Raw genomic sequence first — 72,089 nt, forward strand, 5'->3', positions numbered from 1 at the left:
GAAAGACTTTGGCGAGACATATGTGATGGCAGGACCGGTTGTTGCTCCCAACGCCACACACTTGAGTGCAGTGGGCCGAAACAGGCTTCTCCCCTTGGGAGGCAGGATTGTCAGGCACAACTGGTTGTGTTGGCGTGGCGTCCGTGTGCATGGCAGTCGAATGTGTGTCACTGCTGCACTCGTGGCATTTTATATGGGTCTTGCAATCAGTTGATGCATGTTCTTGAGATTGGCAACAACGGGAACACATCTTGAGCTCCGAAATCATAAACTTCCTCACTGTCAGTGGCAGCTTTCTGAAAAGTGGGCACCTATTTGCAGAGTGTCCATCCTTGTGGAGTGGACAGAAATACGTAGGTCATGCCGTCGACTTCTGTGCTGATGGCTGCGCTGGCAACTTCGATGCTGAAGGTTTACTTACGGTGGCTTCAGCTGGAGTCATGGAGACCCCTGTCTTTAGCACTGAAGCAGTTGTCTTGGCTCTGGAGTCCCGTGGAGGCTTGTGCCTGGTATCCTGTGAAGACGCAGTCCTGATGTCCCGAGAATGAGTCTTCTCATCACGAGGCTCATTGGGATGTGCGTAATATCCGCATTGGGAATCATTACATGTCTCCGCCAGCAAGGCGATGAAACTCACGAGATTTGAGAAAGGAGGGTGTGCTCCACGATGTGCACTTTTGTAGGAGCTCTCCGTGTCACCCCACTTATCTTGAAGTGGGCGTGGCAGTTTCTCTGTGATGCTCCTCTGTGTATAGTACTGATCGAGGCAAGCCAACCCTGGTAGTGCTGGGTTCTTCTTAGCAGCCTGCAACTCAGTAAGAAGTGTCCGGGGTCTGGGTCCCAGCCCCCAGACTTGGTAGGAGGGAACAACAGGTCAGCCGGGCTGACGGGCAAACAGAGGGGGCAGACAGCAGACAGCAGGTCAACTGGTCAGCCAGCTGACAGCAGGTCAACCGGTCTGACTGGCAGGCAGAGGGGGCAGCTGGGGGACAGCAGGCCAACCCCTCCCACAGGCAAATGGAGCCAGAACCTGCCGGTGCCAGGGGTAAGGGACAAAAGCCCAGGGCCTCAGGAGGCAGGGGGAGACAGAGAGAGGCCAGCGAGTCCCACTCCCCTAGGGAGGGAAAGGGGGCTAGGCAAGGCGGAAGGGGGCAAGGGCAGAGGGATGGGGAGCCCAGCAGTCACCCACCCAAAGACCTTACCTGAGGAGGAGAAGCAGCAGCAGCCCCAACAACCTAAAGCCACGCCCCAGCTAGAAAATAGTAGCCGGGCCCAGGAGTTGCCAAAAGCCAAGCCACTCCAGGTGGGGCTATTGGAGGCACTCTGCAGGAAGCCCTGGGCAACCAGCCAAGGAGCCGCAGCTGGACCCACCTTCAGCCATCAGCTCTGCCAGGGAGGCTGGGCTGCTAGCCAGGGGACTGCAGCTGGACATGCCTTCAGCAATCAGCCAAGGCAGGGAGGCTGGGCAGCCAGAGAACAAGGCACAGCTGGTGCTGGTCAGTGGGGCCAGATCAGCTACCCCAGCTGCAACTGCTTGGTGCAGCCCAAGGCCAGGCTGGAAGAGGGGTGGGGCAGTAGAAGGAAGCCCTATAAAAGCTGGCTGGGAAGAGCCCTGTGGTGGTGGGTGTGAGTGAGGAGTGATGATGTGGAGTGAGAGCAGTAAGATGCAAGGGTGGAGGTTTGGAGGAGAGTTCTGGAAGGAGGAGACGAAGGAGGACGCAGAGGGTAAGCAGGCCAGGTTGAGCAGGCCAGCGAGTGGACTGAGAGGGAGTCTGGGTGAGGTATACCGCCCCTCCTTCCACAGAGCAGGGTCCTGCAGAATCCCTGGCCCCCCTGTGACGTCAGGAGCAGACCGCCCAGTGCCACGCCCAGCGGCAGCGGCGGCAAGCCCTGACAAGTAGATCAGCCAAGTCCCAAAGTTTACGTGGTTCATTGTAGGGTATCCTGGGAAACTTGTTCAGGCACCTCATGAGTGAGGCCTCAAGCTCCGATGAGTCACCATAACGTTTGTCGAGCCAGTTCCATGCTAGCGGCAAGGCTGTTTTGGGATCTGCGACATTAGCTGCATGAATGCGGTCCACCTGGGCTGCAGACTCAGGTCCCAGCAATGCAGCTAGAAGTGTGAGTTCTTCATTTGCCTGTAGTCCCATGTTTTTAGTAGCATTACGGAACTTCGATTTTCAAAGTAAGTAGTTCTCTGGGCGGTCTGAAAACTTCTGCATGCCTCTTTCAGCAAGGTCCCACTTTGTCCACCGAGGCGCATACACAGGCATAAGAACAGGAGCAGTGGGCTGTGAGGCTGGGCTTCCAGGAGCAGATGGCTGAGGCAATGGGGGTGCAGCAATGGCGGCTGGAGGCCGGAGCAGAACACCTGAATCCAGGGTGTGCGGAGGCTCCACAAGCACAGGCAAGGTCTGGGCTGGCATGGAAGGCATAGGCTGTGTAGGCTCAGCTGGTTTGAACTCTGGAGCTGTGGGGTCAAGCACTAGTGTGGCGAGGCCTTTTGTGAAGGCTCTTTGTTCTTCTACATAGGTCAGTACCCGTAGAGTTGGATCCAGCTCCTCCAGCTGTGGTAGGCTGTGATCTGAATCCGAATCCTGGAGGCCGTTCTCTAGGGCCTTCGCCTTGGTGTGTAACTCCACTGCTTCTGCTTCCTTTTGGAGTGTCCATAGCTGGACATTCCTGTCGGTAGCTTCCTTCCGTAGCTGAGCTTCCCTGATGGCAGCTTCCTTCCATAGCTGAGCATCCGTGTTGGTAGCTTTCTTCCATAGCTGGGCTTCCTTGTTGGCAGCTTCTTTCATCAGTTCTTCTTCCTTCTTGGCAAATTCAGCCCTCTTGGTTGCCGCAGCAGCTTCTGCCTTTGCTTTGGCCACCCCCAAGGCAAGCAAGGAGGTATTAGAACGATGAGAACAGCTACTGCGTTTAGAGGCTGATTTACTGTGCTTGGACAATAAAGTTGTGGAGGATGGATGGCTGGACTTGCCTGAAGAACCAGCTTTAGAATGTGGTTCACCACTGGTAGAATCAAGAAGTTTCGCAGTCTCTTCCTTGATGCGCCTATCCAAATTGCACACGGCATCATCAACGAGCTTTTCCTGTGCGTCGTTCACCTCTTGAAGGTGTCGCTGTTCAGCCAATGCTTCATCCGTGTCCAGCTGATCCAAGATGCTACGCATGCATTCCATATGAGCCTTCCAGTGCACAAACTCGCTAGCCAGAAGTCTTTCCAAATCATGCAGATCGTCCACACCAGCTGTCTTATCCAGTTTGTCCAGATACTCTTGTATCCGTATCCAATGGTTTTCAGACTCCTTGAGCCTTTCTGCTTTCTTGGAAGATAACGAATCTCGCATCTTGCGAGTCAGTGTTCTTTTCTATGGTGGACATTTGGACTCAGCTTCATCATTGCCATTGGAGGGAGTAGTGGGTGTATTGGTAGGATCAGTGATGTCCTCTTCACCTGCCGGATTTCCCACAGGAGTTTCCATTGCGGCAAAAAAAATTTTTTTTGAAGCTGCAGTACTACTTCAGACCACTAGGGTGGCGCTGTTGCAGTGGCACTGTTGTGGTAGTGCAAGCACGTGACTTCTGTATAGCTTAGAACAGAATTGTTGGCTGCACTTCTGAGGTTGGCCATTGGGGGTGCAGTGAGTGAGTTTTATAAGAATTCAGTTGTAGTTGCTCTAAGTGACCACTAGGGGTGTGGGTGTGCTCCTTAACCATGCCTACTCTTCTTATGGTGCACGCCTTTGCAGGTTCCCCTTGGCAGCTTTGCAATTCAGGGTTCTGTGTTGAGGAGCTGTTTGCGCTCCGCAACTTTTCCCAGCTTAGGGCTGGGTTCTGGAGATGCTTTTCAAAAGCGTGTGCTCTTCAGAGTTTGAATCCCTTTGTGTGCTCAGCAGATGGGGTTGTGGAGAAAGCGTGAGTAACAAGAATAGGCTGGCATGAAGCACAGCTTAGAGCAATATGTTAGCAGTCAAAGCTGTTTTGCAATTCAAAGGCGTGAGGTACCTTTGAAGCAGAGTGAGGGAGTTGATCCATACCGGAGCTCTCCTCCACTTCAAGTTAAGAAACATTTAACTCAGAAACGACAGGCTTGTAAGGCATTAAAAATTTTCTTTGCAATAAGACATGCAAACTTTCTTATTTAACTTGCATAGAATCTCCTTCTCCAGCTAGCGGAGGTGAGCTCCCAGGCTGATCAGTTGAATTAGCAACTGAAAGGCTCCAGTAGAAGTATTTACAGGACAAAGGAGAATCCTTGAAGCCTTATGCAGCCAGGAGGAGAGAGGGCTAAGATTTTGCTGTCTTTCCCATCTTCATGCAGACATGCACACATGTAATTTTTGATCTTTGCAGGAGCAAAACATTTGAAGCTATGAATTCACTATTGTGATCTTTGAAGGAGCAAGATGAGCCATTTCATGAATTTACTATTCTGGAAGCAGCTGAGAAGAACCGCTGGCTTCCAGGTAGCTCAACGTGCAGCCTCTTTTAACCCAGATTTAAAGGAATCCTTACTTACAGTTAGAGCCAGTGAACGAGACATGGTCCAATCAGAAGCAAGATACATCTTTATTGGTCCAGATTTATTCGTAGACTAGCGGTAAATTCATGACAGCGGTTGCATCCTTGCTTGAGGGGGTAAGATGCCGAACAAAGGGAGGAAGAGGACCATAAACTTTTAACACCTTCACAAGAAATCTACAATAAACTTTTATATTGGAGGGGGACTACAATTCCCATGAGTACCAATTGTTAAAGGGACAGCACATAGTTCTGACTACACAGATACTGAGGCTTTCTAAGCTGTGGTTACAGTACAACTATATTAAATATATTTAAAATATATGTTAATATCAAGGACATGTTAAAAAGATGCTTACACTGTGACAAAAAACCAAGATATTTGAGCACCTGTTGATTCGGCTCATTTTGATCTCAGATAGCGATCATTACTGCCAGATTTTTAATCTGTTATTTGCCATGGGATATTCATGTCTATGCCATGAAAAGCTTCATCTGCCCACTTTTAAAGAGATGGGACATTTTCTCCCATCCTGTTGGCAAGAAGTCTCATTAAACACACAAAGCTGCCTTATACTGAATCAGACCATCGGTCAGTACTATCTGCTTAGATTGGCAATGGCTCTCCAGGGTCTCAAGCAGAAGTCTTTTGCATCATCTACTACCTGGTCCTTTTAACTGGGGACTGACCCTGGGGCCTTCTGCGTGCCAGGCCGATGCTCTAAGTCACTGCACCTCATTCCTATTGTACCTGCCTTTATCCTGTGTTAGTCTTCTGCGTTTTGCTTCTGTCTCCCCACTCAAACCATTTTCCAAAATAGTGAATGAGTTTGTGTGTCTGTTTCTGTTGCTCCCCATGGAATATTATGTGCATGTGGAGCAGTAAAAACAAGGAAATACCCCCCAAGCTATTTTGACATGGGGAAGCAGCTTGAGGGAAGACAGGAGCCCTTCCTTCCCTTGCGGTGTGTTCCGAGGCCATTTGGGCTCTCCTTTAATTTTTAACAGCCATTTCCTACCGCTGATATGTGGCTGTAGGGAATCAAAGTTGGGTCTGGGGAATGTGGACCCAGTTCTTTAAAAACCTGCATATCTGGTTGACCCTTAATTTCACACCTTTTTAAAGGATTTTGGATGCCAGCAAAGGAATCTTATGTATTGCATTTCAATGAAAGGGCTAAGAATGTCTAACAGAGAATTCTCTGTTCCCTGATAGAACTAACATTCTTTGAAAGTGTCTGATAGCAAAAATGGTTCCAAAGTTCACTTGTTCTTTGTGTAGGATATAGGTACTTTTTGGATCTTCATCTTTAAGATGTAACAAATATTGACATTTTTCTTATTATAATTTTTAAGACTATGTAATCACTTTTAAACATTTTAAATAAAGATAGTAACATGCATTCTATATACAAAAAATAAAATGCCATATAAATGATCACTCGTAGACTCAGTTTAAGTCCCCCAAGAATTAACACACATGGAATGTGAGAATATGAATTCATTTTCCCTGAGGAGTTCTTGAAACGGATCTGCACCACAATCAATCTTTTGATATTTATAGTACTGTTATTTTATGGGCATTTCTTGAAGAAAGGACATTCAACATAATAGTATAAAGGTGGAACACACAATGAATGGAAGTCTAAAATGATACTCTTGTAATGCAATGAACAAACTCTGCAGATGAGATCTTGTGCTGGTTTCCAAAACCTGTTGACAGTTTTTCTTCCCCCTGCAGCAGAAACTGGGGATAGGAAGGGGAACGTTAAGGAGTCCTCATTTATCTTGTTTTCCTGTTTAAGTTTAGAGTTCTTGCAGAGTTCAGGTGTAATCACAGCCTTCTGTTGCAACAGGAACCACCATCTGCTGAGGCATTCTGTAAGCAATCTAACATCTCCCTAGAGATAGTTTAGCATTCAATTCACAAAGAAGGATGGCAGGGATGTGTAAACAAAAGGAGACAACTGAAACAGTGAAGAATGGGCTGTGCTCTAAAGATTCAATATGTTTCTTTATAGCGGAAAAAGTCTGTAATGCTATAAAAGCCTGGCAGAGATTTCTGATGTATTAATTGTTTTTCTCATGCCTCCTCCCCGCCTAAGGCTCTGTTAGAGAGTTGGAAAAAACAACTTCAGAATATTTTGCCCCCTCCCTGGAATACTGAATTCATTTACAGTTGGTGATCATGTTCTCTGAGTCTTGTCACAATTTGACCTTCTAAGGTAAACCAGGGATAAAATCAAAATATGCAATCACATGGTGTTCCAGTTATAGAAAGCAGCTAAGTCAGTAGATATTGGGTCTACTATGGAAGTCTGATAATAGCGGATAAAACAGTCAGACAAAAACTTCACACGGTCTTTGCTTTCTTTGTAGTTTCAGTATGCTGGCTATTAATCTTGCCATATGTACAGTTAAAGGAAAGATATTTTTCCTTTATATATCTATGAGTGAACCAGAGACCTTAATGTTTATTTGTAAATATAGGTCTAGTGTAGAGGTGTGTACCAAGAAAAATTTCATTATTACTTAGGATCTGAGCTTCAGGGGGAAATTTTCACCATGAATGTTTACTTCTGAGTAGAACATTGCCAGTTTGGATTAAAATCTGGGTATTTTTTTTGGATTATGGAATTCCAGGACCATTATTTTCAATGGGAAACCTATACAAGTGTCCACGGCAGCTGTTTTAAAAGATAGTAGCACCAAATTTGCAGCGCTTAGTTTTCCCTCTAGCAGATTGAATAAAGGTGGTCAGTTTGGGTGGTGGAGAGTCCCCTCAAGTCATAGTTGACTTATGGTGACCCCTGACAGGGTTTTCATGGTGAAGGACTAGCACAGGTGGTTTGACATTGCCTCGCTCCACAAGACTTTGTTGGAGGTCTCCCATCCAATTACTAACCAAGACCAACCCTGCTTAGCTTCTGAGATCTGACAGGATCAGGCTCACCTGGACTCCAGGTCAGCATTGGTCAGTTTTACAGACCCCCAAAGTAGGTTTCTCTCTTGCAGCGGCACTTAAGTTTTCTTTACTAATTCCTAAAATGACCATCAAACAACAGCCAGCAGATGAATTCCAGCTGGCCACCAGCATTTAAAAAAAAGCCCTGTCTACATTCATTTCATTTCCCTGCTCTTACAGTGACTGACAACAACAACAACAATTTTTAACCTTTCCACTGAAAACTCTACATTTGCCATCCTCCCTTGTAGTAGTTTGTTTGTTTCCTTTCAGAAAGTGAGAAAGGCTTCTGTTGTGGACCCTGCCCCGTCCTATCAGTCTGCCATTATTCTCTATGGGAGACTTGGGGGGGGGGCTGCGGCTGTAGTTTTTGTTTTTGAAATAAATTTTACCAAAGTTGCAGCAGGACTTCTTCTTATGTCCATCAAGGTGCCTCCAAGTTTCAAGCAAATTCAACAAAGAGTTTGACTTCTATCAGCCCTGAACTTTCTACTTTCAGAGGAGGGAAAAAACCACTCCACAAAGGACAGGGGAAGGAGAATGGCAGCTCTCTGTAGCTTAGGACTAGCCAGAAGTACACTGTGCAAATCCATTGTAAGGGTTTGTTTGGAAGAGAGAAACTTCATTGACCAGGAAAACAGTAGAATCAAAGAAAAACACATGCTCGTGCTGCTTGGCTAGCTTGGGGAAAAAATTAATAGGGTTGTGTGTTTTGTTATTCCCAAGCACCTTAGATTTGTGTTTCCCTTCTGGAAAATCAAGGTAATGATTCAAAACAGCAATTTCTATGTATATTTTTGGCTTGAGAATTCTGTTATGCATACCTGTAGTCCACTGTGTGAGCAGTCCGCCTAGCTCACCGCCATTTTAATATCTGCTTATGATTGAAAGAAATCATAAGACCTTAACTAATGTGCTTCATGTCGCAGTAAGCAAGCTGCCCCACAGGGCAAAACATTGCTGGCTCCCACCTGGGAGACTAAGATGCACATGTCATGTGAATGGAATTCTGAGTGGTTAAGTGCCATTGACTCCCACCTGCCCAAGCCTCAGAATGTGCAGCTTTTTGACAAGAAAGGAGCTTGAGACAACTCCTCTCGGACATTCCAACCTCCTTTCTCCCCATTACAACCCCAGCAAAAACCCTATCCCTCAATCTAGGGCCATCAATCAGCTCTGATAAGTTTAAGTTCTTCCTGGGAATATTTAATCAAAACTCTAAATTCATCAGCCATCTCCAGAAACACTTAATTAAATTTACAGTTTCTTTGTCAGGCACTGGGAACAGGCAAGCTAACTCCTTTATCCCACCCCAGTAGGCTAATCAAAGTTACTCAAGTCTTTTGTCTATCCCAGGAGACAACCACTTAGGTCTTTGTTTCAAGGGCTGAAGTCACCTTCCAGCCCCAAGGCACAGCTTGCCCTATAATTACTCTGGCTTTGACCCAGCCAAATTGACCCCCCTACCAGGATCCAAGCCTTGTGCCCATTCCAGTAACAACTGTGAGGGTGGTGTTTAACTCAGAATATAAAGGTGTGATTGCATATGGGTGAAATGAGGTTAGTTATGAAGGGAAGAAATCCTTGTTCTTGGGGAGCAAAATTATGGAGGATGTTAACACCATCCTTTCATTATACATTGACAATTGGATGGTAATATTTTTAAAAAGAATGTGATACTTGTCTAGCATTAGTCATCCTGGCAGAGGACTCTGGGCTGTTCTGTTTACATTTTTCACTTGTATCCAACCCTCACTCTTCATGCAGACCCCAAAACCAAAGAATGTTGATTACAGTTCATTATCACAGTAGATATAAACTTTTCACAGCTTGAGATATACAATAGCTTTATTGAGTAATAACATTATCAATTCCTACCTCTATCATGTTGGGCTTTTCCTGGTGGTTGTTTTATTATGAAATAAATGTGCAGTTACTGTGAGTAAGGTGTTGTGAAGGATCCAGACATGGGTAGCACTTGTGTGTGGGAAACTGTATTTTCACAGCAATCAAATAGTAACATTTTGTCATGGAAGAAATGTTCTCCTAACTTGCAACCACCGCGATTTGGAATGTCGTATCATAGATGCCTAAGTTTGAACACTGTTCCGATATACCACTCAAGCCATGGTGGAGTACAGAAAGAACACTTATATAGTCTTCTTAAACAAAAATAAAACAATAGCAGACACCAATGTTTTTTTAAAAAATTCTGCCACCACTCCAAGCATCAGCAAGCAAAGAGGGTTGCTGGTGGGAGGCCTTCTGTGAGAGCAGGAGGTTTGAGAGCCATGATAATACCTCGCCATTTTGTTACCCTTTCTCCATTTATTATTTGCAATGTGCCATACTTTCCCTCTCCCATATTATAAAGCAATGAAGAGGGTGTGGTCCCATGCAGTATTATTTGAGAGCAGTACTGCAGTAGTAACACGGAATTGGAGCTTGTCTTGTCTAACTCTCTTTAAACCTTGTCATTCTGGACAATGCTATCCTTTTTATTCACAGGGAAAATGTTTGTGAAAAATGCATAAAGCAAATGTTACTGTGGAGGATTCAAAATTGCACAATATTTCCTCAGTGAATTTTAAGATGACACTTTCGGAGCTTTGCCATCCCCTCTGGGGAAATCCTTGGCACTATATTGGAGGCCTGATACATTAAGTGGCCCTTCAGTTCTTCCTCTAATGACAGAAAAATGTTTTCTTTGGATTTATTGCACAAAGAGGCAGAGGGATACCATGTATTACAGGCTGATGTTGAAATATAGCTCTTATAGTATATGACTGAAAGTAAAAGATACTGCTTTTTTTTTTTGCAGGTGAGACAGGAGTAGCTTCCTGTGGTCACTGGAGGCCGTAAGTCGGAGAATGCTGAAGAGTTTTCTTCAAAATATGGTCTGTACAGTTTTTATTCTCCTCTGCTGTGAAACCAAGGTTATATGGACAGATCCAGGCATCACAGAATTACATAATAGCTGCTTAGAATCTCACTGTGAAGCAACTACATTTATGTAGGGAGTTGTGGTTTCATACCCCAAGTGCTCTGAGGCAATCATTCATCTTCCCCACATAATATCTGCTTAGGAGTGCTCTATATAGTGACTGGCTACATACTGAAGAAACTACAAGCTTTGACCCCTTTGTTAGCCGCAGCCCCACTTTACTTAATAACATGTGATTTTATCTGGGATACAGGGTTGCCAGGTCCCCCTGCCGGGGTTTGGGAGGTGCCAGGTGGGCAAGGGAAGAACTGTTTATCCTCATATGCATCTACACTCTGCAGGGCTTCCAGTGACATCACTTGCAGTTCAAACTAGAAGTGATAGGGTAAGTAATATTGTACTTACTTACTTACTTACTTATAGTCCACCTGTCTCACTGAGATCCAAGGTGGATTACACATTAAAAGTGAAAATACAATATAATCAGCAGCTAAAACATGTAGTGAAAGAAACACAATGGGGTATGGTAGCAGAAATTTGAAAAGCAAGCATAAAGCCAAGTACAGAGATGAAATCTTTCTGGAAAAAAGCGTAACTAATTTATATGGAACATTTACAACATGGAAAACTCCCTAGAAGGCACATGTATACATCAGCAGACAGTACCCAACAGAGTAGCGTATAGTCCCTACGACACAGCTCTATAATCTGGGTAAAAAGCCCTCCTGAATAATTCAGTTTTGCAACTGATCAGGTCTTTGCAAATGGTATGCTTTTTTTCCTATGATCATGATCTTTCTCTGTCCCCTCCCTCTCTGTGCCTTTTCCATTTTCCAGTCTATCTCCCTTTCAATCAGATCATTACAAGGGTAATGGAGCAAAGAGCATTCTCAGCCAATACCAAGCTGCCATTCTTTTTCTCCCTCCTTGCGGGCTGGAGAGAGATTTTTTTCCCTTGTAAAAGCAGTAAGTGGGGCTGCTCAGAGAGGGACCTACTTTGGGAGGGGTCTGTAAAATCAATTTCCTTTGTTCAATCTACTTGAAATATAGGAGGTATTTAGATTAGAAAGAGAACTGTGTTCTGTGTAAATTTGGTGCCATTATCTTTATAAAAGCCCTGACTTGGATAGCCCAGGTGAGCCTGATCTCGTCAGAAGCTAAGCAGGGTTAGTGTGGTTAGTAATTGGATGGGAGACCTCCAACAAAGGCAAGGGTTGCAGAGTTAGACAATGGCAAACCACTTCTGTAGTTTCTTGCCATGAAAACCCCATCAGGGGTTGCCATAAGTCAGTTATGACTTGAGAACACGCTCCACCACCACCACATCTTTATAAACAGCTGCCCAGAACCTTGAATAGATTTCCCATTGAAAGTTGTGTCCAAAGGGGTTCAGATTTTACTCTGAACCAGTAATACCCTATCCAGAATTAAGCAATAACGGTAAACATTCCTCACCCATGAAGTCCAGTTCAGAATTATAAAGGTGGGGATGATTCCCAGACGGGGAATCAGCAGAAATGGTTCCACCGCAGCTCTAGCCCAAGTTCTTCCACAACTTCTACAAGAAGGCTGGTAACTTTCCCCCCTTTTGACTGCAGTGTTATGCTGTCTCTGATGATTCTTTAGGCTCTTTATATATAACCAGGTAAATTGGTTCTTGCAGGAGAGCCAAGGAATATTCAGAGGTTAGGAGCAGAGGCACCAAGTGTGATCTTGTTCTTCCCTCCACACATTCATCATCCTTGGATCACGTATGGTCTTCATAGGGCTGCATCCCATAAATAATTTTAATGGACCATACATTTATACTTATTTGTCACAGGGTAACTCGAACTATGGGGTTGGAAAGAATTACTCACAGTGGATTAGCAGCTGGCTGCAAAACTGGGTTAGTAATAAAGGAATATATATTGTATGATGCGAGAGGCAACACTATAAAGCATCTGAAGCCATTCACATTGTGATTAATCTGAATATTTTTGATCAGTTGACTTCACAAAGGAAGATAAAAAATCATGCCTCTGTGCAAGTAGTTAGATCAGACAATCTTCATAAATGCCGCCATCAGGATGCTTCCAGGCATTCAGAACAAAAGCCATAAAAATCTGGCACTGTACCCGTATTAAAAAGGGGATGTTTTAATGACATTGAAAGTCTGCACATTCCCATGAGTTTTCAGATTTCCATGATGCTTCCAGACCATAATCCTTAGTCCCTCTGACTAAACCACATAACTCTTTCTAGCCAAATCCTGGTGGGAACGTATAAAACAACATACCCAAGAGACTGGCAGTCTGAATTATCTTGACTTGAGCTGACAGCATTTAAAAAGAAACATATGAGTATGCTCTGCCATTCTGCATGTACCAAGAGGTGAAGGTATTGTCTGCCAGGAAGAATCTGCATAAACCATCACTTATTTTCACTTTCCTTGGGGACTTCCTCAATATGATGGTGTATTGTTGCTCAAACAGTCTCACTTTCATTGGCTCAGATGCTGAACAATGGCCGGGGTGACTGAGGGTATAAACTCAACCAGGAAACCAACATACTAAGATTGCCGATGGCGGCCAGACCTCTGAAACATTAAAACAGAAGGTGCAGTCACTTGATCACTTGATTGATGCTGTCACATGAGGCACATTTATTCCCAGAATGCATGGGGGTGACATTAATTTTATGATGTTTATGTACTCTTGCCATAAGGTTAAAGCAATTCCTACTATTAAGCTAGATGAAATTGCATTACCGTAATGAAATGCACTTTACTGATAAAGAAGAATGTCACTTTCACAAGTGGAAGCACTGTTAGCAAATTTTTACGAGAGAATTCCCAAAATCATATCTTAATTGCTTGGACAGCTGTGTAGTTTACATAACGAGCAAACAATGCCAAGGTTTTTTATTTCCTTTGTCAGCTGTACTGGATGTTAGTATGCATGGTGGACCTTTTTTAGGCCTTTTATGACTTGATTGCAAATCATTCTTCATTGCTGCCCAAATTTATGGAAGGACATTGCTCCCTGAGGTGCTGTATCCTTTCAGGTCTGTAACTGAACATGACTGATGGCTCCAGTGTAACAGTTGCTTATTACGACGCTCACTGAGCTATGATTGCTCCAATACTTTATGTTGGCAGATGTGTTTCCCTTGGAACAGCATCTCGGAGACAGAGGTCATTGATCAAACCCCCCTCTGGCTGTTCCATTATGTGCAAATTATTGCTAAAAGCAGAGAGACCAAGATGGTGAGTGTGTCTGCATGCAGAGCACCATTGCAAAACTGGGGACAGAAAAAAGGCTAGCACATGGAAAGAAAACATTTCTGAGGCTATGATCGGATGCATGCTTACAGGCATGTGAGAGGCATTGGCATCTTTGAGGTTTAATTTCAGAGACATGTTTAAAATTGGCACAATGTTTTTAAACTATAGAAAAAATAGTTGAAAAATGAAATTAGGAAGGTTCAAGTTTGTATTCACGGTTTGTATTTGTGCATCACTCATCTGGAACAGCATGCATTGTTACAAGCTGTGCTTACAAAAACTAAGTGTTGTACGCAGAAGTTTAGCTTACATGGATTATGCTTACAAATAACCATAGGTAATGTTAGAAATTACAATGGTGAAAGTTGCCGTTAAACATTTCAAGATCTATCAACTTTTCTAATTTATTTAATTCCATGTAATTACAGTACAAAAATATCAAAATTGAAAGTAGGATTTTGAAATACATTTAAGGGAATAATGGCCCAATAGGTTGGATCCAGACTAAATTTTCCACTAATGAAAGGGGTGGGATCATTTCCACCAATTCCCTCTTCCTGATGCAGACCCCCCCAAATTGCTTCTCATGTAGTTTCTGAGTGTTCTTGGCCCCCCAGGGGCAGCATTTCAGGGCTGCAGTGGGGACGGGGTCAGGGGGAAGGGAGATAAGAATGCTCTGTTTCACCGAAAAGTGCCTTGCATGAGCAGAAAACTTAGTCTGGATCCAACCCTTATATATAAGCCTTGACCTTACATGCCTATTTATAAAAACAGCTTAAATTACCTCTAGAAGACTTCAAAGGTTTTTATTTTGGCAGACATCTGAGTATAGGAAGTGTCTGCACTGGGGATAATACAGAGATTGCTGCTTTTATTTGGCATACAAACGGCACAACCTAACACAAGTGGAGTTGGAGTATAGACAATCCAATAGAGCACATGGAGGAGGCGTCATCAAGACATATACAGCTATATTGATGCAACCAGCAATCATGGATGTGGACAAAGAAGTAGTTATGCCATTGCACAATAAATGCCCATGAACAGCCTTCAAGGGCATCTTATATAGAACACATTAAGTAATCAAAAGGAGAGAATACGAATGAAAGATACTATACATGAGATAAAGGCTTGAAGCCCTCCAATTAGTTTTAGTTTATGTAAAACACTTCCAGTCACTGGTGAATATATTCAGAATCATTCCAAGACCCAGCCTGCATTGGATCATAATACCAAGGCTAGACCCCATCAGTGACGGGGTGGGTGGGTGAGGTGGGGGTGTTCCCTGTCTGCTGCCTTTCATTTCCTAGTGTAGTCATAACTATTCTTAAATCTGTTCTTTTTCCAAATTCCCAACTGAATTTATTTAAAATATGTATAAATGAGTAAGACCTAGGGATCTGGGTTGGAAAAGCTCTTTTCTGGAGCATAGCTAATTTACATGTTCCCCTGTAACTTTCACTTGTTCCTTTACTGTTCACAATCATGGATTTACTGAAAGAAGGTATATTTATTTCGTATCAAACTTACATCTTCTCCGGTATTCATTATGATCCTTGTAGATCATACCTCCAGTTCAGACTCTCTTCCTTATTCTGTAAAGATACTACTGCATGGCACACAGTCAGTGTTTAATGAAATTATACTGTAATATTGTCATTACAAGGAAACTTTCTCTGCAATTTGCAATTGTTATCATAGCTGGAAACCAATTTGAATGTTATATATTAAGAAACCTGGCAATACCACCCAGAGATATGAGCTCTCTAACAAGAGTCCTTAAAGCCAGGGGTGGCTCATGAGGTGGTTTGCTGGAGAGTAATAGGCTTCTGCCACCAAACAAAAAAATCAATGATGATAAGGATAATGACTCTACTACAGTTGCCAGATTCAGCCCCTAAGAATTAATATTCTTTTTTTTCTGTATCTGTTTAAGAGATTATATCCTGCCTTTTTGGAATATCTGTATTAAAATTTTTAAAAAGATTCCACAGGATGGTTATCAATAACCACCTTATTAATCAATAAACGTAAAACAAAACGAGACAAGATGCTTGTCTTTTATTCCTCTGTTTATAAAGAAACCTTTTGGTTGAACAACTGTCTATTTGAGAGTTCTCTAAGGGAGCAAGCCCCGTATACATAGGCGGAGAATCCCAGTTACAGATAATATAATACAGATTAAACACCCCATCTATAAGCATGTATTGGAGTGGAGAGGTAGGCTGCAGACGTCACCCATTACCATAAACTCATTCCAAACTGATTTCTAATCTGACAAATAGATAGTAGGGGTGTACAATGAGAACATTTTCATTTTAGTTTCAAATCTGTTTCCAAATGAACTATTACCATTATTGGCTTTTTCTGAGTGGGCCATTGCTGGTTTGGCTCTAATCCATTTGGGTTCTTTTGTTATGTGTTTTGGACCTGTTGTTTTCAACCAGTCCTTTGAGGCTCTTTGGGGCAGCTGTTTTTGCAGTTAATGGCACTAAAATCGCACTGAACACAGTCCTCCCTCTACACCATTTACTCACTGAGTTTGAGCAAACACAACAATGGGATTCAGTGTTTGTGGACCCCAGAGAATGCCTGGAAGGTGTCAAGGTGAGTGTTGGGTGGCTGCACATGTGCACACTGTCCTTTTCAAGGAGTTTTTGGAAAAATGAGGCTCTGGTGCAGCTGTTTTCATAGTTAATTAAAAACTTCATTGACCATTTGTCCCCCTCCCTCTAAGCCAATGGTCTGCCAATTTTTTCCTCAAATATACTACATACACACAAAACAATGGACCCTAAAGATGTTTGCAGGTGTACACTGTGGTGGGAAACTGGCTTGCAAACCGTTAGCAGGGTGGTGGCATCCAAGCAAGAGTGCTCCGACCAGCACAGTGCAGTGACAAAAAATTCTGCTTTATGTTCACTTTTTCTTTTTCTAAATGATGATAATGTCAATGAATTATTTACCTTTGCATCCTGCAGTTGCTTGTTGCTGCCATATTTCCTTGTGCTTTGCAGTTTCACTCCGATAATAAGGGCAGATCCTTCCTTTTAACATTCAGAGCTCTGCTGCAAAATGGGATGTTCTGGCATTAATCACCACCATTCTCCATTGCCCAAGTTCAGGCAGGCATCCCTGCTTAAACAGACCTATGTTTTCCCCTTGTGTCTTTAGGATTGCAGTGAAGTGTCTAAGATTGCAGCCTATGATTGAAGTCTTCCAGAGCTTTTATCAATTTCCATTGATTGAACAAACCACTTGCACCCTGCTCAGCAGCACTCTTCCTTAAAGTAATGGAACATCCAAATGCCCCAGTGGAGGGTTGGGGAGACTGACCAATGTCCAGGTAGCACTGCAAAAAGAGGGGAAAAAAGATGTGCGTTCCCTCTTCCCTTCAATGCAGTTAAACAAAAGTTTCCAAAGCTGATAGAGGGGAAGGGGTCTCCCCTTGTAAGAACCAGATTGGCAGAGAGGCAATGCCATCGTGTGGGTAACACCAAAAAAAGATGCCTTTTACAACTTCACTGTAGCCTGGAAGATGGCTTCTTACCTCGACACAGTTGACCTGGCCACCTGGATCCATTCTATGGTAACATCAAGACTTGACTATTGTAATGCACTATACATAGGTCTCCCATCCAAATTAACTAGGAGATTCCAATTGGTGCAAAACACTGCAGCACGATTGCTATCAGGAGCAGGAGCATGGACATCACCCCCATTCTGCAGTCACTCCACTGACTACCTATCAGCTACCGTGCTCAGTTCAAGGTGAGCTACCATGCTCAGTTCATGGCCTTGGCCTGGCATACCTACAGGACTACCTCCCTCCCTATGTTCCTCCATGGCAGTTTCACTCATCTGAACAGGGTCTCCAGCAGGTGCCACCCTGCACATGGGAGAAATCAACAGCGGCCTGTATATGGGCTTTCTCTGTGGTGGCCCTTACTCTGTGGAACAGCCTGCCTGACGAGGTCAGGAGAGCCCCCACTCTCTTAGCTTTCTGCAAATAATGCAAAACCGAATTATTCAAAAAGGCTTTTGTATTGTAGGGAGGAGCTCTTAGATGCTTCGCTAATGAGTTAAGGGCCATAAACTTCACCACTATGTCGACTTCCATATTACCTGTTGTCTTAAATATGTGCTCCTATGAGATACTTGTGCTTCATGTGGTCTAATGTCAACCCTAGAATTGCTTATGTTTTGTTTTGGCATTTCTTCAACTCTGTATTGGAGTCTTACTAAAGCGATGTCTTTGTAAAATTGTGTTTATTTGCCCTGAGGCACTGTTTATGGAAATGTCTTTGAAACTGACTGTACTAATCTCACACTGTGTAATCCGCCTTGAGTCTCGGTGAGAAAGGCGGACTATAAATGACATAAATGAATAAATAAATTGTGTGCATTGTGCACCTTCCCCCTTCCAGCCAAAGGAGTTAATTAGGTGGTATAACATAACATGAATGCTCTCTCCCCTTGGGATCCATTTGGTGAATGCCATTAAGGAAAACAGGATGCTGGTGGCTCAGTACCTGTCTGCCTTCTGCTGCACTGGCATAGTAAGAACCAAGACAAAACAGATGAACTTTTAAGTGGCAGACTGTCATTATCACTTTGTTTCCTGGATTTGGTTCACACTGTTCTGGAAGCCAAATTAGCAAAACAAAACAGCAATCTTCCATGTGTATTTCTGGCTTGTTCATTTCATTTGCACACCCCTAAGTGATAGTGAGACTTCACTCATTGTTCTAAGCCTAGAGATCAACACAGAAAATTGTAAACTGTTGATACCACTCATCTATACTACAAATCATTAATAGTTAGATAGCACAGTTGTGGATTCTTGTAACTTTTGAAAAACTTTTCTTTTTAATGATACTCTATCAGAGAAGACGGTTTTTTTCCTTATCCGAACTGGCTATACTGCAAATTGTAGTATTCTACTCTGTCACTTTCCTTGTAAACATCTTCTTCTTCCTCTTCCTCTTCCTCTTCTTAGTAGTAGTAGTAGTAGTAGTAATAGCAGCAGCAGCAGTAGTAAGCATCCAACCCATAGGATCACTGAGTAAGAAGCCTAAACATTTGAACTAAAGTACTGATAAACTAAACATACCCAACAGTCACTCTCCTGCTGCAGGGCATGAAAGATATTTGGAGTGGCCTTCAGGTCAAAATTTATGATACAAGGGCATCAAAGTCACCTTAGAAGTAATTAGAGTTGACTCTCCTAGGGAATAGTGAGACTACGTTGCTTAATTCTCTGTCCAAGAATATGTTGAAGCAGCCAGAAATGTTGTGCTGAAGAGCAATTGAACTGGGCAGAACAGCGAACCCAAGGCATGACCCAAATAACTAAAATGAAAATGAATCGGAGAGCATAGTCTTACTTGGGTTCTCATAGGTCTGAAGTTTCAAATTTAATATTTGCTGAAATCCATATTTCCAAATGCCTCCATGAAAGCCTTTCTACTAGTTTGCACATATACATGCTTTTTCATCTATAAACCTTATCTCCATGTCAGAAAAATACATCATTCTGAAGTGACCCCAAGATCTATTTCAACAAATATACAAATTTTTGTGGGACAGTGAGGGGAAATCTATGAGCTGTGGGCACATCTACCCAAATAATATGAAAGCTTTTGGATATGCCAAACTGCTGGGAAAACATAACCTCAAACAAAGAAATCTGGATACATATGTTTGTGCATGTAGATTCCAAAGACTTGACATTGTTGATGAAAGTATTTCAAGATTAGGAGCGGAATCTTTGCTTACTGGGAATATCATTTAAACCCAGCAGTTTTGCTAATCTCAGAGCAATTAACTGAACAGCAGTGTGATTATGTTTAATTCAAACAAAAACCATATGAGCTATTAGTAAAGATTATGGGTTATGAATAGAAATACTTGGAAGGAAAATAAAGAACATCACCAAGAAAGAGAACCCAATAGGATCCACTCAGGTTTTTTACTGGGGGAAGTAATTAATGTTTTAGGGAAACACAAATTACTTCATGTTTTAGGGAAACATGAAATACCAATGTGACATTGGACAGAGTCCAAAACTCTTTTTACTGTTGTCATAGTAAGAAATCTACAGAAGCCCTCATTTTCACCCCAATATAGTGGTTTACTGCTTATTACTTCAGAAATTACTTATATGAACATGAATATTTGATTGGGTATACTTCTGTTAGATGGTGACTCATTGAAGCATATGGATTTATTTTTGAGTTACCCTTGTCTAAGCTATGCAGTTAATGGTACTGAAAGTACAGCTTACAGGTAGAACTCACCTGCATAATTTACTGACTCTGAATTGTCCTTGTCTAAAATGTACTATGAATATTCTCCTTAATCCAAAATATTTTTATCATGTTGTCAGAACAGCAGAGCTTACTGACTAGAAGCTACAGAACTACAGCAATCTATAAATCTTTGAAAAGATTCAGCACAAAAACTTGCAATTAAGAGTGCCCAACAGAAGATGGAAAAATTTTGTTACTGATAACCACACAAACTCCATTTTCATTTAAAAACAGGTCACTTGGCTTTACATTGGAACAGGCATTTGAGCATACTGAGCCCCTATGGTGCCCATGCTTTAAAATACAATATAGACATCTGTGTGATCTCTGATCTTGAGTCTGTGGGTTCCTCTAGCCTCAGAAAGATTATTTGTCATAGTTATTTTCTCTTGCAACCTGAAGTATGTGCAGTTCTCTGTTTACTATCATGGAAAAAGAAGTTTCTGCTTCTATCCTCTATTAGACTGAATGGCAGATAGATTTATTTTGGTGGGCAAAGCCTGAGCTGCTGATGCTACTTTTTGTCATCTCTATAGCTTTGCCTGCCTGCCTGCCAGCATGTGCAAGTGAGATGTTAGACTCTTTCCTCTGTTGCAGGTAGGAGTAGGCAGAGCAAGCCTGAGACTAAGCTTCTGCTACATCCACTGGCTTGTCTTGTAGCATCTGGAAGAAAAGTCTTGTCTCAGCATAGCAGATGCATTTCAAGAGAACAAAACTTCGTGCTTATACAGAATCTGAAAACCTCTGAAAGCCAGCCATATGCTGCAACAACTGGTATTGTGGAAATGATGTGCACAGAAAGACTCCTCAGAATGAGACTTCTTGGCTGGGTAACTGAGTCACTCTCTCTCACTGTCCCTCTTACCTCCCTCTGACTCAGAAATGGAAAACAGACAAAAAGACCAGAATAACTGTAAGATCAGATAGTTTCCATCTGCTCCCAAATGTTGAAAATAGCATGGTAGGTTTCATTGCATTTTTCCTGCCTCCACATTTCCCTGCAGCATTTATGCCCCTCGCTGTGCTGTTGGGGGCTTTTCCAAGTTTTTACAAATCAGCCATTGAATATCACTAGAGCACCTGCCAAGTTCTCTGAATTCCCAGTTTTCATTTTTTTAAAAAAATGCAAGTCTCTAGTGTTTTTCATTGTGAAGTATAAGGGGAAAGGCATATCTCCTCAATGAAAAGGGCTAGAGAATTTGTTTTAAATGAAAAATAACTTGATAGACTAATTGTTATAGCATTTTAGCATTATAATGATACTTTATTGCCAATTATTTTTAAGAAGTCCTTTGGTGATGGTGGTGGGGAACGTGCTCTGAGGTACAGAAAATGGCACCAAGGTAGGCAGAACTGGAAAGATACAAACTTTCCCATCCTATCCTAAGGTGCCACTCAGGGTTGACAAGTGCTTAGAGGGAAAAAATGTCCTGTCCCTTACACAGAGTCTTAATGGGATGTTATTTACCAGTGCTACTTTTACACAGGGGGTTAGGAAAATCCACCCCTGCTTGCAAGCAATTGGCCAGGGTTGTCAATCTGTCTTCTTTCCCAGGGAAGAGGAAGAAAAAATGACCAGTCTAAATGACTAACTCACTTAGACAGAGAAATTTTATTGCTATCACCAATGAACTACTGCACTGTTTCTTTAAAGCTTGCACCCTCACCCTTCAATATAATGAATCCGGGTTTTTGTTTTTTACACATGTTCATTTCATTCAGGACATTTGCCTCTGTCTCTTCCAAATAGCAGTAATTTTCTGTTAGTAAGAGGAGAAAGCCAACAGAAGTGATTCTGGTTTAGTGTGATAGGGAAACTATTGTCCTTCAGCCTTTTCTATGGCTCTGAGAAGCTGAAGAATGGTGAAGGAAGGTGTAACTCAGTTGTTGAAGAGAAAGCTGGAACACTTCTCCTTCCTTGCTCAATGAAAATCCAATACCCTCGCTGCAATACTATTTACACTTGAGAATAAACGCTATTGACTATAGCTAGGGTTGCCACTGCCAGCACTTCCAGAAGTGACATCATCATGTTGCTGGCACACTGGAACCACTCTGGCTTGAGGGCAAAACTTCTATGCTCCCCCCCCCAATAACCCCTGGTTTCACCAGCAATGTGCTGATGTCACTTCTGGGTGTAAGGGAAAGGACATCAGCACATCTACCAGCAACATCATTAATGGGAGCAAATGTGGGCACAGGGTAGTGGAGAGTACCCTGTTTCCCCATTTATTTCCTCCTATCAGCCAAGTGAGTAGTGGAAGGGGCAGCATCTGGGGTAGGGGATCCTCCACCCCCATGGGGGAATGACAGCCCTGATTATAGCAGGACATATTTCTGATTCAACATGTGTAGATTGCACCATTATTGGTATTCTGCACATGCTCTTATTTTGTTACCTGAACTTCTGAAAAAAATTAACTGGAAAGTGAGGATACTGCGGTTCTTGAATATATGTATTCTGGAATCAGAAAACCTCACTCTGGTGTTGCCTGGTTGTAATTACCCAGTGATGTGAGAATTCTTTCATCATTTGTGTGTGTAAAGTGCCTTTAAGTCACAATTGACTTATGGCGACCACTGCTGAGGCTTTCAAGGCAAATGAAAAGCAGAGGTAGTTTGCCATAGCGTTTCTCTGCAGAGTCTTCCTTGGTGGTCCCCAATCCATGTACTGACCATGCTTATCTTCTGAGATCTGATGAGATCGGGCTACACCATGCCACCTTCCTTCCCTTTTTTTCTTCTACCTCTGCCCAAAGACTCTTGTTTTTTGTTACATTAAAACACGAGAAATGAGTTTTCAAGCTAGGGCTTTGGTGAATTCTGGGTCAAATTGAGATTCGCAGTGCTCAGAGCCATCTTTGTTTCATAAACCTTACTGTTACGATTATTATGTTCAGTAGTACATTTTAGGGAAGTGGGGATGTGGCAGGATTTCCTGCAGTGAGTATTTTTACTACTGTTGCAAACACAGCATCAAAAGAGCGATGTTGCATTAGGTTGGTGCCACAAACCCACGGCCAACTCAGGCTTGCCCTTCCCCGAGGTAAAACCTTCCCCCCTGTAAGCCTATGAAGCTGTATCCTGGGCTGGGCAGCCTTTGGTAGCGTGGTAGATAATAAGCTTCAGATGTTCTTCTTTGTCCCATCCTTAGGAATATTGGTTACCCAGCTGAGACTTTATAGGGGACAAATCAGGGGTTTGCGCTTCCCTTTATCAGAAATTGGCACACGAGGCTTGGGGAGATTCAAAAAGGTAAATGAAGGTTTATTAACAGAAGTTGAACTCAAGAGGCAGGTAGGCAGGTGTTTAAACGTAATGACAGAAAGGTTTGGGTACAACAACTTCACTGGTGTGAGGCACAACACATTCGGTTACTGGCTGCTGTTAGAGGCACACACTGCTTCACAGATGTTTCACTTTATATCCTTCAACACAAACACAGCACGTTTTCCCCTCCTCTCCAGACTTAGGGTCGCTCCACAGAGACAGACCCTTCCCAGATCCTGGGCAGGTGTTATAGCTGTGAACTATAATCCTGGTCCTGGCACTGAAGGGGAGACTCCTTTCTACCCACTTCCTTAGCCCTCTATGATTCCCAGATCTCTCAAGTCTAAGCAGGAGTGAGTGCTGGTTTCCCCCACTTTAGTCCTAGGACTAAAAGTGTTCCACAAACATTATTTCCTCTCACAGAGGATTCTCTGGCTGACCCTCTCTGGTCTAAAGCCAGGCTCCAACTCCCTTTCACTCAGAAGTTTCTCTCTCCAACCCCCAACTGACAGCTTCCCCCAACATTCCATCCCCAACTGCCATTCTAGGCCAGCCACAAGGGGGGGGGTAGGAAACCTGTCAATCATCATAACCCTCCTACTGGAAATCTCAGCGTGTAAAGCTGAGTTTGTCACAGTTGGTGTCTGCACAGTTAAATGTAAAATGTTTGTACTATCATTACACAAAACTAAACCTCATTGAACAGAACTAGAACAAGTTGGCTTCACCTACAGTTGTCTCTGGCAGTTCCTACTTTTGACCACCATGCCCTCCATCCCACCAGCCCCAATGCGTATCTGCTGCTTTTAGTCATTCCAGGTGGACAGTAGTGCTGATCTGCAGTAGAATAGCAGGATTCAAGTCCAGGAGCACCATAAAGACCAACAAGATTTTCAGGACATAAGCTTTCAAAAGTCAAACCTTCCTTCATCACACAAAGGGAGCTTTGACAGTTGAAAGCTTAATACCCTGAAAATCTTGTTGGTCTTTAAGATGCAGCTGCTCTGGTCCTATCTCTGACAGCAGAGAAAGGGAACATGTATCTCAATGCTTGTTTGGTTTCTTCTTGCTCTTCCACTTAAATATGGGACTTAGAGATTCAGAAAGAGTTTTTGATTTTTTAAAAACAAACACAGACCCTTAAAAATGGAAGAATACAAGCAAAACCAATTCCCACTTTTATTAGACCTTGTTACATTATCTTCATGAGATACTATAAGAAATGAAATTTTGGGCAAACACTTTTTTGTCTTGTTTTTAAAGTACTATATTCTGGATTCAGTTCTTAAGTATATTTGTAGTGTGGACCTCAGCCATGTGCAGCTAGTATCTCCCATTAATAACAATTGTATGCATGTTTAATTTTCTGTACTTCATATTGAAATAATTCTCTTCTCTCAGAAGATGGAAAGGCCAATACATTTCTTAACTGTTTGCTCTTTTTCTTATTTTCCTGCCCTAAGTTCCCTTTTTATGTAATGTTGCTGGGCTTACCAGGTGCCCACTTATGGCAGCCAAACTCCTGGCAATTAAAGCCTCTGTTTGCTGATCCTTTGCTGATAGGCAAGAGGAGGCAGGCTGGAGAAATGGGTAACAAAATGGGTATTACTATGGGCTGAGTTCTTAAAGAAGTCCTTCTCCCATTATTCCTTCTCCCTCCAATTCCTTCTCCCTCCAATAAGTTCCTATCCCCACCTCCTGCCAGTTTCCAGTAGCTAGGGAGACCCTAAATGGCACTCTGGCTGTCTGTGTCCAACACACTCTTACATTAGTATACTATCCTTTTTGAGCCTGTGGGCACATTTGGAATTTTGAGAAGGGGTGGTGAGCACCATCCCAAAAATGGCTTCCACACAAAGTGATGCCAAATCCCAAATGGCTTCTGCAGGAGGCATGGTCAAATGGCTTCTGCAGGAGGCGTGGTCAAATCTTCCCCCACACACCTGGGAAAAAGGAAGGCTGAAAAGGGAAATGGAATCACATACTAACTATAGAAAGTCCAGGTTCTTACCAGTCCTCCTGATCTGATGGAAAACCTGTCATTTGAATGAAGGCAGCCAATAAGAAGCCCTGCCTTAGAATGGTCCCACCCACTTCCTGAAAAAGCTTGATGGGCAGTAAGAGAAGTACTAGTGGGCACCATGTTGAGGAATCTTGAGATATTTAGTAATATTTCCTGTTATATAGTTGTTTAGTCAAAACTGTAAGTTTATCTTTACTGAGCACAGATTTATCCCCTTGCTGGGTTACTGGATAAATATGGCCATTGTTGAATGGCTTCCTGTGCTGAATGGGCCTGAAACAGGCATCTGCTTACTAGTTATTATGCATGAATCTAGTGATAAGGGATCTAGCAAGGCATGTTGTCCACTTAGAGTTGCCAACCTCCAAATGTGGCCTGGAGTTATCGTGGAATTGCAACTGATGTTCAGATGACAAAGGTCAGTTCCCCCGGAGGAACTGATAGCTTTGGAAGGTGGATTCTATGGTATGACATCCCTGCTCCCTCCCCTTTCCAAACTCTACCCTCCCAAGGCTCCACCCTCAAATATCATAAGCCAGAGATGGCAACCCTATGTCCAACGTAGTTTTAAAGTCTAGTAAAACTTTACAAAGCCTAACAATATGTGGGACTCACAAAATGAAAGTAAAATGGAGATTTTTTGTTGTTGTTGAAATTTTGTAACTTTTGGTTATACCTTACCTGGATAGCCTAGGTGAGCCTGATCTCATCAGATCTCAGAAGCTAAGCCTTGGTGGGCCTTGGTTAGAAATGGGATGGGAGACCTTCAGTGAAGATCAGGGCTGCAGAGGCAGGCCATGGAAAACAACCTCTGTTAGTCTCTTGCCATGAAATCCCCACCAGGGGTCACCATAAGTCAGCTGTGACTTGAGGGCACTCTCTACCAACTTTTGATTATAAAGTTAAGGCCAAATGAAATAAGATGGTGAGTGATTCATAACTGGATTTCTCTCTCTTTTAAAAGAAAGGCCAAATCAGCCACAGCGGGGAGGAGAAAGGTTGGGTAAAGGAAGCAACATTGGAAAGCTTTCTGATATAAATTGTTAGCACCTACAAAGGAAAACATGCAGATACCTGTATTATGGTATGTCTCCTCTCCTCCAGAAGCAATATAGCAGATGAGGGGGCAATTTAGATTAGGAGGAAATGGTATGGAGAAGAATTAACCAGTATTTCCAGATTAACCCCAAATAATGTAAATTTCTCTACCCACCCATGGTCTGTTTGCTTTTAAAAGATATGGAATCAATAAAACATATGGAAACACAAGAAAAATGTCTGATTTTGTCTATCTGTTCCAGGGCAGTACTACTTATTACCAGGAGAGAAATCTGTCCCCCATATTCCCCAAGAAGAATTTAACTCTCTGCCCAAGTCTACCATGTTGTCTGTATTTCAGCATGTGAACGCAAAGCATTTTCTCCATGCCTAACAAGCACACCATCAGAAACCAGAATACTAAGAAGCCAAGAGAATCAAAAACTCTTCCCAAGCCAATGAACCAGAAATGTGATTGGTATAAAGTATAAACTAAAGACTCTGAAAAGATGGAGCTATCAATGCAATACTCTTTGATGCAAATCTGTATAATTCTTCTGACTGGAAAATGCCCCTTTCAATTACATTTAGAGATTAGTTGAAATGACAATTTTAATTTCATATTTAATTGTAAATCGTATCAATGTAATTCTCATTGTTGTTATCATTTTGTTATTAATGTAATTTATAGTTGCATGCTTTTATGACATGCAACTGACATGAAAATAACATTGAGAAAGGTGTATATATTATGGTGTTATTCATTGTGAGGAAACAGAAAACAGAGTAAACACAAGACAGTGTACTGTAGTGGTTGAAGTGTCAGAATAGCACCTGGAAGATCCAGGTTTGAATCCCCGCTCTGCCATGGAAACCGGCTGTGACCTTGGCAAGTCACACACTCAGCCTAACCTACCTCACAAGGTTGCTGTGAAAGTAAAATAGAGGAGTGGAGAATGATGAAAGCCACTTTGGGTCCCCACTGGGAGAAAGGCAGGGTATAAAAGAAGTAAATAAATAAAAAGTCACAGATTTACCATATCTCTCACAACCAAACTGAAGTGGGATATGTAAATTTAAACAAGAAGTTTATGAAACTCTGTCTCAACCTTTATTATATTTTAAACTTTCCCCACACTTTCTCCTTGTCCTTTTTGGTCCTTGAAATCAAAGCCAGAGAGCCAGGTGTCAAAATAACAGATTGACTGAATATTACTATTTTTTTTTAAAAAAAATCTGAGTGTTTAATGTACATCCTTAACAGTCATTATATATTTCTTCTTTTGTACACATATCATATAATAGTGCAGCGCCAGTCTACATAGACAATGGGGATAGGGCCAGCATGCTTGATTCCTGATCAGCTGTGTGCACATTGGTCTGGTACATAGATATGCTGTATATACAGAGCTTATATGGATCCCAGCAGAAATTTCCTTACAAACGAGATAGCGCAGTCACAGCTCCTCTTTTATATGATAAAGGGATCTCTTGCCATATGCTGAGTATGGAAAGTATTGAAATGTCTAGCACAAGGCACTGAATAAGCCTAGTCTTCACCGTTTGGTAAGCTTTCAGATAATGTATACCAGAGCACTTATTTTATTTGGCATTTATTTATATCATATCAAGAGGTTGATTTGGTAATCCAATCTTGCTTTAAGACAAAAATACTTCAGCTAATTTCTATATGAGAAGAGAAACAGTCCTTAGTTTGTTTACAATTTCATCTCCTAGCTAGACTTCCCAATTGCCTTAGTTTGTGTTAAAACATTTCTTGCCACATGAGGGCATCAGAGTTGTTCCAAACTCAAGACTTCCATCCCTATTTATTATAGAATGTTACAAAAATCATGAGGAATTTGTGTACATGAGGTGCATCTGCACGTACAAGCATTTCTGGTTTACACTTCAGGTGGACCTATCCATTTTCCATTTAGGAAAGAAAAGCTTTCATAAAATCAATTTCCATCCTCTGTTTGCCAGCTGTGAAATCCACATATGGATCTATAAATGCTAATCACATGTTAAATGTTAAAAACTGTCCTGGAATGCCACTAACTTGCCATTAGTAGCAAATAGCTAAAAATGAACTTTCATTTAACTCATAATACTGTTAGTTTCTGATACAGTAAAAAAAAAAAGCAGCAAGGTATGACATTTATTTTAACCACTGACTTACAATGTAATTCCACCAAGGAAATTTACCTACAAGAAGGTGCTATTTAGAGAGCTGCGTACACAGCAAATGAAATCTTATGCAGAGTAGAATTAATGGTCTCTTGACTCAAGCTATAAGACAAATACTCAGATAATTAAGAGAGTGCAGTTGAAAAGTAGAGTGAAATAATGAAGGAAAAAGTTTTTTCTCTAAAACCGTTCAGTGCTGTCATGTCCCCTGCCCAAGTCATCTCTTTTCTAGACCAAAAATCCCATACTGAGTTGACCTGACCACTACAACCTCAAGATCAGTTTCCTGAACAGTCATTGCCAGTTCAGATGTGAGTGTATATGTAAAATTAGGATTTTTTTTGCCCCCGTGTGCTTCACTTTACACTTCTATAGAACATCATTTGTCACATTGTTGTATACTTGTAGCTGTACACTTGTGGCTCTTCAAAGTCCATGCTGAGTTTCACCATCTGAAATCACTGGAATAATCTGCAAACTTGTCCACTTGCTTCTTATCCTCAATTTCAGATCATCTAGGAACAAATGGAAAGTACAAGTCCTCCTAATACAGATCTTTGGTGGATTCTATTGCTTTCTTCTTTCATTGTGAGAACTCTCCATTTACTTCTGTTCTTTGTTCCCTGTTGTCTAGTCAGATACTAACCTATCAAAGAACTTGTCCTCTTATCCCATGATTGCTAAGTTTATTCTGGAGCCTTTCAAAAACGATTAAAAATTCAACTACTGGTTTACCATAATCTACTGGTTTACCATAATCTGCTTGCTTGTTAACATGCTCAAAGAATTTCAAAGGCTAGCAAAGTAGGCCTTTGTCTTTACAGAAGCTAATCTGATTCTCCCTTGAACAGCCATTCTTCTAACTTAATAACTCTATCATTATTAATGCTTTACACAGAATAGATGGCATGTAATTTCCTGGCTTCTCCCTTCACATCATGTTTAAAATCAGCATTATTTTTGCTGCTATTTTCCAGTCCTCTAGTAGGGAAATGAATTTTAGTGACAAGATTATTGTTATTATTAGGTGATCAACAGTGTCATATTGGTAATCTTTAGGAACCCTTGGGTGAATGCCATCTAGTTCTTGTAACTTGTTAGTTTTTTAATTTGTCAGTTAATCCTAGAACATCATCTGTTGTTGCCTCTTTTTGACTCATTTCATCAGACATCCTCCCTGAAAACAGCAATTCCGGCATGACTACCCCACTGCTCAAATGCAAGTTGTGAGAAAAGATACAAAAATTGTCTGACTAGGCCTGTTTCCCTTGCAAATCACTGCTGGGAATCAGATGGAGTCCCTACCATTAATGTATATCTCAAGACCATACTAGATCGGATGTTGGAAAAGCTGTGAAGGCCTCCATGATGGATCAGAATAACTTTAACTCAAGTGCCATCCTATTCTTCTGCCCAACATTCTAAGGCTCAGGAATGCCATACAGAACTAAAACCTGGCAATTCTAAAAAGTTCATCATCTGAAGTTCCAGGTCAAAGGGGGCCCTTGTTGCAGCATCGAGAGCTGGCGGCACCAGTGGCAGTGAGAGACGCCTGTTCTTGCTGCCACCACCACCCGCTCTCGTGGCCCGGGGAGGGGGCACCTCAGGGCGCTCACCCCCCGCCAGCCAGGTAAGTGGGCACAGGGGGGGAGAAAGGGTGGGATCTGGGGATTTTCCGCCCCGGGCAGAGGAATGGCAACCCTAGAAGTTTAGTAATCTGAGGCCACTGCATACAGTTCTCTTTGTTTTTCCACCAACCTCTCATCTGCTGTGTACTCATATTTCAGGAATGCCATGTCAACTGAGTTCCTGATTATGCAAAGTCCTTTCAATGTCCTCTATCATTGTAGTGTAATTTTAGTTTAAGTTAATATCATTTGATCTGATCAAAATATCATTTTAATCCAGCCCTTTCACTGTTCAGCAAAAAATCACCTTTATTGTTGGCACTGCTCTATAATTTCTGGGACCTGAAAGTGGTCTCAAGATAGATACGGAAATTATATCTTTGAAGCTAAATGGATCTAGAGTTGGTCAATATCTGGCTGGAAATTGTCAGACAACCGTATATTTACTGCTCTGATCTCCTTTGTGGAAGACTATACAAATCTAATGAGCAAAGATTTCCTTTTCACATTATAGGTTTGTATGACCCTTCATTTTCAGAATGCTCAAGATAGTTCTGAATGAATGTACAATGGAATTTTCTGTTATTGGAATTCTCATATACCTGAGTATTAACCTAGATTGTTTCTAATATCTGCTGAAACATCCAGGGTTTATCCTGTTGCACTCTTGAAGGATTATTCACATAGGATCAACAGATAAGACATGAAGCTCTCTTGATTCAAGTAAGGAAGGTTTTGTTAACAACTACCATAACATCTTTGGTTGACACACATACAAAATCCTTGCCAGACCCCAGTAGGTCATGTATCTATTGATTTCTTTGCATAGATTATCTACATTGGTAGAAAGAATATGATGAAACGAGTTATAAAGAAAGTTTGAAAATCCAAAAGGTCAAAAAGTAGTAAAAAATATATGGTTAACTACCCATAATCATTCTGATACATCACTTAAATGTCTGGTTCAGTCTAGCCATGGTGGCTTGGTTGTTCAAGGGAGTGGAAAGGAAAGCCATTAAGGCTAAGCTCTATGCTTACTTGAAAGGAACTTGTAAGCCAGTGATCTTCAACCCATGGGTCACTCACAGCACTCCATCTAATGGGTTGCAAGACTCTGTGTGTGTGTTATGTGCCGTCAAGTTGCCTCTGACCTATGACGATCCTATGAATGAGAGACCTCCAAAATGTCCTATCATTAACAGACTTACTCAGATCCTACAAACTGGAGGACACAGCTTCTTTTACTGAGCCAAGCCATCTCATTTTGGGTTTTCCTCTTTTCCTACTGCCTTCCAATTTTCCTAGCATTGTTGACTTTTCCAGAGGATCTTGTCTTCCTATGATGAGACCAAAGTACAATAGCCTCAGTTTTGTCATTTTAGCTTAGAGGGAGAATTCAGGCTTGATTTGATCTAGTACCCACTTATTTGTCTTTTGGGCCATCTGTGGTATCCGCAAAACTCTTCTCCAGCACCACATTTCAAATGAATCAATTTTCTTCCTGCCAGCTTTCTTCACTGTCCAACTTCCACATCCATACATAGTAATGGGGAATACCTTAGTTTGGATTATCTTGACCTTGGTTCCCAGAGAGACATCTTTATCTTTAAGGACCTCATCTAGCTCTCTAGAAAGACTCTATACAGCTACAGTTTTTTGGGGGAAGGATATGCTGCTAGGTTTCATGCATAGAGAGCAAGGATGCCATTGCCATCTCTCTTGCCTCTTTTCGCATGAGTGGCATCCTGGGGAATTTATTCTACTTCTAGTCTGCCAATGCATCTCATGAGGCTTGGGGTAAGTTGCAGTGATAGGCTGTTGCTGCTGAGTGGCTATTGAGGAAGTAGCGGGAGATGCCAGGTAACAGCTGAGGCAGAGGGTTGCTTTGTCAGCATCATGCAAGCGTGAAGCTGCTGACTGGCCAACAGCACCTTGCATGGCCCAGTGTGTGGTGACTTCATACTACTTCCTGCTTTAGCTCTCATGTTGATCACTTTGTTTAATTTCTGTACGTTTTCAGTCTAGCAACAGTAGCAGTAATAAATTCAGGTGAAAAACAGTCTCATTTTGATTGTACTAATGTAGATGTATGCCTTCATTTTGATTTAATCAACAACCTCAAGTATGTATTAAAGAATATTTATGATATTGATGGTTGTTGGGGGTTTTCCGGGCTGTATTGCCGTGGTCTTGGCATTGTAGTTCCTGACGTTTCGCCAGCAGCTGTGGCTGGCATCTTCAGAGGTGTAGCACCAAAAGACAGAGATCTCTCAGTGTCACAGTGTGGAAAAGATGTTGGCAGGTTATTTATATCTACTCAGGAGGGGTGGGGTTGAGCTGAGTCATCCTGTGAGAGTTTCCCAGGGTGTGGAATGCTAATGGCGGGAGGCTTCACTCAGTGTCACTCTCCGTCTTTTGGTGCTACACCTCTGAAGATGCCAGCCACAGCTGCTGGCGAAACGTCAGGAACTACAATGCCAAGACCACGGCAATACAGCCCGGAAAACCCCCAACAACCATCGTTCTCCGGCCGTGAAAGCCTTCGACAATACATTTATGATATTCAGAAAAAAAGCAACATTCCCAATCTAACACTGTGTGGCACAGGAAATGGCTTTCCTAGATCTACTGCTTTGTAATTGGAGATGCCAAGGATTGAATCTAGAAATAAGTGGCTCATCATTCATGGACACTTTCCTGACAAGCAGCCCAGGGCAAGGCTTGCCAAAGGGTTGGCCTGGGGAGGGCGAAGGAATTTGTGGCCAGGGCTGCAGTGGGACCATGTTGAAGCTTCAGTGGCTATGAGTCCTGATGTGGTGCACCTGTCAGCTGGAACAGGTTGCTTGATTTCTCCACATTCCAGCTGGACCCATGCTTTGGTTGCTGCTTTAGGAGCTTTGGCAGGAACCATTTTGGGGCTCTTGTGGTGGTCTGGGCATAGATCCTTTTTGGGGAAAACAGGGCCATAAGCCCAGTTTCCCCATACTGGGGATCCTCTTAAAAGATCTTGGGAGTGAGGCATTGTATAACAAGGCCAGGCGGGGGCTGTCAGGATATGCTTACTCCCAGGTGGCAGAGGGATCCATGCAGAGGCATGTTCCCATGTGGAACCCCACAGACTGTCATCCTGTGGTGCCCCCTTCAGCCAGTGGCCTGAAGGGGTGAGGGGGGTCATCAGTCGGCAGGCAGGTCAGTCGATGCTTTCATCCGACCCTATGCACACAAAGGCTTCCTAAGCTGTAGCCAATAAAGTTGTGGCCTTTAAAATCCCAACAAGTCATCTGGGTCTTCTGTTGTTTTCCCCTCGCCCTTCCTCCCCTTCGATGCTGGGTCTGCAATAAGCAATACATACAAAATCTAATTAAAACAGGCAATATCAATTATTAAGAAAACATTAAAATCAATATTTACAACAATGCTGAAAACTCTCCAGTAAAAGCAATACCTGCTCAGCTCAAAATGCCCACCATAAAACACTTCCCTCTCCAGATTACAGATTAAAAATAATTTAGAGGAAAAGGTTTTACTGCCTCTGTTGAAACTCAACAGAGAAATTGTTTTTCGTGCCTCTTCAGCATAGGATAGTTGCAGGACCAAGAATGTTTTGTTCTTTGTTGTCATTAGTCTAACTTCATGATGAGAAGGCTTGCTTATTTATTTATTAAAGCATTTATACCCCACCTTTCCACATAGTTCAAGTCAGCACACAAATTATAGGGAAGAGTGGTCATTTTGGGTAGATGTTGTGGAAGGCTAGTTTAAAGGTTTATATGTACACCTTAAATTAAACCAATAAAAAAATTGGTAGCTAGTGCAGCCACTGAAAGATGGGCTGATAATAATAATTATGTCAAACATCAGGCAACAGGTAAGTAGAGATGTTCTCCACCAGCTAAAACTTTCAAGCTGTCTCCTAGGGCAGCCCCATGTGAATCACTTTGAAATAGTCAAGTCTAAAGATTATTTATGCATAGATCAGTGTGGCAAAATAATAACTATTCAGAAATGATATCTCTGCATTAGATGAAGGTGAAAAAGGTACTTTTGGCCACTGTGCCAACTTGCTTTAAAAAAGGTGTGCCTAGATCCATCAGAAGAACCTCAAGACCTGTCCTGTTGCAGATACAGAAACACCACTATTCTTAAATGTATCCGTCTTCTCCAGTAGCAACACCTTGTCTATCTTGTCTGGATTCGCTAGTATGCCATCATTCACTTAACCACTGTTTCCAGACAATGGTTCAAGACAGAGCTAGCTGCTCTTGGCTTTTTTGAAGAAATATACAGCCGAGTGTTATCACAACAGCCCTCTTGATCTTCAGCCATCCTGTGCCAACCTCCCTTTTTGTTACTTCAATAGTTAACTGCCACCATCAAGATAACCCCCCCTTCCCCATTTTATGTTTTTATCCTGGCTCTCTAGAATACCAGAAATTTAGGAGTGTGCATGTGTGTAAAAGAGAGAAACAGATGTCTGTGGGCTGTGTCTACCCCACCTATCTCTGTATTTGACAGTCTGTCCCAAGCTGCCCTTCAATCCTATCTCCCTCTAAGTAACAGGGCAAAGCAAGCCATAATAAATGTGGGTAGGATTAATACACCACTCACACACAAAGATCATAAGTAAAATTAAGCTTTAATAACTAAACATAGATTCTAGAATGCACTTTGGGAATTATCAGTAGACAGACTTGGCATAATATTAGAAAGAAAATATGAGAGGGTATCTTGCTACCTTATCCTGTACTCATAACAGAGCCTTGATGTTCCTTTTCTTAGGAATGGAGCATCCTGGCACAGACTGACAGGTCCTACCTTTGATATCAGTGCCTTGAAACAGCCCATGTGAACAGTTTTATCGATTCCTTTACAGTCTGGGAATTTCCTTACTAATCTAATCAGATTTTTAGGAGAGCAGACAAAAAGTTTTTGTCCAAGCCTGCTCTTGACCAACCACTTCAAAAGTCTGGATAACAGCAATTAAAGCACCATGGAGGAAAATGGGAAATGATCCATCACTTCTTCTTTTACAGCTTGGCCAAATGGTGAGATCAGCCCAGGAATCAGTTTCTTTTGGTTAATTCAGAGATCACCACCATTTCCCTGTATTTCTCCTTCCTGAGATGTAATTTTAGAATCTGTTTGTCCTTATTTTCAAAGATAAGCATGTGCTATTCTAAGCATCTGCTCATGTTGGAAGCACATGCCATGATTAGAGATGGGCACGAACAGCAATACGAACAAAAAAAAGCCACGAACAGCCCAATCTGATGTTCGAGAACAAGCTGTTCGTGAGGCCTCATCCTAAATGAACAGGTGGTCATTGCGAGCCTCGTTCGTTGCTGTTTGTCAAGCCAGACAGCCTGGCACCTGCAATCAATTCCCTTGGCAACTTAGGCAGGGATTTTCTGAACTCTGTCTGAACTCCTGCTGTTGCCCTGGAAACCCCAATCTAAGCCCAATTTAGCTTGATAGGCAGGTCTTCCTTCCAAGTGTGGAGTTTCAAATTTGTTACAAGGAAGCAAAGACCAGGAAGGGGGGGGGCTCCTAGCTCTGGCTAGTCTTTTCAGACAGTGTAGAGGGAGAGACAGCTGCTGTTGGCATTTTGATAGAGAGACAGGGAGAGTGCATTGGAGCTTGACTTTTCTTTGTGTGTGGTGGGATATGGATCTACCCCTTCAGGTTCCAGGGCTGCTGCTAGGCTCTGGTGCCAAGCTGTTATTTACTATTGGTACCTTTCCTGCTGTCTGCTCAGGTAGGGTTTCTGAGAGTGGTGCGGTAGGGATCTACCCCTTCAAATTCCAGGGCTGCTGCCAGGATCTGGGGCCAAGCTATTTTTTATTATTGGTACCTTTCCTGGTGCCTGCTCAGGACAGGTTTCTGGGAGTGGTGCAGTAGGGATCTTGACCAAACTTGGATGATGGCTGGAGGAGAGCCTGCTGGCCCCTACGAACAGCAAACCATGAACATGTTCATGAACAGGGTCATGTACGTGGTTGTTCGTGAGTCCCTGTTTGTGGATGGCAACAAACAATGAACATCATGTTCAGATTTTTTCTGTTCGTGCCCATCTCTAGGTATGATCACTGCAGCTGACCATTTGATGGGCTAATTTGATGGGCTAATCATCATCATCATCATCATCACCATCATCATCATCATCATCACCATTGATTTATATACCACCCTTCAGGACAACTTAATGCCCACTCAGAGCGGTTTACAAAGTATGCCATTATTATCCCCACAACAAAACCCCCTTGTGAGGTGGGTGGGTCTGAGAGAGCTCTAGAGAACTGTGACTAGCCCAAGGTCACCCAGCTGGCTTCAGGTGGAAGAGTGGGGAATCAAACCCGGCTCTCCAGATTAGAGTCCCGCGCTCTTAACCACTACACCAAACTGGCATGTATTTTGAATAGCTTGAAAATATCCACCGTAGATTTTTTTCCTGCATATGCACAGACAGATATTAACTTCCCCCCCACATGCCGACTCTAGTGATTTAAAGAGAGGAAAAAAATAAATGGAGAAATAATGTGTTTCATGGGGAAATATTTTCTTAAGGTCTGTGTTGAATGAAAGCTTGACCATTAATGATCGCTGAACTGTCCAGATCTAGAGCAGATTGTGCATGCACATTTTTGCATGGACTCATGAGAGCCACAGTTAATTTCCCCTGTATCACTGAAATGAATCCCTTTTAAATTTCATTACCTGTAAAAATAATAAAGAGATGCCTTGAAAGTGATGCCCATACTCACAAACTGTACTAAAAGCACCCTCAACTGCCCTGATCAGGGAGTTTAATACACTTCCTGACCTGACCATGACCCAACATAGAGTCATTTTATCTACTGTGAAGACACAACAACAGCAGCAAGAGATAAAGATACAAAATTGCCATCTACCACGGCTATTGTGCAGCTACAAAATTGCCAAATCAATGCTTGTGTTAGGTGGTAAACAGTGAAGAAGAGATGAACTGATCCAAGCCTCAAGAAGCAAGTCACAGCAATATGCTTAGCTGGTGAATATGCTTGCAATGAAGATTTCAGCATGCCTAATGACACCTTACTCCATAGATACGTTCAATGACTGCATACAGAGATTAAATTTTACAGGACCTTGTAGTACTAGTAAGCTTGGATGATACTGCTCAGCCAATGATCACATGCAAAGCTTATGATGTAGCTGTGTCCCCCTCCTAACAGTGGTTTTTAAAAAAGGAAATTAATTACTCAAATCTGGTCACCAGACAAGTACCTCAGTTTGAAAATTTGGAGGTGTATAACCACAACCCCCTAATTCTCAGCCACACAAGCCTGGAGGTTGAGTGGTAATGTTCCAGCTCCTCTTTTCTCTACATTGTACTTTGTGCCAGATCAGTTATCATTACGTACAAAAAATGAAAACCATACAGCACCTGGGTAACTCTGCCTGCTTTTACCTCGAGCGATAATAATGTTTTCTCTGTTTTATTACAGTCTCTCGAGATAGTGACTGATTTGCATATTCTCTAACACTTAATTAACGATGTCACCTTCCCAGTGCCTTGAAAACAGTTTTCATTTTTTCCTCGGCAGACCTCCAACAATTACCTCCCACATTTTCTGCTGAAGTCCTTTTTATTACTTTAATGACAAATAATTGGACAGATTCTGAGTAATGAGGGTGAGAGCCAAAGGACTGTTCCATAGGAGACGGCTGCTTGTTACAAGACACTTTTAGTGGTCTCTAAATCAGACAGACAAGTAGAGTAATGATCATCTTGCTGTAATGAGACACAATTAAGAATCGCTGCAGCAAATGACAGAGCAGTTCATTGAACAATAACCTCCTACTTCTCTCTCCCCCCACCCAAAGCGATCGAAGCTTAATTATAGCATCACCATTCACAATGCTATAGTTAAGGTTGTGTCAGCATTTCATTTTGAAACCTGGTATTTTTCAAGGGTTTATAACTTGGATATAAAATTTTGTTCTGACTTGAAACTTTATTAACGTGAGATGTCATTTCCTCTGGATTTTACCTCCAGCCACAGTTAAAATTTTACTGCTTTGAGAACCACATGAGTACAGATATGTAATACAGGCAGCGAGCATCAAACATTTTTGGACTAATCTCATTAGTGTGAATATTCTAGACTATATGGTCTGAGGACTCTCGCATTGGGAGTGTAGTGAAACAACATCTTTGCACAAAACTGGTTCTTTCGTTTGCCCCACTATTAGGAATAAGAGACAGACACAGTATTTGGATTATAAAATGGGCCGCTTTATTAATAAACAACAACCAGTAAACATTAACTACGGCAAGGGCCTAACTAGCGGTACAGGTCAGGCCCTGGGGTCGCTCCCTACCCCGCCCTGACCTGTCTGGGCGAGACACCCGCTGCCCCAGGTGCGAGCCATCACAAAAATGGCTGGGACCCGGCCTGGCCAGGCGAAGTGGTTCACCCCTGTAAAGCTCCCCCACCCGGCCGTACGGCAGCGGGGGGAGACTGGCTTGTCCAGGGGTTCCCCACCAGGGCGTCCAACCACGCAACTGGGCCGTACAGCAGCCAGCCACATCTGGCAGACCCCAATTCCCCACCAATGGGGAGGTGCCAAGGGTGCTCACCGGCCCGCTACAGATTCTTCCCTAACTAACACCCTGCCACGTGGCATTAACTGAGACCCACCAAGCCAAAGAACCTCCTCCTCCAAACAGTGCGAGGTAGGCAAAAAAACTCCAGCCCCCAGGCCAATCGGGAACTGTGAGAGAAAAATTCCTACCTGGCTCCAAATAGGCAACCGGCTAATCCCGCACTGAAATAGGGAGAGGTGGGTGGGCCGAGCACGAGGCAAGACTGAAGCCACGGGGGCAGAGAAGCAGAAAACGCTGCGAGACTCCGCCCCCAAGGCTGAATGCCCGGATGAGGCTGTAGCTGTCTGCCTCTATCCTTGCAGCGGGGCAAACGGCTGCCACCTGCTCAAAAGGGGGGGCAAGCCCCCTAGCAGGGTTGGCAGTATTGCCCCACTATTAGGAATAAGAGACAGACACAGTATTTGGATTATAAAATGGGCCGCTTTATTAATAAACAACAACCAGTAAACATTAACTACGGCAAGGGCCTAACTAGCGGTACAGGTCAGGCCCTGGGGTCGCTCCCTACCCCGCCCTGACCTGTCTGGGCGAGACACCCGCTGCCCCAGGTGCGAGCCATCACAAAAATGGCTGGGACCCGGCCTGGCCAGGCGAAGTGGTTCACCCCTGTAAAGCTCCCCCACCCGGCCGTACGGCAGCGGGGGGAGACTGGCTTGTCCAGGGGTTCCCCACCAGGGCGTCCAACCACGCAACTGGGCCGTACGGCAGCCAGCCACATCTGGCAGACCCCAATTCCCCACCAATGGGGAGGTGCCAAGGGTGCTCACCGGCCCGCTACAGATTCTTCCCTAACTAACACCCTGCCACCGCAGAGGCCAAGCCTCTGCTTAGGCCTCAGCGCCCCACAAGTGGCTTAATGCCAGGCGCAGCCCTTGCCGCAGGTCTTTCAAAAATATGGCATTACCACTGGTAGATAAGTGTACCCCATCCCCTCGGTAGAGGTCTGCAGACTCGGCCCGTATCTGCGGATGGGGCAAATAGATCCCAAGACCCTCTGTCATTGCTCTAAACAGGGCTCTATTGGCCATCCGCCTCGCCCTTTCAACAGCCCTATGGTCCAACGCTTCCCGCCATACCCGGCGCGGAAGCATCGCCGACCAAAAAATCAGGACACCGGGCCATCTTCTCATAATCTCACGGAAGTCATCCTGTGCCTGGCAAGACAGGGCCACGCCCTTCATCAGACCCAAATCGTTGCCACCCAAATGGACAACCAGAATGTGTGGGGGAGGGGGGATTCCGGCCCTCAAACAACAGCGGCAGCAAACCTGCCCAACGCAGGCCTCTTCTGCCACGCCACTCCACTGTGGCCCAACGGCTGAGTCCAAGCTGGGACCCGATCCGCGTCCTCTTCGCTTGGTGCGCCGCCCAAAAAACCATACTATGGCCACATATGAGTATGCGAATCCTATCGCGCCACGCCACAGCACCTGAAAGAAAAACAACGTCAGCATGACTGCCCACCATCCAAAGGCCTCACATAAGACTTGTAAGCGGAGGAGCGCCAACGCCCCACCTTCTGAATCTCAGCTCCCGAATACCCCATCGCCGCAGCCGTGGAAGCCGCACCTATACGAAAAGAATGGGTCCCAAATTTGACCCCATCTAGTCCCAACTTCGAGAGAGCCCTGCCTGTGACAGTCCAGAACTGGTACTTCGTAAGCGGGGAATTATTCTCATGACAAAACAGTGCCCCGGGCGTTGTGCCCCGGGCCCTCAAATACTTCCTCAAAGCCGCCACTGGGCACAATTCCTTAATTGCGCATTGTCCTATCGACACATCTACCCCCTTTTGCCTCTGGTCAGTCTTAGAACGCCTAATGCGGATCACAACCTGATCTCCCAGAATCTTAACATCAGAAGCGGAGATGGCACGGCCAGAAGCATCCTTAAGGGACTGGGGAACGAGCTCACTGACTCGAAGAGCTCCAAAAAATGCTATCAAGGAAGCGGCATGGAATAACAGTTCCTCAAAAGGGGAACTGCAGACCAGGGGCCACATGGCCCTCAAACCCTGTAGAATACTAGGGGAAATAGGCTGCCTAGCGTCCCTCGTGACTACAGCCTCCCTGGACCAACCCTCCAGCATCTTCCTAATGCGGAAGTCCAGGGTGGGGTCGACCAGGCCCCGAGCCTTAGAAGCAAAACCCAGAGCCGCAAGCTGACTACGAATGTATTTAACCCTGTGCCCCTTACCTTTCTGAGCAACACAGAATTGGGCGGCATGCTCAACTGGAATTGGCCACCTCTGCGGAAGACCAGACTCCCGCCTGAACTCCGCAAAGTACCTTACCGCCCTGTCGTAGGCTCTCCTGGTACTAGGGGCCAGAGCTAACTGTATAGCTCTGGATGCCTCGGATTCCCAATCCTCCATAGCTCCAAAGGAACCGGGGCGGGCAGCAAATCCGCCTCTGGGGCAAGCTGTCGAAACCGGTCCATCTGCAGACGAGATAAGGCGTCTGCCACCTCATTATTTAACCCGGGTACGTGTCTGGCTAAGAACAGAATGTTAAGGTGCAGACACCGTAAGGTGAATGCTCGGACCAGCTTCATTACCCTGGGGGATCTAGAAGAGACGGAATTCACCACCTGCACCACTGCCATATTATCGCACCAAAAGTGCACGGAGTGGTTGGCCATTTCCCCGCCCCACAGGTAAACAGCCCCTAGAATCGGGAAGAACTCAAGAAAAGTAAGGTCCCTGCACAGGCCAGCTTCCCTCCAGCTAGCAGGCCATGGTGCAGAACACCAGTGTCCCCTGAAATAAATTCCCAAACCAAGGGAGCCCGCTGCATCAGAGGAAACCTGAAGGTCACCCTCCAACAACAGCTCCTGTCTCCAAAAAGAAACACCATTGAAACTGCCCAGAAATTGGGACCAGACTTCCAAGTCTTGTCTCATACCTGGAGAAATCCGAATTCTATGATGCGGAAGCCGAAGTGACCTCATCGCATCACAAAGGCGCCTTAGGAAGGCTCTACCTGGTGCCACCACCTTGCATGCAAAGTTAAGGTGACCTACGACTTGCTGAAGCTCCAATAAAGAAACTTTCCGCTTACCCAATAGAGTCTGCAATCGAGACCGCAACTCCTGAAGCTTTACCAAGGGCAGCCGCGAAGTCTGCTGCTCGGTATCTAATTCTATCCCTAGGAAGGTCAAAACCGTCGTGGGACCCTCCGTCTTTTCGTGTGCTAAGGGAACACCCAACTCGTCAGCTAAGCGTACAAAATCTTCTAACAGGCGGGCACACTGACCAGTGTGCGGGGGCCCAACCAGGATAAAATCATCCAAATAGTGGGCGGAGTCACGGCATCGCTGCCTGCGACGCAGTGCCCACTCCAGGAACGTACTAAAACGCTCAAACACTGCACAGGAAACAGAGCAACCCATGGGAAGGGCTCTATCCATGTAAAATTTGCCCTCGAAGGCAAACCCCAGCAGTTCAAAGTCGTCGGGGTGAACAGGGAGAAGGCGGAATGCCGACTTGATGTCGCATTTCGCCATCTCAGCACCCCGACCACAACGTCTAACCACTTTGACCGCCTGGTCAAAGGATGTATAACGCACAGAGCATAAATGCTCGGGAATTGCGTCATTGACAGAACCGCCCCTGGGGTAAGACAGGTGGTGAATAAGCCTGAATTCACCCGCTGCCTTCTTAGGCACAACTCCCAGGGGAGAAACCCGCAAACAAGGAACTGGAGGGGAGGGAAAAGGGCCTAAAACCCTGCCCTCAACACATTCCTTCTGAATCTTTGCCCGCACAACATCCTCCATGCCAATAACCGAACGCAAATTATCTGACATGAAGGCAGTTCTGGGGCCTTGAAAAGGTATACGAAAACCAAACAGAAAACCTTCTAACAAAAACTGGGCGTCGACCTTGTTAGGGTAATCGGCCAGCATGGCCTCAAGTACCCTCACTTTTATTGGGCTGGGGCCCTTTACTAGGCCCCTGTTGCCCTGAGGGGCCACCCCCTTTCTTTCCAAATGGCCGCTGCCGTTTACAGGCATTGAGGGCATGCGGACCCCGGCAGGTCGGACACTCATGTCCAAATCGACAGTTTTTACGGTTGCAAACCCCTTTAGAGGTGAACTCAAAGCAAAGCAGCCGGGGCTGAACCGACTGCCCCGCCGAGGTGCGGGAACCGTAAGAACCCTGGGCAACACCCCCAGAAGCCTGTGATGAGCGCTGCACAATATGGCCACTATCTGATCTGTCCCCCACGAAAGATTTAGCAGGGGTCATCAGCTGCAACCACAGGTGCTGGTGGACCTGATCCCAAGGCAAAGATGGGTTCAGGGCCGCCCGCATCCGGAATTCTTCATCATATTGCAGCCAGGCTGCTCCTAAGAATTCCGAATGAGCCCTATAAATAATGTCCATGTACTGGAAAAGTGGGGCAGCCCTCCAGGGCTGCGCCCTAGCTATGACTCCGGCATATATGAAAAAACCAGGAAGCCAATTATGCCATGTCCTATCTATCTTGCGCCTCTTGATGCGCTCCTTGTCACGGTCTTCCAGATCTTCTTTATCCTTCTTCTCCAGATCTCTGAAGAGAAGGGTAAAGACATCTACATAATCACCGCGTAGGATCTTCTCTCTAGTGGCCGGGGTAAGGTGATCCCCTAATGGCATAGCCGTGTCCCCAACTGGGAGGGCCCTGTAAGGCACGGAACCATAATTGGACCAGGGAACTCCATAATAAGACCCCCATGGTGGGAGAAGACCCATGCCCTGAAGCTGTGGCGAGGGGGGCACCCAACTAGCCGTGCCGGGCGACTGCCCCGGGATAGTCGTCTGACTCCAATGGCCCCAGTCAGGCAATAAACCAGAACAAGATGGACCAACTGAGGAACTAGTGTGTGTACCTGCAGCATGTGGTGTGCTTTGATGCACCTGACCCCAGGGCCAGGCGCCCGGCTGCTGTGGCCAAGCACACTTACCCTCAGCCTCAGGCGGTTGCACTACCAGCGCCACTTGTCCAGCATCCTGGGTCCAGGTCCCCTCTACCTCCATGGCTGCTGCCTCCGTCACCTCGTCCTCGACGATATGACTAGCCGCAGAAGTAGATGGAGCCGAAGTACCAACCGGAGATGCCCCTTCTAAAGCCGCTAAACGAGAAAGAATATCGTTAAGCGATGCAGTCTTAGACGCAATTCTCACGGGTCTCTTACTTGCCGGTTCAGCTGACTGAGCGGAAGATGCCCGTGCCTGCTCTAAAGCAGCAATCCTCGCTAAAATATCACGTCTTGCGGGAACATCAGCCTCCTCATCAGATGATAAGGCAGCAGCAGCGCGCTTAGGAGGGCGCTTAGCAGGCTGCTTGCCCTTAGACACACCTGTACCCTTCTTGGGCCCCATCCCAAATGAACCCAAAAAGGACTGGTATCTAAAGACCAAACACCGGGGGGGGGGCAGAACAGACCCGGGCCGCCTACTAAGCTACAGTGCAGTAGTGGGATTTGAACCAGAGAAAAACTGATTCACAGCCAGACCACTTAACCATTGTGCCAAGCTGCTCTAACCCAGACCCAAATCAGAAACACCGCCCCCAAGACAGCCAATGAAGCAGGGGAGATAGCAAAGATCCAGGCCCTGCAATTACAGCTCCAGGAGCCAATGGAGCCCAGAATGGCTGCTTACCAAAACCACCCCCAAAATGGCCGCCAAGGCCAGGCGCCAAATGGCCGCGCAACCGAGGAAACCCCAGGGCCAGCCGATTGTACAGGGGTGAAAACCTTTCCCAAAAATGCACGCCCGCCAAACGCTGGGCTGAGTGTGGGGGGAGGGGTGCTGAACGGCCCGCAGGCTCAAGCCCGAACGGGAAGCCGCGGCAGCAAGGAGGGGAGAAATCCACGCACACACCCCCGCCGCCGAAGGCAAAGAAATGTGGCGGCGGGAACAGAGCAATTCCTCAGGGGCTAAAACAAGAGCCGCGCAGAGCGCCTAGCCCATATACCCGGCCGAGCCGCGGCCGCGCCAAAAAGGACGGAGAAAAGCCGCTCCTTCCCCGCGACTCCCCACCCCGCTCCCAAGAGCACTGGATCAGCGTGAGGGGGGGGCGATACGCCGGCTCGCCCGCCGACCCCCTTGCCACCAGAACGGCGGGGGGAACGAAACCGCCCGCCGCGCCCAACCCCCGCCACCCGAAGGCGAGAGAACCGGGCAACTACAAAGCAAACGGCCGTTCGCCGCACGAGCAGAGGGGATAGCAATCTCCACCCCTCCGCCCCAGTCAAGCCTTCTCCAGCCAGGCAGCGGTGAATCCTGCCGATCCTGAGCCACCAGGGCCTCGTGCCGGGGAGCAAAACAAAACGTGTTGCCTCCACCGAGCACGAGGCAAGACTGAAGCCACGGGGGCGGAGAAGCAGAAAACGCTGCGAGACTCCGCCCCCAAGGCTGAATGCCCGGATGAGGCTGTAGCTGTCTGCCTCTATCCTTGCAGCGGGGCAAACGGCTGCCACCTGCTCAAAAGGGGGGGCAAGCCCCCTAGCAGGGTTGGCAGTATTACTCCAACCCGAATCACGGCTGCTCCATTGGGGTCTTCTTATGAGGATGAACATTGATTTCTTGGTGGATAATAATGTAGGAATAGTGACGCCTTATCTATTTTAAACATCTCTGTGCTTTCTCTCTCTCTCTCAACAGAGATTTTAGGGTGGCTTACAAATCATTAATGAAACAAAAAACATTTAAAAACATTGTTTTACAAATCTATGCCTTGAGCAATTGCTGCACAAATCAGCTTCCCAATATGTGTCCCTAGGATGAAAAGATGCTCCTATTAGTATAACAGAGCAAAAATTATGTTTTTTTGCCTGCCCCCTCCCCTCCACAACACCCAACTTGAAAACTAGTCATAAGTGTTTCAAGTTTCCTCTGTACCATTCCTTCATACTGTCTGTTTTTTTAAAAAATCCTATGCCTCTCCCATAGGCCTCTTTCTCTGTTTCTATTTTCCTGGTGTAATTTAAACTTTAGGCTCCTTTGGACAGTAGATGGTTCCTTGTTTAGTCATGTTGACCATATATATATTATTTTTTACATTTTGTATAGTAGCTCACACAATTTCATTACCATTCTGAAGACTGGCATTTCTAATAGCATCACAGAATGCAATGGGGCTTAGTTCCCTCCTTCAATCTTGCCCCCAAAGCCTCAGTTCATCTCAGCGTTTGAATCTCACTCACCTCTTCCCTTTTTGCCAGCTCACCTGGTCATGGTGTAAGGAAACAAGGCAAATCCTGGTATAGACAGCTGTAGAGAAAGTGGAAACCCACCCAGGAAGTGGAAAAATATATCTATATATTAAGGCATGAGATTCAACAGTATTATCATATCATATCATCCTCAAGCCATGTGCAAATATACAGTGACACCTGAAAAGAAAAAAACAGTATTGGTTACAAACTTACCATTTTGTTTATACCTGGAGTGTCCACCTTGTTCCTAAAAAAGCATTGGAATAGGGCACCGAGTCCCTTGTTTGAATTGGACTAAGAGACTTTGGACTTTTGGATGTATTATGAATACTAGGAATGCACTGAGAAATTTTGAACTTTTGGATGCATTATGAATACTAGGAATGCACTGGTTGTATATTTGCACGTTTTGAGGATGATATGATATGATAATACCGTTGAATCTCATGACTTAATATATAGATATATTTTTCCAGCACCTGGTCATGGTGGCAGCAATAACAGGATAAGATTTGGTGCAAGTTGTTCCATTATGCCAGGAAATCTGCAGGGTGTCATTCCTCAGACCCTGGAAACAATGTTACTTTGGAATCCTTGCAATTGTTTTGCTGTTCTGAGCATGCTCAGCAGCTTCTTAGACATCAGGAAACCTAGTTTTACTCAAGTCCTGATTGCAAAGGACTCCAAAGCCTTGGGGAACTACATTGTCCAAGGTGCTCTGGTGATTTAAACACACCTGTTTCAGTATTCTTAGACATAATGGAAGACCTAGCCACAGTGTTCTGGTTGCTGATGCTGTCAAATGGAATGGGTGACTCCAGCTGTAGTGCGATGGAGGGAGGGCTGGCTCTGAGCTCTCTGTTGAGTCGGATGGCCCAGATTCAAACTTGTGCTTGGTTCAAAATGTAGCTTTAAATTCCTGTTTGGGACTAGCTGTTATATGCATCCATCCCATTCTAAAATTCATTGATATCTCTTGCTTGCGAGTGTGTATGCCTACCAGTTCTTTGGCATTTCTTCCATCCTTGGTTGGAAAACCGCGTTCTCTTCTTTTATCTTCTTGCCATTTCTAAGAAATGCGACTGGCAATTAAGGTCAATTATCAAAAGAGTTACATCTATATACATGAAGACAAGTGTCCTGACTGACTCATCAATAGACATGAAATAAACAAAGTAGAGCTCTACACGTAAGGACAATCAGGGAATGCACATCACCACCAAAACAATGTGGAAATACACTTTGCCACAACTATGCAATCACAATTTCCCCTTCATCAAACACATTCCAAAAATGAGACACAAGAGAATAATCAAAATATACCATCTATTGCAGTTAATTTAACATAACTAGACAAATTCCCTCTATAGTGGTCATAAATATATACAATACATATGTCTTATTGAAATAAGCTGTGCACTCTTTTCCCGCTAGTGTGCACTAAACCTCAGTCATACAATGATTCCAAGTTCATCAAGAAAACCATAATAGGTAAGTCTCTCAAGTAAATGTCCAAAACAATAATCTGAGATGTTTTCCTCATAAGTAATCAATGAGTAATTTCTTTTCAGGTATTGAAGAAGGCACTGTAGAATGCCTGTAGAGGCGTCCTTTGCCCAACAATCAGAGCCAGCGTCTGTAGCCTGTTGTTTCGTCATATAACCTCTTCCGGGGCAATGACTTCAATATAATACTGTGTGTTTTCTGCTCTGATTCTAGTAAACCATACTTTGCATTGGTGCAGGACCAGCTGGGGAATGGGAATGTTCCCCCCCCCCCCATCTATAGACATGGGCACAAACAGGAAAAAAACCCGAACAGGCTGTTCGTTGTTTGTTCCCAACGATGAACACGAACACGCGAACGAAACCAAAAATGTCCCATTAACGAACATGTCCGGTGTCCGGTGTTCATCAGAGCCAACTTAGAACTTAGAGAGCCCATAGTCACAGGGAATGTGCAGCAGGCTCTTCTCCAGCCATCACCCAAGTTTGGTCAAGATTGCAGTATGGATCTCAGATTTATACATTCCCAAATTCGATGCCCCCAGGAAACTCCCATTCAATACAAATGGAGCCACCCTCCCCAGTTCACTTTGGCCCGGTGCAGTGGTCCTGAAGGTGGGCCACCTCCCTTCTCAGGGATGGGGTGTGTGGCCGCTGGCTGGTAGCACCCCCCATATGCCTGCCCACCAGGCCTCCGGGTGGGAGGAAAATTATCTGCTCACGCAGCAAGGTGGGTGAGGCTTGTGGCCGCTGGGTCTGGCAGGCTTGGGGAGGCGGTGGTGGGCTGCCTCCCATCTTGGGGGCAGGGGGTCTGGCCACTCGCCAATGGCACCCCCCATTTGTCTGCCTGCCAGGCCTCTGGGTTGGAGGCCAATAAATTATCCACTAACGCAGCAAGGTGGGTGAGGCCTGTGGCCACTGGGCCTGGCAGGCTCAGGGAGGTAGTGGCGGGCTGCCTCCCCTCTCAGGGGTGAGGGGTCTGGCTGCTCGCCAGTGGCACCCCAATGTGCCCGCCTACCAGGCCTCCGGGTCAGAGGCCAATAAATTATCAGCTCATGTAGAAAGGTGGTTGATGACTACAGCTGCCGGACCTTGCAGGCTCAGGGAGGTGGTGGCAGGTTGCCTCCCCTTTTGGGAGTGGGGGGTCTGGCCATTTGCTGGCAGCAACCCTCATGTGCCTGCCACCAGGCCTCCAGGTCAGAGGCCAATAAATTATCTGCTTGCGTAGCAAGGTGGTTGATGACTGCAGCCGCCAGGCTTGTGGGCTCAGGGAGGCGGTGGCAGGCCGCCTTCCCTCTCGGGGGGTGGGGGGTCTGGTCACTTGCTAGCAGAACCCCCCATGTGCCCACCCACCAGGCCTCCAGGTTCCCACCGCAGCAACGAGCCGTACCTGGAAGATCCTGCGATAGGGATGGGAAGACCCCAAATCAGTGGCTGCTGGCATCAACCACTTCCCTGCCATCATGGAAAGGAGGGGATGGGATGGTGCAAGTGGTTGTGAAGGGTTGTGGCAGTACCTGAGAGGGAGAAGAGGAAAGAGGGAACATGAAGTGGTCAGGGAGAGGTGGACTAAGGGCAATGAGCCATGCCTGGAAGATCCTGAGAGAGGGATGGGTAAACCCCGATCCATCAGTGGCTGCTGGCATCAACCACCTCCCTGCTGTCATGGAAAGGAGGGGACGGGGCAGTGCAAGTGGTGGGGAAGGGTTGTGGCAGTACCTGAGAGGGAGAGGAGGAAAGAGAGAATACAAAATGGTCAGGGAGAGGGGGACCAAAGGGTTCTGGCCGCGGCAACAAGCTGTACCTGGAAGATCCTTCAAGAGGGATGGGAAGACCCTGATCCATCAGCGGCTGCTGGCATCAACCACCTCCCTGCCACCATGAAAAGGAGGGGATGGGGCAGTGTAAGTGGTGGGGGAAGGGTCGTGGCAGTACCTGAGAGGGAGAGGAGGAAAGAGGGAACACAAAGTGGTCTTGGAGAGGGGGACCAAGGGGTTCTGGCCGTGGCAAGGATCCGGACCTGGAATATCCTGCAACAGGGCCTAGAAGACCCTAATCCATCAGCGGCTCCTGGCATCAACTACCTCCCTGCCATCATGGAAAGGAGTGGATGGGGTGGTGCAAGTTGTTGGGATGGGTTATGGCAGTACCAGAGAGGGAGAGGTATGGACTGGGACCTGGAAAGCTCACAAGCATTGGGAGTTCTCATCCGCAGAACCCACAGAGGTACTCTGCAGCAGCAGCAACCATCACCCACCTTCCTGCGTGAGCAGAAATGATGGAATGGACGGGACATTAGAAGTAGTTGGGAGGGGTCGGAGTGGTCCCAGAGAGGGAGAGGAAGAAACAGGGCAGCGGCAGCAGCTACCATCGCCCACGTTCTTGCCTTTGCGGAAAGGACAGGAGTCGTGGGACACATTCCTCCCAGCTCAAAGTGGTCCAGTCAGTCCCATTGAGAGGGGAGCCACCATGCTGTGCAACCGTGCTGTATCCCTATACTGTACAATCAGATGTACAATCACAACCGAGCTGTCCCTCGTGATCAAGGAGGCAGCAGTAACATGATCGTCCCTCATGACGTGGCGACTGACATGACCCGCCGTCCTGCCTTCGCGGAAAGAAGGGGATGGGCAGGACAGGAGAGGTCGTTTGTAAGGGTCGGAGTGGTTCCACAGAGGGAGAGGTAGAAAGAGGGACCAGCAGCCCCAAGAAATGAGGGGGGGCCAGAGCAGTTCCACACCACTCTGAGACACTTCACCTGAGCAGGCAGTATGGGCACTATGCATAACAGTTTGGGTGGCACCGCCAGACACCAGACACCTTCCTGCCTTCACGGAAAGCATGGGATGGACTGGACAGCTGAGGTCTCCAAAGGGTTTGTAGAAGAAGAAATGGGGACAATGTGAGTGATGATGAAATGTGCAGACATGAAATAAATTCATTCGTTCAACCTCCTTCCTGCCGTCACGGAAAGGATGGGAGAGAAAGGACAGGAGAGGTTGCTAGGAATGGTTAGAGTGGAAGCAGCCCTGAGAACTGAGGGGGGCTGGTGCGGTTACCCACCACTCAGACACCTAACCTGAGCAGGCACTACTCACTACTGAGAGCCTTTCCTGCTTTTGCAGAAAGGACAGTAGTCGAGGGACCCATACCCCCCTGCTCAGAGGGCACAGCGGTTGCAATGAATCGGGGCACCGTGCAACAGCTCTTGAGCTGTTGCACAAGTGGCCAAAAGAGGCTGCCGCCAACATCACCCATCTTCCTGCCTTTGCAGAAAGGAGGGAATGGACGGGACAGGAGAGGTTGCTGGGATGGGTCAGAGTGGTTCCAGAGAGGGAGAGGAAGAAACAGGGCAGCAGCAGCAGCATGTGCAACAGCAGTTGAGCTGTTCCTCATGGCCCAAAGTGGCAGCAGCTGACAGCACCCACCTTCCAGCCTTTGCGGAAAGGACAGAGTTGCGGGACCCATTCCCCACTGCTCAGAGAGGACAGCAGATGCCTTGGAGAGGGGGCAACGTGATGTTCAACCTCATGTGCAACAGCAGTTGAGCTGTTCTTTGTGGCCCAAAGCGGTAGCAGCTGACAGCACCCACCTTCCTGCCTTTGCGGAAAGGACAGAGTTGCGGGACCCATTCCCCACTGCTCAGAGAGGACAGCAGATGCCTTGGAGAGGGGGCAACGTGATGTTCAACCTCATGTGCAACAGCAGTTGAGCTGTTCTTCGTGGCCCAAAGCGGTAGCAGCTGACAGCACCCACCTTCCTGCCTTTGCGGAAAGGACAGAGTTGCGGGACCCATTCCCCACTGCTCAGAGAGGACAGCAGATGCCTTGGAGAGGGGGCAACGTGATGTTCAACCTCATGTGCAACAGCAGTTGAGCTGTTCTTTGTGGCCCAAAGCGGTAGCAGCTGACAGCACCCACCTTCCTGCCTTTGCAGAAAAGACGGAGTTGTGCAACCCATTTCCCCCCTACTCAGAGCGCACACTGGTTGCAATGGATAGGGGCACCGTGCGGCTCAACTACATGTGCAACAGCTCCTGAACTGTTGCACAAGTGCCCAAAGGAGGCTGCTGCCAGCATCACCCACTTTCCTGCCTTCGTAGAAAGGAAGTGTCAAGATGATCTGGCTGTGCCAGGAAGGCCTAGCAAGGGCCGATTCCAGACGGCCCTCCCCATACCGAAACGTCGCGTGTCACCACACAGAAAACGTGAAATATCGCGTTTTCTCGCGCGATGTCACGCGACGTTTCGGCATGGGGAGGGCTGTCTGGAATCGGCCAACGCCTCAGAAGCCTGTTAGCAGTGGGAGTCGGCCTGGCTAAACCTGATCCAAACGTGCCAGCCCTCATTCGAGATACCTGCAGAACTCGACGGGTAAGGGTGCACGGCGACGGCATGGAGAACCAAGGGGCAGAAGATGTTTTAGTAGCCTGTGGAAGCCCACGCACTCCATGATGGATATGGGCAAGCCATGTAGGGCAATTGTCTCTGCCAAGACGTGAAGGCCTGCCTCCTGAGCCCTCAACCTCGCCATTCTAAGCAGCACTGTCCCAGACCCCGAGGAAACAACCTCCGTGAGCGCAGCCTGCCTGAGCGCTCCGCCCCCACCAGCATCACTGTCAGGGGAAGGATTCTTGCTAGGGTGGATTCCGGTGACCCTCCCACTGATCCCTGCTCAGAAGAGCTAGTCGCCCCCTTTCTCCCCCCAATGGATGTTTCACTGGGCGAGGATAGAGACCACAGACTCAGGTGGTGCCTCTTCAGGTGCCTAGTCAGGGCCGTCGATGACAGGTGCTTCCGTTTTTTGCCTCCGCGCACCAGGACTTCACGGGTACGGCACCGCACCACACGGGGGTCATTAGGAAAGTGCGTCCATACGGAGGTGTTGAAACATGGACCACTAACTGTCCCAGGGGAAGGAGGATGAACGGTTACAGGCTGTGCTGCGGAGCTGGCAGGGACACCACTGAGAGTTTGGGATGGGGACAGGACGGATGTTTCTTAAAACACAAACCATTCCTCCAGGGATCCGTCACCCACCTCCTCCTCAAAATGTTGAGAGAGATCCTCTCCCCCCAGTGGAAAGACATCTTTGGCCTCCTCCACAGCCCACCACAGGTGAATCTGAGGGAGCGGGAGTACTCTCTGCTGCCCCTGAGCCACATCCAGTACTGCTTGCCACGAGGAAACCAGGAGGACTGCCTTTGCACTTCCCCCCCATGACCAACTGTGGTGGCCACCACAACATGAAAACTCATTGTGCCACCAAACTAGAACTAAGGATGACAGAAAAGGAGAGAACACTGTGAGCCCTCAGACGAGGTGCCCACAGAGCTTGGCCCCAAAGTCTGGCAGCAACCCTGTAACCGGAGACTGGGGCTAGGGCTCATGTCTACTCATCAACGCCCAGTCTAAAATGCTTGGACCTAGAAACATGAAATTTGGGAATAACATTGCTTTCATGATGTAAACACCCACTAAGAAGGGATTTTAAGAAATTCACCCCCTAAGGGGGTAAAAAAGGTAAAATGTGTTTTTCCAAAGGGATACAGCCTTCCTGTGTGGCTGGCAGGCTGCTGCCTGCTTGCACCCCTGCCCACTGCCAGCTTAGCCACTCTTCCCTGATTGGGCCAACCTTTCAAGGTCATTTGCATAGGCAGGCTGATTGAGGCTCACAATATTCCACACCTCATCTCACCCCTCAGAGACAGTTGGAACACAGAGGTAATTTGCATATGGGTTTGATTGGTCCTCACCCCCCACATTCTAAACAGTATGCAGTTCCTATTGTGAGTCATTGAATGTGTCCTGAGGTAAAATGTATGTCCCAGTCTTTCCATAAAAATTCATTAGGGTTGCCAATCGCCCTGTAGGACTTGGCTTTCCTTTGTGGCTGGCAGGCTTATGCCTGCTTGCACCCCCCACCCCCTCTGATTGGTCTGCTGTGGACCTCTGTGTTCTGAGGTAAAGGAAACTGAAGACAGTTGAAGAAGGACAGTACAAGACTTCTGAATAGGGATAACATGCTTCACTTTATTCAAACACCTTTGTGACGCTTGGGTACTATGCAATTATACTATAAAACCAACTCAGAAACAAAACATAAACCAAAAAACGTTACATACTTATAACTGAATTTAAAGTAGTTAAATACCATAGTGAAGCATGGGTAGCAAGCTAGTTAGATAAAAATAGCCCCCTCTCAAAAGCTCAGCACTCCTGTAAGTTCCCAAGCTTTGTATTTAACTTGAAATTTAATAAAGATAATTTTATTAAATTGCACCGTTCAGATACATGGTCTTGCAAGCAGCTATAGTAAACAGCAGATGCACCTATTTAACTGTTCAGGTTTGACAAAGATTCTTAATTAGCTCATTATTTACATCCTTAATTATCTCTTTTGTTAGCAAGTAAGTGCTTAAATAAAATTTACAAACAGAATAAAGATGTTTAAACTTATCCACAGTTCAGTTGCTCTGACTACTCTTGCTGTCTTGTATTTTCTTTCCTTATGAATGATTTGGAACAACAGATGGGGTTTTCAAGATAAGGGGGAGGAGCTAATACTTGGTTAAAAACATAGCAAATGCTTGCTGAATGATGTTTGCAACAAGGTGTGGAAAGCCCTGATGTGACAGTTGGAGAAGGGGAGTGTCAGGTGCTTAGGATCACCTGTCATATTCAATACCTCCTGTAGCTGAAGTTGATGCTGTTGGGGTGATTCTGTTATTTGAACCCCGAGGTGGAAAACTGAGAATGACAGGTGTTTGTTCCTGTTGTAAGCTCTCCCAAGCTTATTTGACCTTCAGCAGTCCATGAACCACACAGCCTGTTTTCCTGTCTGCAGAGTTAGAGGACTGTTAGGAGAAAGGGGGAAAGGAATTAGGAGAAGCCTTGGGGAACCTCTATCTACTTGATACTTGTCTGTAGTCGCCAGTCCTAGCAAAGATGGCGTAAGTGTATGATACAGGCATCTTTTCGATAAAGAACTTTTACTCATGAAGTGAAGTCTCTTGAGAATTGCCTGGCATCCTTACAGGGAGTTGGCAAATTGCATTCAATTAACTGAAAACAAAGTCTGCCATACATAATGCCCTTAATCACTTAATGGGAATTACGTAGTATCTGTCCCAATAATACTATAACACAATGCCCAATTTTTTTCTTCAATATAATTTTTCTCTTCATCATTTGAGGGTAATAAACAATTTATCATATTCCAATCTATTGGTTCTGGCTCCATACCACTTCAATTTATCTTGATTTCCACACATATATTTTTTTTGTCTTTAATTTTCTCTCTCTCTTTTTTAGTTTCCTTGTTTTTTTCTGGTTATTTTGAGACTTTTTTACCCCTATCTTTTTCTGAAAGATGATTTTTGAGTCTATTTTTTCTTTGTGCGTAATGTTTCTTTTGATTTTGTTTTTCCCACCCACTCCTACTTACTTTCAAATCACTTTTCAACTATTGGACATTCATCACCACCAAACCACTCCCCTCTGTTTTGTTTTCTATTGTTTTAATTGTCATTTACATAGTGTTATACCAACCTACCAATGTAAAAATACATGCAGAAGAGTCTCTGAATTCCCAACTTTCATTTAAAAAAGTATCTAGCCTGTTCCATTGCAGAGATATATCTTTTCCCTTATATCTCCATGAAGGAAGAGGAGGGTGGTGGCCACTTCTGGCACCAGAAAAAACAGTGTGATTTGAAAAGCACAAAGTTCCTGCTGCTCTGGCTTCATCCCAACAGAGGTTGGTTTGCCCCACTGGTGCCAGCCTCTGCCTCCTAGTTCTGAGTCAGCCCGGGCAGGGCTCTCCAGTTTGGATTGGGGAGTAGATTTAGATATGGGTGGTGGAGCTGTTCCCCTTTTAGATTTCCCCATGCAAAGACTTTACCAGGTGCTCATTTTGATCTGTTTATAAAAAAAAATCAGCTCTTATATCAATATAACTTTATAAGCATACACAATAAATAAAAAGGGGTGTGTGCTGTGATGCCATCGTTGATAGCGACATTCTCATTTGAAAATCCTGATTATTCAATGCACATGCAAAACAGAAGAAACCAACTCCATAACTGTAAAAATGCTAATAGGGTGCAGATGAGTGGAAGAACCATACCCAATCAAATTCCAATGCTTGGGGATTGACTTGTAAGAAAATCAGGAATGAGTTGATTGTAGAAATGCCCCAAATTTGACATTATTATTATTATTTATTACATTTCTAACCCACCCTTCCAGCAAATGGGCTCAGGGCAAGGTACAACAGTTATAAAAATACAATAAAAATATTAAACAACAATTCATAAAACAACAGTTCATATTATAAAATCAACAAACAGATAATAACTGTCCCAAGACAGAGTCAATTCCAGATTCCTGCCCATCAACGCACAGGGGGAGGGAAGCGGACAGATAACATACATGGGTCAGCTAATGATTGGGCACTACATAGCGCTGTGCTGTACTCATATGTCAGGCAGTCAGCCAGTGGACACTGTGTAACCCCACACTTAGTGGGAGACTGGTGGGAGGCTCAGTAAGGATCTCATGCTGGACTCAACCATATGCCTGGCAGAACACGTCGACATTGGCTTTCACTAGCCATGACAGGCAGGGGTCCAGGGCGCACGTAGTGGGCCTGACCAGCCACAGGATCCTGTCCACTTCCTCCTGGGTGACCAGGCCGAAGAGATCCAAAGTCAGACTGGAAGATGGCCAAGGGGGGGGGGGAGTTCAAGTTCTTTCAAGGTGACTGTTTCACCTTCCCTCACCCAGGTCTCGGTCACACATGCCAGGTCCACTCCCTCTGCTGCAATAAAATCCTGCAACATTTTGGTCTTATTGTTGATGGACCTGGCATTGCACAACACCAGTGCCAGAGGGAGGCTATGTCTCCTAGCCCCACTACCAGCATGCCTTGGGATGGGATGCAGGCTGGAAGGACACCGAGCCCTATCACATCTCCGTGGCCTTCTCTTCCAGCCTCATGTCCGACTGCCATACCTCCCTCTACCCCGGAGTATTGGGATCCCCAGCTCCACCCTGGTCTCCTTCCTCATATCCACCGCCCTCCGCAATCCCCACTCCACAAATTAACATACAATGATAACAACACCAGATCAGAGTAGCTACCCACAATCCAACCATCGTTGCCACCCACCCCCCAATTACAGATAAAATAATTACAGATACAATCAGTGGAATAGATGCAGAAATGTAGCATCAAATCCAATCTAGTTCAGCTTCCACCCCTTTCCACCCTGGAAGCACAACCCTACTGGTTGGTGGGCAAAAACATCGCCCCCTTGGGAGTTTGCTTCAGTCTCCACGGCCTTTGCCTACTCCACTCTCTTCCCACATATGTGCATTCGGCTGGTAGTTAGTTCCTGCTGTCTCCCAGGGACCATATTCCAGTTTCACAACACCCCGGCACCCCTCCCCTACATCTAACCAGCTGGCTTCAAAGTTTCCCTGTGTTAAAATGGCCAGACAGACAGGTAGCCAGAGGCAGACCTCATCACCAGCTAAGCAGTTCAATGTCTTCCCAGCAGGTTTACATTGAAGCTTAATTCTACGGGGCATTGGGTGAGGCTGTAGCCGCACACCATCATCCCATGATAGAGTATAGTTCAACAAAGCTCCAAGCACGCTGAGTACAATGGATGCTAGGCTCAGCAGGTCACACAGCAGAAAATCAGCAAGGCAGCCCCTGGGAGCAGTTCACAACAAGGTGGCAAGCAGGGGGCTCTGCCAGCGCCAATCTCTACAAAGCTGGGTTCAGCAAAACACTGGACTCGGTGAGATAACATAACGAGATGACAGGCAGCCCCCCCCCCACTGCAGGTCGACAGCAACCGACTACTGGGGCAGCTCAACCACACTGGGTAGCTAGGCTTGGCTTGGTTTAGTAGCGAACTGCTGGGGCGGCTGGGCCTGGGTTGGTGGCAAAATGGTGGATCCACACAGTAAAGAGGCTAGAGTCAGCCCGACTCAGCTCAGCTCAGCTTGACAATATGATAGGCAGTGAGGCAACCCCATTGGCAACTCAGGCACAATGTTCAGCTGATCCAGGCAGGCCCTCGCACCATAGCCGCAATGCTGCTCTTGCTGCTTCCTCCGGGTCTCCGCTTGGCCCACAGATCGAAACAGCTGCTCCCTCCACAGTTCAACACAATTCAATGCTGGCCACTCACCCAGTGCTGTAGGTCCTCTCCTGCAGGTCAATTTTGCATGTCTATTTCTCGACCCTGCAGGTCAATTTCTTTTATCTGTCTCTCGTCTCTCGTCCAGTTCTCCACTCTGGTTCTTCACTCCCCCGACTGCTCCACACCTCCTCCCAGGCTGTGTCGGATGGGACCAGCAAATCAGATATTCAGCAGAGCAACAATAGCAAAGCCAGTGTTAGACTTCTCAATATACTTAGTTACCAGTAGAAGTTAGCTTAACTTAAAATATTATAAATATTGTGGGTTTGAATTACCAAAAATGGCAGGAACCAATTTAAAAACACTTAAAACCAGCAGGAGCTTCTTCTAAGTAAGTGGCAGTAATAACAACCAGAATTAATAATGGTAGCAGCAGACGGGAAAAGCAGGAGGGAAACACCTTGTCTTTAAAAGGCATGGTGCCATCACAAAGGTTTCTATCTCATTTTTGAATGCTCTGATTTATCATAACCTCACCTTCTTCAGGAGTGTATCACAACTGGTCATAATCCATTCTAAATTATAATACATGCTCTGCTCTTTTATTTCATTTATTGATGAACAAATGTACAGGGACATACTGTTAGTCATTAATCTAATGTAATTACTAGAAGTTGTTCTGATAAGCAGCACATCCTCTATCAATGTAGTCAGTACACTATCAAATTCTAAGATTCTGTACTGGATTCTCATAAACCATCATGTCTCACATTGTCATTATCCAATTTAGAATTGCAGATGAAGGCAAGGTTTTAATAAGACTATCCTAAGATCTATTACTGTGCCTGACAGTGAATACTGAGAGTTGTAGTTAAGAATGTAAGAAGTAAGTAAGTACTTGTTCAGACTATAAATCAATGTAGTTCTGCACCCACTATTCCATCTTTTGGATGCTCACAAGCAGGGCATGGAACTGAAATCCTTTCTCTACCATTTCCCTACGATCAGTAATCAGACATAACTCTGATTTTAAAACAAAACAAAAAGGTAAAGTAAAAATAGCGTCCTTTATGCCTCAAAGAAAGGGTGTATGTGTGTCCAATGAACTCTCAGTGCCAAAGAGCCTCCATCTAGGTAAGCAATGATGGGTTTGTTGTTGTTGTTTTTATTGAGGCAAGCTGGTGAAATACATGAATTGTATGATGTCTTGGTAAGCGAAACAAACAACTTGTGTGAAATTTTGGATAAAAATTGTTATTTGATTTCATATATGTTATGGAATACAAGTATTGTATTTTGGTAAGCTCTAGACATGAATTTCCCAGAGGAATTAGGAGTGAGGTTCAACAGAGTTCTTCCTATTTGTGAAGAACAGAGACATTTCTCCTTCCTAGCTACACAACGAACTCTTGAACTACCATAGAACTACTACTCCTCACAAAGCATACAAACTAAAGCAACCACTACTGAGACATAGACATTGGTACAGAATATAATTTGGGGTGCATTTGTTGATTTTTTTTCTTTCTAAAATTTCTTCCCCCATGCAACATGAATGTGCCTTCTTCCATTAGTAATTTTTATTAGTAGAATATATCTTTGGTGTTGGCAGGAGGAAAACAGAGAGATATAGGGAGGAAGTAAGTCAAGAGCATATTGTGGAAGGAGATAGAGAAAAGACACATAATTTTTTTGCTCACATGGATCTGCTCCAAATGGGTGAATTTTAGAGGGGAACAGTATATATGCATTCCCTGGTTGCAGTTTTTTGTTGAAGTCAGTGCTTCATTAGCACAATAAGGTAAGCCAATATCTTTAGAAGAGGGTTAAGACTGAGAGAATATTTGCTTGCCTAAGGCAATTACATTAGGACTGGTTTGCACCAAATGTTCCAGGGTTTTCAATTATCCACTTCAGTTAACTTTCTTTTGAAGTTCACTGTGCTTTCCTATGATCGTTCATTCTGGTTTAAAATGGAAGGTGAGTCCAAGGTACCGACTTTTCAGAGTTTCTTCTTGAATGTGTAAGCATATCAGGGGTGGTTATATTTGGATAAATGGTCTCAGCAAGGCTGCTAGAGTTTCCTAGCTGTTGGTAGCTGTTCTTGACTGAAAATCAATTTTGCATCCAGCTTTGTGCTTTTGAGAGTGTACTTGGCAGTTGCCTAAAACTGTGGGCTCCTGGTTTATAGAAAAGCTGGGTATATTATAGTCATGGTATGTGATTTAGGACCCTGATTCAACCTTCTTATCAGGAGGGTCTTGGGCAAGCTGATTTTAACTTCTTATCTGCAGTTGGAAGATAAAACTGACTTGCTTTCTATCCCAGGAAACCTTTATTTTTCATGGATCTGTGTTCTGCTGTTTAGAAACTAATGGAAGAGAGGGCAAAACTGGACCTGGTTTAGAATGATGAAATGGCCATGCCTGTGAGCCTGTTGTCTCCTCCTCGAATCTAAATAAGACATTGTAGATTTGTGACTGTATTTCCCATCTCTTTACATTTCCATTAATATCAATTGTGTAGAACTGCTGCACTGAGGTGGGAGGAACTCTGTCTCTCTTGCCATGTCATTTCCCCAATATTAAGTGCCTTCCTCCCAGTTCCTGATCCAATTTCTCCCTCCCACACAGCTTTTGGTAATAAAACTGAGAGTGGTTGAAGATCAGAATATCTCGTCTCATTTAGTTTGAGAGGGAACTACCCTGTGTCTGGGAATGTGCACAAGAATCCATGCCTGAGTTGCTGTTTAGGGATATGACACCCACATCGAGACAGCTATTTATAATTGACCTTTTTCTTTGATCCTTGCTGGTGGCTCACATACTTCTAAAGGCAATTGTGTGGCAGCCACTAAGTGAGTGAACTGAACCCATGATGTTGAATCTCAATTTCTCACTCTCACACACACATGGGCATGTGCGTTAGTGATGTTTTCTGTCTGTCTGTCTGTCTGTCTGTCTGTCTGTCTCAAAGAAGTTGTGATTCCTCCTTCTCATTCCCTCCATGGCCCTATCATTGTTGCCAAGTAGGCCCCCTCTCCTGCTTTAAGGCCTGCCATGGACTGTGTCAGTTTCCTGCATTGCTGTTTTACTGCTACACAAAGATTGCCCTGCATGTGTGTGTGTTCTGGTACACGTGTCAGTTTCCTGCCTGCCTGTTAATTACCTTGCTGCTGCAATAGACTGTGTAGTTCCCTGCCTCCATGTTTGGTTAACTACACAAAGGACTCTTTTCCTGGGCAGCCCTGCTCAGACCTGTATCTGGACTTCCCAGTGCGTGTTTGGACTTTAATACAAGTGTGCCCCGTGCCTGCATTGCCATCTGCCATGGACCGTGCCTGTTCCCTGCTTTGGACTGTGTTTTACGTGCTGTTCCCCCTGCCTCCATGGAAGCCTGCCTCATATGGGCCCAAGCTGCTGCTAGCAGCTGGGTGCCTGCTGGGGAAACCTCCAGCGAGCCTGGCTAGGCGCTCCCTGGTCAGTTCCCGCCTGGAGCCTCCCACGGGCCGGTCCCCAAGCTTGCCCTCGCTACCGGGCAGCCTGCTATCCAGCCCCAGCTATGCCCAGCCGGCATCCATGTTCTTAGGCAGCCAGAAGACCGAGAGGAAAAGACTGCTTTGAGAAGCCATTTCGGCGAAGCGGGCACACCACGTCCGCAGCTAGAGTACCTTGCCCCGCTCTGCATATCTTAGGAGCCGCCCCGGAGAAGGAACTAAGTGCCGACCATCCCAGGCACTTAGAGAATGCATCTCAAAGAAACCTCCGCATTCCACAGCTGATGACATCAGGACAAGCCCTATCCGCTGGAACATCCATTCAGCCCACTCGGATTTCCCCCTCCCTCTTTTGTCCCCTCTTCCTGAGGTGTCACTTATCACAATCAGATTACCAAAGTGGCCCATCTAAGCCATTCAGTAACCCATTAGAACCTTTGTTTTAATCTGTGAGAACCACCAAGTACAGCACCAGCCCCAGGGTACGTTTTGGGGTATTTAAGCCGGTCTCCCAGACCGCATGGTGTGCGTGCCATCCTATCCAGAACCCCTTGCTGTCCGTCCGTGGTCCCAGTGCTGGCATTGGGCCACCTCGCTGTTGTGTCTCTGCTTCGCCTCAGGATTGTGAGTATTCCCCACCAACGTTGGGAACCTGCTAATGCGAAAGTCTCTATATTTCTTACTCTGTATTTCCTAGTCCTTGTATGCTTTCTTGTGTGTATGTGCAAGTTCAGGCTTACGCCACACTATTAGTAAATACACGTGTTTGGAACCTATTTGTAGTCTGCCTCTTTGTCACTAGAGTGTCTGGAATCGGGACCTCCGTAAACATAGGTTAGATCCGCGCTATTTCTAGTTACAGACTGCTAAAGCTAATTTCCCCCTTATTAAAGAGCAGTTCTGGTAACATCATTTTCTAAGCCTCCCTTATGAATGGGTCTCCAGGTATTCAACACAGTAGGCAGAGGAGGATGGCTCTTTGGAACGAGTGAATGATAAGAGTTATGGCTGCTTTGTTCTTCTGCTTCAGTGGAAGATGTGCATTTCAATGCAGAATTTCTTCCAGACTAAGCACATTGTTTTCATTTGGTTTAGACTGGCCTAACTCTGCATAGATCACAGTGTTGAAAAGGCTAGTGTAGACTTTTGTCACTTCATGGATTTATCAGCAGCTTACCATAAGTTAATCTACTGGCTGGGTGTGTTTGGGCTTCTGAAGATCACTAGAGACCTGCAACCAGTCAGTGATCTCAGCTTGTGTTTGCTGATGTCTTACTTCTTGTATGCCTTGTGTAGGTCATTATGGTTTGGAGAACTTGTCTGTTTACCAACCAGTACTTTGCATATTTCATTACTTCTCTTGCTTGTAAAATCACACCACATTTTTTTCCTTTTCAGGCTTATATAAAACGCAACAGCACGAAATCACAATTCCCCCATTGCTTTGCAAGATCTCCACTGTAGCATGTCCTGAGTCTTGTAGAAGGTAATTTAGCAATACATTCATTTCTCTCTTGCGATTTCCTTTTATCTTACCATCTTTCAGTATTTACATTAGTTTTAGAAAGATTGTGATTACATAATTCAAGGTTCTTCTTTGTGGTTCTTAGGCCTATTTCTTATTGACTTTAGACTAAATTAGATAAGAGATCTTTGTTATTGGCTCTCCCTGCCTTAAGAAATCTTTTCTAAAATATATCTAAGAAATTCACATTATCGATAGGCATCCAGATAGATATCAAAACATTTGTTAAGTAGATGCAAATAATGCTGTGACTATAACTTTTGGGGGATGTTTTGTGTTGAGATTATAAGACAATGTGTTTTATTCAGCAGATTTGTTTTAATCTAATTACATAGGTGATTAAAAATTACTGCATGCTGGTGCATCTAATATAAGTTATCTATTATTCACACCACATTTACTTTTAATATTCATGCAGATTCTCTTTGACATAACCTACTGTGTCACAGTTAATCCAATAAAGATAAAATATAGCTCAGCAAAACACCAGTCGATTCCAGCTTTCTGGTAATTATTAAAGACTATTTCACAGTAGTTCCTTCAATCAATGCGCTTCTCCTTGGATGTGATAGTGTTCCTCTTTGAAGCTTTCAATCCTCCCAAAGGATTCAGGGGAACGTTCAGTCACTCTGGGCCTCAGAGGCAGTTCAAAGAACACAACAAGCCATCACAGGTTTATCCTCAAAGGCTGACACTGTCTGTTTGATGTATGAAGGCTTGAAAAATCATCTCTAGCAAACCATGTTTTTGCTACCAGTCTTTTGAATTGGCCACTTATCAGTTTATCTGTATGCACTCAGCACATCTACTAACAGCTCAAAGGATGGAACGTGCTGTTACCTCCTGGACCTACTATTGATTTAGTTCACTACTCTAATTTCACATTGTTCAGATGTCCAGTCGTTGAAGCAGCCACATTACCTTTGTAAGTGAGCACAGATGCATCATGCTGGTGCCTGTGGGTTTGTATGCAACAAGTACAGAGAAAAATGAGATGTTGTGATTTTGGCATTGCACAAGGCTTAGCAGCATGGTCCTTTCCTGATCTATGAGGTACCTCACCCCTACTTGTCCATTTTCATTAAAAACACATGCAGTTGATAGTTTAATTGGAACCATAGAATGGCATCAGTTTAAGATAGGAAGCATAAAATATGTGGAAAATCAAGAGATTTGTGACTGTAAAGATATTAATTGTACTATTGATCAAGACTGGATAGAGGTTAAGAGCTGAAATATATGTTGCTTGTGCAGAGTGATGAAACAGGCATGAGAAGGCGTCACCATGTGCACTATACATTCATGCTCATGTAGTCTGGACTCAAACACCAGCTTCTCATGGGCCTGAGAGAAGTGTGGTTTGGGCTATAGCTGAATCCCCATCCATGTACATGGCTTGCTCTTGTAAACCCAAATAGAACTTAATTGACTTGTTTGGTAGTTTCTTAGATTTGCAGTCTCACAACTGATTGAGTTCAGAAGAGGCAAATTTAGGAAAACTGTGAAATCTTTATCAAATAATCCTTTAAACTATAGTCACAGATAAAAGTACACAGACTAACTTTGCTGAGCTTTTATGAGCCCCTGAAGTTTCTTCAAAAGCTTGTTACTGACCAGGAAACTGGGTCAAGCAATTGTTCTGCAATAAAGATGATCTTTTGATGTGCCTCAGCAGCAGGCTTCATTTATCAGGAGTCTTGTGGCTTGTGCTCATCACAAATTGAGCTTCCTGCTGCAAAATATTATTTCTTTCACTTTGAAATGTCTCATTTTTATTTCCTAATTCTAACTCTCAAGTGCAGTGTGCAGTGATTGTTTATAATCAGATCATAGTCTGCTCATGCCACATAGCAGGTACTCCTTTTACTGAGTTTAATGTTATTAATTTGTTGCTAATTTCTGTTAACACCAGCAATATACTACCTTACTATGACTTCCCACTCTCTAATAATAACTCTCTAATAAAGTTCTCATTTGCTGTCACCAGGTAAGTTTTCATTAAAAAAACCCTCTTTTTGAACTCTCTTGATGGCAAGAAAAAAGTGAATGTTGCCTTTGTTCATGTTACATGTATTTCTGTTCATGTTTCATTCATTACCTAATATATTATTTTCATAGAAACAGGCATTATATGATTTATTTAAATAATTGTGTTGGTATTAATTGATAAGATGCTGTTGGAAATATATTCTGATGTAGTATATTTCATTGTTGGAGAAACTATCTTTTACTTTCAAACATTTTCAGCCAGCTGTTGTGGGTTTAGATTGTTGGATTGAATGGCCCTTGTAATGGCTTTGGACAATGGAAATGGTAACAGAAGAAACGTGTGTCAACCATGCTTCTACTCCCCATAGTTTTTGGTCTTGCGGGGGCATCCATGTCTTACATACAAGTTGTTAATGAATGAACAAAGAAAGTGCAAACATCGTTTGCTTGATACCTCTTATTGCCTTGATATAATAATCCCCCCTCCCCCAAGACAATCTCTCACCATTTCTCACAAGACTCAAAACCTGGTAGAAGACACATGAGACATTCAAGCTTTGTTATCATTTTTATGGAACTGCCTAAGGCACCTAGATCTGCAATTATGTTATTTAAATTTTCCTTTATAGGGTCCTCTGTTGATCATGATTACCACAAGTTTGACCCTCCAATCCCCAGAGAAATGATAATCAGTTAAATGACAATAATAATTCTGAACAATTTAATATCACTCCACTTGACAGAACAGAGAAAAGTCTACCTTGGTTGTGGCTCAACTTACCTAAAGTCTTGTTTGGATAAATAAGGAATTGATACAAATATTATTGAGAAGTCAGAGCAAATTTTCTATTTATAAACATAAAAGTGCTGAATCATAACCTGTTGCAGTGTTGTATATTAGGCTAATGAAAAAGAAATGATGCTACTCATATGCTCATATGCAGAAGAATTTTTTGATTTGGACACCTACTTACTATGATAAAAATAGAAGTATTAGTGAAGCTAGCAAGGGCCAATATATATTTATTGTGTGTCCAGGATGTAAATGTGGTTAAAAATTCTTAAAATAACAAGATAAATTGTGCTTATAAAGCTAGAAATAGAAGTATAGTGTAATGTTAAATGCCTGCTCGGGATAGTGGAGTTAATTTCCTATCACTCTCAGAACTGAAAACTTGGCTATATGGGTTACTTCCTTTTAAACGTCACCTATAAATAGTAATGGGTACAATCATGAAAAATTATGCTGACATTAAAGGAGCTTTGAGTTGCAAAGTAAACATGTCAAGCCCCCGCTATGCCCCTGCAATCTGGATCAAGGGAGAATGGAGGTAGAGTTCCAGAGATATACAGCCTGTGTAGCCACAGAGTCTATTAGCATGTATTGATTAAAGTTTTAGTAGAAGAGTATAAATGGAAGAGGCAATCTGTGGATCTTCACAGTTTGTGCAAGTATCAGTCCCCTGAGCTTTTCAGATTAATCCTGTTCTAACTGGTTGTCTATTCATGGAGTAGCACAGAATTTTCAAAAATGCTAGTATAGCCAAGAATGGCTTTATTTTTTATAGAAAACTAGCTTGATGCCCATGCTTCATGATGGTATTTAACTAATTTAAATCCAGTAATAATATTTATGGATATGTAAGGTTTTTGGGGGTGGGGGGGTGTTGAATTGATTTTGTAGTATAATAGCATAGTACCCGAGATTCACAAAAGTGTTTGAATAAAGCGACGCATGTTGATGCCTAAAACTGATGAAGTGAATTTAGAAAATGTAACATTTATTGAAGAGATTTTTAAAAGGAAAAGATTGTAGTGCAATAAATAAAGTGAAAAATACATACAACCTTTTTTTTCTACTGAAGGACCTCTTTGTAGACCTCATTGGTGGTTTCTCCCCACTTTGGAGCCCCCACCTTGAGGAGAACCTTGTGGGCTTGGAAGCCAGGAGGGTTGAACATGTTAAGGAACTCCACAGGGTAGTGGACCGCATCATCCATTTGCACCACTGAGTCCACAGATCTGTACTCCATTTCTGCCCCTTCAAGGGAGTTAAGTTGTGTCTCATGAATGATGGCAGCCTTGTCTTTCTTGGGGGTCAGAATGGCACGCTTGCAGAGCCCGTCCATGGACTTCTTTGTGATAGCGACAATATCAGGGTATATCATGGCTGTTAGGTCTGCTAGGGTCGTCACTACTGTGCCAAGGCCTTCAGGGATGGTCACCTTTCACTTGGACTTGGGATTTGCTGGTACTTGGCCACTGCTGCTCAGTGCACTACAGGAGTACGATGTGCATATTTCTTTGCCACATCTCTAAGTTGCTTCCTCCTTTTAGCATCGGTATATCTTGCACAACGTCTGCCAGGAGGCTTCTTGGGGGCAGTAAGAGATGATGGCTGCAAGAAGTATGAGGTGGAGTTGGACTGAGGGAGGGGTGGTGTGGTGGGCCCTTCGGCAGGTTCATATGAGAGGTTCACATTGAAATGACCTCTAGAATGGTCATGCACCATTTCCCCATGAACGTTTAAAAACTCAGCTGCCATATTGACTTTTATATAAAATCCCTTTTCAGGAGTCTTGTACTGTCTTTCTTCAGCTGTATGCAGTTTCCCTGACCAATTTTTTTACCTCAGAACACAGTTCCACAGCTGACCCATCAGCCTGCTAGCCACACAGGAAATCCAGGCCCCACAGAGAGATTTGCAACCCTAGAGGGGCAGACTGGGAGATGTATTTTTACCTCAGGACACATTCAATGACTGGGAGTCAATGTATGTGTCCTGAGGTACTGCATGTGTCCTACATACTGTTTAGACTGTTGAGATGATGACCAATCAAGGCCGTATATGTAAATAGCCTCAGGGAGGCTGAGTTGGCAGTTGGGGGCGGGGGAGGAGCACCCTGCCAGCCGCACAGGGAAGCTGTATCCCTATGGGAAAACACATTTTACCCTTTTTTACCCCCTTAGGGGGTGAATTTCTTAAAATCCCTTCGTAGTGAGCCTCTATATCACAAAAGGAATGTTCTGCTCAAATTTCCCATTTCTAGGTCCAGGGGTTTGGGCTGGGTGTTGATGAGTCAGTCAGGACACTTGTCTTTACATATATAGATAAAAATAAAATAGACTTAAGACTGATATGCCAGTAGGTATGTGCAAATTCCCTTTCTCTCCAAACAGAACCAAGCTTTGCAAATATACCTATGTACAGAGAATACTCTGGGTATGCACAGAGTACTGCCTTCCTTTAAAAGGCATAGGGAAAAAGTATTTAGAAAAAAGTAGCAAAACTAGCTTGAAATATACTATTTGAGGAGCCATAATATATTTCCCCTCAAGCCATTCCAAATATATCAAAAGTAGGTTTGAATTTCTATTGAATTTCTGTTTCTCTAGTTATGAACAACTGGAGTCAGATGGCTTACCACATGTTAAGTGCTGCCAGGTGTAGCAATTTAAAGTGGCTTTGACTGTTACATTCAAGGCTTTTCCATTCGTCCTGGCTGGACCTGCTGCTGATGGCTGAGAACTGGGAAAAAGTAACTGCATGAATAACTAAGATTGGCAAGCAGCAGGAAACATCTGGCTAGTGGTAGTCAGGTAATTAAGAACAGAAATTTCAGGACCAAGGACAGTTCTACAGGGAGTTGCAGCTGCTCAGTTGAGCCCTGAGTATGCCTGACTGACCAAGTGGAAAAAGGAAGGAGTCTTTATAATCCAGGGAAAGGGCAGGAGGGGTATTGCAAATTAGAGTGTCAGGAAGCTAGCTATAATACATTTTGTAATTAGCTTGATAGAGTAGGGGTGTGAGGTGCAGGAAATTAGCATCTGTAATGCCAGAAAAGTTCTATGTCCTGATTCAACCCTGGAGGCGGGGTCCATTGTTCCAAGTCTGCAAATAAACTCAATTTCAGCAATCTCGCATTGTAATTTTCTTTTGATGTTTCTCAGCATGAGAACTGCTGCTCTTAAATCAGTAATGGAATATCCTGGAAGATTAAAATGTTCTCCCACTGGTTTTAATGTTGTGATTTTTTAAATATTAGATTTATGTCCATTCATTCTTTTGTGAAAGGACTGACCTATTTGTCCAATATAGAGGGTTGAAGGGCTGACACTTGATGGCACATGTAATGTTGGAAGATGAATGAGCCTGAGATGGTTTAGCTAGTGTTGTTAGGTTCAATGATTGTGTTGTTGGAGTGAATATGGTGACTGACTTGGCATTTTAATTTATTGCAGGCCTCGGTCCCAGCATTTGTGTCCATATTGGAAGTACATAGTTGTGAATAAGAAGGTGTTTAAGGTTGGGGGGCTGCAGGCAAGAAATGTTTGTCTTCCAAGGCTCATGAGAGAACAGTATCATTGTCCAGTATAGGTTGCAGGTCATTAATGATGTGTTGAACTGGTTTGATCTGGGAATTATATGTGACTAGCAGAGATGTTCTGTTGTTATTTTTTATTTGGGCTTATCTTGGAGCAGTTTATCCCTTGGTATTCTGGCTTTGCTGATTAATTTTCCTATTACATCCAGTGGGTATTGTAAATCCAGAAATCTCTTGTATATAGGACTTCCAGCTTGGAGTTCATGGAGGGCTGAAGCAGCTCAGGGAGCTGGGCTGTCCGTGCTGCTGTTTGTGAGGGCTAGTGGGGTGCCAACTGCCCATAGCCCCCTGTTCTCAGGCAGAGAACAGGCAAGTACACTCAAGACCCCGAGAGTGTGAGGGTCTCAGCTGGGGGGGGGATCTATGCAACGATAACCCACCCAGCCTTGAGACCCCACTCGTAGACGGGTGGCAAAGATCTCTGCAGTAGCTCTGGAGTCAAGTTTTTGGCTTAAGACCTCCGTACCCAAGCTTCAGCACTAAACTGGGAATACTGGACTATCGTAACTACTGAAACAGCGATTACAACCCATAAAGAAGATTTAATAAGGTAAAGATTGCTATCTCTTTATGTGAGAAGAAAAATGGTAAAAGAAACTGAATCAAATTAGAAGACAAAAATTGCAAAAGACTTAATAACTTACTGTGAATATTCCAGCAAAGTAACTGAGAAAAAAGAATTTTTTAGAGAGGAGCTAACACGGAAAATAGATTATTGTTTACATACCTGCGGCTTGTAAGAGATAGCAAAGTGTGAGAAAGTTGAAACATTGTGAGAAACGCTTTGTTGAGAAGAGAAACTGGAAGTGCGTCAGTGCAATAGAAAGACTGGCTGGAAGCGGCCTCTGAGGAATTGGAAGAGGACGTGCGCCATTTTGAAGAAGGGAAAGAGCTTGACCTCAAATTGGGAAGAAGAAGGACATTTTGGATAAGGGAAAGGGCATAAACTTCAAGTAAAAACCATAGAGAAAAGATGCCCGACATTTTGGATGCTAAGATCGCAAATTTTTAAAATACTTTGTTAAAATTTGACGCTTAAGGTGAGGAAAGTAAATCAGCCATGCCACGGAGTTAAGGAAAAGAGCAGACTTGTGGGAGCGAGGTAAGGCAAGCCCCATGATGTCGAAGAAAGAATGGCAAACGGCGCTGGACAGTCTTGATAAAAAAGTCGCAGAGGGGAATAAGGAGATCAAAGATATGATGCAAGAGATTGTGAAAGACATTAAGGAGCTCAAAGAGACTTTTAAATCAGAGATGGTGGAGCTGGTTAAAAATATTGATGAGGTCAAGAAAGAATTACAATCGACACAGCAGAAAGTTAAAACAGTGGAAGATGAAACTGACAAGTTGGCTGTATCACACAGGATAGAAACCAAGGGTTTAAAAGAGAGAATGGCCATGGCGGAATGTAAGCATATGGAAAAACAACTCAGATTTCGCGGAGTCCCGGAAGTGGAAGGGAAATCAACCCAAGAGCAGATTTCAGAAGTACTAGCAGAATTTTTGAATAAGGAACCGGAGGAAGTGGCAGCCTTTCTGGATGTGACATACAGAATCAACTCAAAACATGCAGCACAAAAAAACCTACCAAGGGATATAATAGTCCAATTTACAATGAAAAGAACAAGAGAAGAAATTGTGAGTAAGCAATTTCAAAACCCTCTGAAAATTGGTGGAAAAAGAGTGAGAATAATGAAGGAACTTCCTAGGGGGGTTTTGTTGGAGAGGAAGAAATACAGAGAACTAGTACAAATGTTGAAAGAATTGAACATCAGATATAGATGGGAAATACCAGAAGGATTGAGTTTTGAGTTTTGTGAGTTTTGTACTTTCCATTGGCTATCTAAACAACATTGTAATATAATTTGTTTGCAGGAGACACATATTAGGAAACAGGATGTGAAATATTTAAAATTTGCTAAATCGGGGAAAGAATTTGCAGCGGTTTCAAAGCAGAAAAAAAGAGTTGTTTTATATATTAAAGATGAGCTGCAACCGAAAGTGATTTTAAATGATCTGGAAGCTAGATATATAGCAGTGGAAATAATTTGGAATGCAAAGAAAATACTTTTGATTGAGATTTATGCACCAAATGGCGCTAAAGAGAACTTTTTTAAAGACTTACAGAACCAATTGGATGGATTGACATATGTTCAAATAATTCTGGCAGGTGATTTTAATGGAGTAACAAATTTGGATGATGATAAAAAAACGAAAGGCGCTCATAAAAAAAGAGGACTTTTGCCAAACTTCTTTTTTGGAATTAAAGATCAGGAAAATTTGGAGGATGTTTGGAGAAGAAGTAACCCTAAAATAAAACAATATATGTTTTACTCGGCGAGGCACTCGACACTATCAAGAATTGATATGATCTGGGCCTCTAAAGATCTGGCGGTATGGACTAAGGAGGCGGAAGTAATGCCTAAGGTAGGCTCAGATCACAATCCAGTAATGTGGAAATTTGGGAAAGGCACCAAAAGACGAGGATGGAGGATAAATGAAGACCTGCTGCAATCAGAAGACAATATAATGCTACTACAAAGAGAGACCAAATTCTTTATACAATATAATCTAAATTAAGGTGTTTCGACTGACAAAGTATGGGATACCTACAAAGCAGTAATCAGAGGAACTTTAATGGATTTAAATGCAAGAGACAAAAGGGGAAAAGAAGAAAAAAGGCAAGAAATTATGGAAAAGATAAAGGCCAAGGAGTTACAATTAAAGAAAAGACCTGGGAAGAAGAAGTTGTATCAAGAAATAAAAATTCTGCAAGAACAGTTGAGAGTAATGAACAATAAAGAATTAGAGTGGGAATTGAAACAATTGAACCAAAAATCATTTGAAGGTGCGAATAAACCTGGGAAATATTTAGTGTGGCAATTGAAAAAGAAAAGGGAGAAAAAAGTGTGCTTCCTGTTTGGGATCCATGGAGGTCTAACGCAGCTCCACTTGCGGAGCTGACCGGACTGCCGTTTTAACCGGCCGGCGGGGTGAAAATAGCCCGCGGCCGACTGCT

Source organism: Eublepharis macularius, chromosome 8, assembly GCF_028583425.1.
Source record: "Eublepharis macularius isolate TG4126 chromosome 8, MPM_Emac_v1.0, whole genome shotgun sequence".
NCBI classification, from domain to species: Eukaryota; Metazoa; Chordata; class Lepidosauria; order Squamata; family Eublepharidae; genus Eublepharis; species Eublepharis macularius.